At 34.7% G+C, this 68484-nt stretch overlaps 4 protein-coding genes across 4 annotated transcripts; 3 read left to right on the forward strand and 1 right to left on the reverse strand.

Annotated features, from left to right (window-relative positions):
- The first annotated feature begins 513 nt into the window (after positions 1–513).
- LOC146136249 (SCAN domain-containing protein 3-like) lies at positions 514–2809 on the forward strand. Its single transcript, XM_083396189.1, has 2 exons — positions 514–596; positions 994–2809. The coding sequence occupies exons 1-2, from the start codon at positions 514–516 to the stop codon at positions 2807–2809; spliced, it is 1899 nt and encodes a 632-aa protein (XP_083252315.1).
- A 13397-nt stretch (positions 2810–16206) lies between these two features.
- LOC146136250 (SCAN domain-containing protein 3-like) lies at positions 16207–18502 on the forward strand. Its single transcript, XM_083396190.1, has 2 exons — positions 16207–16289; positions 16687–18502. The coding sequence occupies exons 1-2, from the start codon at positions 16207–16209 to the stop codon at positions 18500–18502; spliced, it is 1899 nt and encodes a 632-aa protein (XP_083252316.1).
- Positions 18503–36333: 17831 nt separating this feature from the next.
- Positions 36334–41458, reverse strand: LOC146136251 (uncharacterized). The gene is made up of 7 exons (XM_083395886.1): positions 40970–41458; positions 39672–39731; positions 38414–38455; positions 38040–38212; positions 37245–37404; positions 36891–36994; positions 36334–36453 (listed from the first exon to the last, which is right to left on the reverse strand). The coding sequence occupies exons 3-7, from the start codon at positions 38418–38420 to the stop codon at positions 36364–36366; spliced, it is 534 nt and encodes a 177-aa protein (XP_083252012.1). The 5' UTR covers positions 38421–38455; positions 39672–39731; positions 40970–41458; the 3' UTR covers positions 36334–36363.
- A 16116-nt stretch (positions 41459–57574) lies between these two features.
- LOC146136252 (SCAN domain-containing protein 3-like) lies at positions 57575–59870 on the forward strand. Its single transcript, XM_083396191.1, has 2 exons — positions 57575–57657; positions 58055–59870. The coding sequence occupies exons 1-2, from the start codon at positions 57575–57577 to the stop codon at positions 59868–59870; spliced, it is 1899 nt and encodes a 632-aa protein (XP_083252317.1).
- Positions 59871–68484: the final 8614 nt, after the last annotated feature.

Raw genomic sequence — 68484 nt, forward strand, 5'->3', positions numbered from 1 at the left:
TAATATGTGTTCTTATTATACTAGTAAATATGAGCAAGTTCTATAAAAATAAACCAAGTGGAGAAGTTTAACATTATAATAACATACTCCAATACTGAGCAATCAAATATAATATAATTTGCAAAATTATTAACTGAATTCAGTGACATCTGGTAACTACTGATTCCAAATGTAACTACCTTACAAATGGTAATTGCTTGCTTCACTCGCACAAACAGCACACCACCAATAATATTTGCTAGTTAAATATTTCATACAGCAAACCAAGGTGCAAAAAATTTTCGTTTAAACCAGAGGTTCCCAACCTGTGGGTCGCGACCCCAACTGGGGTCGCCTGACAATTTGCCTCGGGTCACCTGAGGCCTTCTGAAAAGTTTAGAATTTCATTAGTTTAGAAATTTAGAAAGTTAACTCTTAACAATGGTCAGCTCACCGCAGAGCGCATCGCGATTTTACTAGAGTACTAGACAAACCAGAACACCCTGGGCCTCATTACAGGATTTTCGTTTAATAATGGCAAATATGCTCGGAAAGCAAGATTTTAACGGCAGTTTAGCGGCCATGAAAAATTACAGAATTTACTCGTTTGATTTCAGGTAATTCATTACGTCACAAAGGCCTTTACCATGAAAATAACAATTTAATTGCTGATTGCTGAAATGCATTTAAGCAAAATTTGGACTTGAGGTCGCGATTTTTGTTGATATTTGTGAGAAAAAAAGTTAAATCTTCAAACATTGAGCAGCCAGGAAGCATGTTGAGAGCTAGACTATTATTTTTGCATCAGTTGATAGCCTAGGCAAGCCAGTGTAGGCTTACTATTGAATTCCCGGCATCAACCATAGGTAGCCTACGATAGCTAGCCTAGCCTACAGAATTTTCAAAAGCGACTGATAACATTTGCTAGACTTAAAAAAAGCAAAAAAGTACCCGTTGGAAAGAGTTTAAGAATAACGGGCGCCATAAACTAAAATTTATTTTGTAAAATTTCAGATTTCCCATGATGAATCGAGAGACAAGTATTAGGCCTAGGAAAAGAAAATATTGTGAGGAATTTTTGAAGTATGGATTTACTTTCGTAGTTGACGCAGGAATTGAAAAGCCACAATGTGTCATTTGCAACACAATTATGTCAGCCGAATCGATGAAGCCCAACAAAATGAAACGCCATTTTGACGCTAAGCATCCAAACTTTGCGGGCAAGGATGTCCAGTATTTTAAGAACAAAGCTGATTGTGTCAAAAAAAACAGGCTGGATTCTGGGGGCAAGTACCAACAGCAAAATGTGGCAGCCATTGAAGCTTCATATTTGGTGGCTCTCAGAATCGCCAAAGCCAAGAAACCTCACACCATTGCCGAGGAGTTGCTGCTGCCAGCAACCAAAGACGTTGTTCGAGTTATGCTTGGAGCTGAATATGGTAACAAACTGAATACAATATCCTTGTCTAATAACACCGTCAGTAGAAGAATAGACGACATGTCTGCTGATATTATGGAGCAAGTAATCCAGGAAATGAAATCAGCTCCACTTGGAATATTTAGTATCCAGCTTGATGAATCAACAGATGTGGCAAACTGTTCTCAGTTACTGGTTTACGTGAGGTACATTTATGAAGGTGATTTCAAAGATGAGTTTCTTTTTTGCAAACCACTTGAAACGACAACTACTGCACGCGATGTCTTTGACACAGTTGGATCATTTCTGCAAAATCATGGCATTCCTTGGGAAAATGTTTATGGTGTTTGCACAGACGGTGCTCCAGCAATGCTGGGATGTAGGTCTGGATTTCAACGTTTGGTAATCAATGCATCACCGAAAGCCATCGGAACTCACTGTATGATTCATCGACAAGTGTTAGCAACGAAGACTTTGCCACAAGAATTCCAAGATACAATGAAAAGCGTTGTAAGTGTCGTGAATTTTGTAAAAGCTAGTGCTTTAAACCGCCGCCTATTTTCAAAAGTTGGCAGTGAGTTGGATGCATCCAATAATGTTCTGTTATTTCACACTAGTGTGAGATGGTTGTCCAGAGGCAAAGTTTTGAAACGTGTTTTTGATCTTCGTGATGAATTGAAAACATTTTTTAATCAAAAATCTAAACCACAGTTTGAAGCACTTTTCGGCGACAAAAACCAACTTCACAAAATTGCTTACTTGGTTGACATCTTTGCAATCTTAAATGAGTTAAATTTGTCTCTCCAAGGACCAAATGCAACATGCCTAGATTTGTCAGAAAAGATCCGAGCATTCAAGTTGAAACTTCAACTTTGGCAAAAAAAATTGGATGAAAATAGAATTTACATGTTGCCGAACTTATCTGCTTTCTTTGAGGAAAATGATATTGAACAGGAAACAATGAATAGAACAATACTTTCTGTCAAAGAACACTTCAAAATTCTTGAAGAAGAAATTTCAAGATATTTTCCTAATTTACCTGACACACCATTTGCACTTGCTAGAAGCCCATTCACCATCAGAGTTGAAGATGTTCCTGAGAATGCACAAGAGGAGTTCATTGAACTCATTACCAGTGATGCAGCAAAAACTGATTTTTCTTCAATGTCAGTTACCAAATTTTGGATCAAGAGTTTGCAGTCATATCCCGTTCTGTCTGAGATCGCATTGCACCTGATTCTTCCTTTTCCAACAACATACCTTTGTGAAACAGGCTTTTTAAGCTTGTTGGTTATAAAATCTAAATACAGGAGCAGACTTAATGCGGAAGATGATCTGCGTTGTGCTCTTGCAAAGACTGCTCCAATGATTGAAGATATGGCTAAAAAGAAGCAAGCACAGCCTTCTCACTGAACAAATTGTTGTGTTTATAAGTTGATTTGTTGTGTTGTTTATTTATTTAGAAGTCAAAATTAATATATAGCCTAGTAGCCTACTAGTTAGCTCCAAAAGTGCAGTGAAGGAGGATCAACCCAACTAATTTTATCCTTGGGGTCACCGCAACTTGGCAAATGTTATAAAAGGGTCACGGCACCAAAAAGGTTGGGAACCGCTGGTTTAAACGATGTTTTCAAAGAATTTGGTATTACTTTTTAGTTTATGGTATCAATTTGAATGTGTCTTAATTTGTAACACTGGAACAGGTATATAGAAGACTATTTAGAGCAGCAGTACGGCATAAATTTAATTTGCGCACTGAACACGGCATACTAAAGAAAAATTACTGTATGGAAAGTATTCTTTAGGATAAATATATATAGCGTAAAGAACATTTCCTAAATGAGCAATGGCCGCTACCATTTACCAAGTACAGCAAATTTGTTTATTTAAATTAAATTGGTATACAACCAAATATTATTCCAACTTACTTTATGTAAGAAAAGCTGGCAAATTACTAATTTTTAAGCTTAATTACCACCAAGGGACAGACAAAATTTGCACTTCAAAATTTTTTTCGCAAGCTGCATAGTACCACTGCGCCCCACCGCTAAATTTGGGATCTTAAACAGTAATATAGAAATAGATACATTTGTATTCCAATAGTAATTTAAGGCAGTGGTTCGCAAACTTTTTTTGCGACGTCCTCGAAAAAGAATTTTAATTTGCGGCACACTCATCAAATTTGGAATTCTACAATTTTTACTAAAATTTGTACACTAAAGCCAAATCATTTATGGGTTTGGTTTACCAAAAGTTGCTTTTTCTGTAATAGGCTCTGTACAGTGTACAATGCAAAATACCTATATCATTTACATTAAGGAGTTAATTAACACCGCCATATAGTTAAGTTTAATGAGTTCGGCACCTTGAGATTTAGAACAAACGAAGTGGTATTAATTTAATTTATAAGGCTATTCCTCACATAAATCTTAACGCCTAGAAGTGGTAACCAAGGCGCTCCATCGATTTGGTACGTAGAAAGTAACGCAAAAAAGGTCAACAAATACCGCATACCGCAACGCACATTATTTGGGTTACGGTGCGGGTTTGAGTTTGGGTTGGTAAAACATTATTATTAATAATAAAATAATGATGTGCGTTGCGTTAAGCGGCATTTGTAGACCGTTTTTTGCGTTACTTTCTACGTACCAAATGGAAAGAGCCCCGAAATCAACGACATAGCTCAATCGCGTACATTTTAACAGTAATACACCTTTCAAAAATGTACAGTAGGGTCCTAAGAAAGTGTCACGCAACTTGTGATAACCTTGCCTGTCCTACCAAGTCAATTTTGTAAACAGAAAACGGTTTAAATTAGGACTAGGGGTCATTAAACAACAGATTACGCCAAAAGCGTACATTTTTATAACAGGCTTAAATCGAAAAGATGATGTTTTTCTTATTGTGAATCAGACCGTGACGGCTGTCGAAAGTAGAATGCATTGCTTAAAGGCAAAAGAAAAAAGGCAAAAGTGAGAGTTTGTCCTCATGGTTATAATCTCTTTGCACCAAGTTAACAAAATTTAACAAGTAAATGCATCAGTAAAAAAATATTTTCTCCTCACAACTTTTGCACTATCTGAATTTTCTAAATCATCACCAGGGTCCAGTAGAGACGAGGGATTTGGTTCTTCTAAATTCCTAACTAGCCTAAGATTGTGGTATATCCCAACTAGTGTTTCCTTTTATGACAAACGCGATTAATCATATAGTGCATTTTAGGGTTGGCAAACCTGTCAATTGACCGGTCAAATACGGCCAATTGACCACACTTTATTTAACTGGTCAAATACTTATATTGGATTCAAATAGTGTACATTTTTTTAGGGTTGTTTTGTGATTTCAGATTTCAATAATCTTGATTGTAACTTTTTTAGAGAACTCAAATATAAAATCATAGGGTTTACCTGATGCAAACACATGTTCTGTGGTAGTAACAAAGTGTTTGTAATAGCAAAGTAGATTTATTTTGTTAGAATAAATGCATTAGGGTTGGGCTATTGATTAGTCAAATAAAATTTGGTTAATTGACCAGTCAAATACTCGTCAAATAGGACAATATTTGGTCAAATGCCCAACCCTAGTGCATTTATTCTAAACAACATAAATCTACTTTGTCATTCCAAACACTTCGTTATTACCACAGAACATGTGTTTGCATCAGGTAAACCCCACCATTTTATATTTGAATTATTAAAAAAAGTTACAATCGATTCTATTAAATACTCAAATCTCAAAACAACCACCATTTTATATTTGAATTATTAAAAAAAGTTACAATCGATTCTATTAAAAACTCAAATCTCAAAACAACCCTTAACAAATTTACAACATTTGAATCAAATGCGAGTACCTGTTAAATAAAGTGCCGTCAATTGACCGCATTTGACCAGTCAATTGACAGACTTGCCAACCCTACTTTCTACATATCGAACCGCAAGAGCCCCAATATTTCACACATTTGGGAAAATCGCAAGCAATACAAAGAAAATGGCTCATACTTAAATTTAAAGTATTGGTCCCTCAAACAGTTAAGTGAAGTGGACCAAGTTAGCAAAGCCCCGCTTTATTACTTTTAGCAGACAGCAAAAAGGTTGAGAAACACTGCGCTTTAGGGTAATCTCATCAAATCAAAGTATTTTTCAATAAAAAACTTGACAAAAAATATTACATTTTCAGCCTAAAGGTATAGGATAACTGAGCTTTTCCTAAGATCAAAATTTTCATTTTGTTTGGTATGTTGTGAACGTGTTATGTTTGTCATTTTACCTTACCACATAAACTTGGACCTTAAAGGTTATTTATTATCACACAAATTACCTTATAGTAATTATTAAAGCCTTTTATGTGTTTTGACTTTATTTAATTAGCGTTTGGCTTTTTCGGCTTTTTTCATCCAAGGTTTGAAATGTACCAAATGTTACCGAATGGAAAACAATAAGTGATGAAACATACTGTAAGAAGCGATTAAACTGTAACCCGTGAAAAGGTGAAAATTGCTTGAGTCATCTTTAACACGTTCACTGCTATGCGATCAACCAGTGGGTCTTGCAGAAAATTTGGCTACTGTGTTGTGACCCACCGGTGGGTCATACGATAAAAGTTACTGCTTTTTCCACGTTCACGGCGATGCGATGTTAATTGCGCCTCAAACGGGTTTGAGGGTTTATAATCTGGTACTCATAAAGTTAAACTTTAAAACCTAACATATTCGGCTTTCTTCTTTAAAATTTATTATTGGGTCATTCCATGTCTAATTTAAAGGGCCGGAACCCATGTTCTTAGATTTTCTTTATATTTTAAACAGTTAATAAGATTGCAACAAATTTGAGGGTTCTGTGATAAGCGGTTTCGAAGATTTTATTTTTTGAATATTTGACCACTATGTGAAAATAGGTCGTTTTTTAATTATTGAGTGCTTTTATCTCTCTGGAGGCTTTATTTTGCAGCAAAAGCCTGTAGTAAAATGCTATTCCCCCATTTGTTGGGGTGCTAGTTTCAAAAATGATGCTTAAAACACTATGTGATTATTTCTTCTATATGAAAATTGCATTTATAGTTTATGACTTCCGAAGACTTTTCGAAGCTTTCTGCAGTTTTTTTTCAATTTTTATGTTTGCAAAATAATCTTTAGACAACATAGTATTTTGACTTTCTAAAGTGGTTCTTATTTTTACAATTAGAAATTGGTAATTAGGTTTCAAATTTGAGCACTTTATAATACAATAAAAAGTGACCAAAAAATGTGTTAATACACTGACTTTTGCAACTTTACATACAACTATAGAAAAGACATACAATAACACATTGGCTGAAATATTTCTATTCAACATATTGTATAAAGTTCTAGAAAAACAAATACATACAAGAAATAAGACAAAGTATGAAACTTCGCAGACATTTTGTTAACTATGTTTGTTGATAGTGTGGAGGTTATACCACTGCCTGTTACCTGAGGTTTCAATTTACACAGTATGTTATAAAATTGATTATAGCAAATACCATCGTATCAAACCTAATAAAACCAGGGAGATGGAACAGATAGCCGCATAAATTTGACCAGACACATGGTTGCTATTTTAGATAATTTTCATCTAGATTTAAATGTTTTGATATAATTCTAGATGTAATATTCTAAAATTTACATGATAAATATTCGTTTTAGACTACTATTTTTTTTTGTTTTCGATGATTAGAATTGCCTTAATTTTGCATAAATATGACAACTGGGTACATTTTTTTATTAATTTTATCAATTTCAAATTTTCACTAACTGAAAATTTATTAACTAGGTATAAAAAAATTCAAATAAATGGTTTTGTTTCATGAAATAAAAAACATAATAATAAAGACAGCATTGTTCAACCGTGTCCTTTGGGCCCCAGGGGGAGCACGGAGAATTATTCAGGGGGCAACAGGCATGTTATATTTTAATTTTTAGCCAGTTAAACCATTTTGTTTTGGTTTGCGTTATGTCCAGAGACCTCTCTTATGATGTATTTAAAGTGTTTTTCGAATTCATGAGCAAAGGGAGCACAAAGTGTTAAGTGCTAATGGAAGGTAGCCAGGACACTTATAAGGTTGAGAACCACTGGTGGGCCATTCCGTGTCAATTCACACAGTCAAGAAATTCAACCTCTCCGGTTTCCCTTAAATTTTACACACCTTTTCACTATCCTATATAATGAACACCTGCAAAATTTGAGCGTAATTTGTCGACAAACGCCAGAGTTATAAAGCTTTTAGTTTGGGGGTCTGCCGAGGGGGCGCAATTTTTCTATTTTGGACCATGTTTGACGCCCTATTACTGTTAAACTAAATAAGGTAACAGCCCAATTTTTTTACAGGTGATAGTACTTCTACCAAATATTAAAAAAAACATAGTTTACATTGTCACTCTAAAAGGTCATAGACATCCAAAGTTGGCCTTTCCGAGCACTCGGCTAAAATTTTCCCCTAATTTTGAAACCTCGCCAAGACCCCATTTTTGGATTTGACTAAAAATTGGTAGAAGTGTTGTTTACAGGATTATCTCTTAACTGCGAAAATTTCAGTACAAAATATTAAAGGGGTTGGAAAATATTTATTGTGAAACATGGGTTGAAACGAAAAAAAAAGCAAAAAGTGGGGTCCTTTTAATATCCCAGTTACCTATGACCCCAGTAAAAATTTGCACTTAAATTTTGTCCACATATTTACTAAGATATGGCAAGTCTACCATGCAAAATTAGTTCATGGTTCTCAATGTTTTCTGATAGAAATTCCATGTCAAATAGAGGGAGATGAATTAAAATAAGAAACACCAGGAGTCCACTCAGCAGCCCAGGTTGACTCAACCTGTGGTGTCGAGTGGGTCTCCTGCAAAAGATAAGTATCTATAGATGATTTTTTTAGGTAGGAAAAAATGGCGTGGCGTTTGGTCTTATCGGTTAGTTCGTTGACATTAAAAGTTGCGATTTTTAAGTTGGTCTCCATTTTAGTTTACTTTAAAAGTTGGGGGGTTGAGTTTTTGGGTGTGAAACATTATTATGAAAACACTGTGGTGCGCTTTTTCCCCCCTGGATCGGGGGTACTATTAGATATTAGGGGTGCGTTATTCTGGCCCCCTAGCATGAGATCCTGATTTTACTCTTCTTTCTCTGTGCTGTCTTCTTCATCTTCTTGTTCGGTCTCTGAAGAACGTTATTAGTAACGAATATAAAAGAGTACCCAATAAGAGAAACTGACAAAGACTGACGAAGCATAGGAAAGTTACACGAGTTATAAAGGGAGGGAAAGAATGCAACAAGACGCGGGACGTATAATGATAATTACGGAGAGAGGCAAGGAAAAGAAAGGAGAAACGCACAGAAGCAAATACCATAGAAATCAGAGTTAACAATAGAAACATAAATCATTACACTTGCCAGCTTCTGGCTGGCTTGCTTGCTAAACACCAGCCAACAAAAACTGTGTGGATTTGTAATCAGACTCAGACAATCTACCTTGAAGGAGTGAGGTTGATTCATTAGGCAAAAAGACAATTAATGATTCTCATAATTCAACCAACGTTGCATCAAATTGTTGCCATCGAGTGAGGAAGAACTCTATTTCTTATGGACAAGAAAAGTCGTCGAACGAACTCTGAAAACTATTGTGTTTGGAACCAGCAAGAAGCCAGCGTTTGGAAGAATTGATTTAGTCGAACGATACGTTAAGACGACTCATAGCATCAGCAAAGCTAAATAAACAACCGCTTGGAATCATGGATTTCACAATAACTGATGTGGCGAATCGGGGTGTTTAGTTAGGGGTAAGAAGGCTGCTGGCTCTGAAGACGAGTGCCGACGGCTGCCTAGACTCTTACAAGTTCTTAATCCGACTCCAAAGGAGCAGGCCGCTAGAATACCTGTCCTTAACTTCTTGTACTCTAGGCAAAGACACTTCACTCAGTAGATGTTGCCCGTCGAGTATATTAACAAATCTCAGAAACACATGATAAACAGAGCGGTGATTCAAGCTGCTATCAGTAAGACGTATATAATAGAATAGATTGCTAAACGATCAAATCGCACGATTCGGCGTTAGGTCACGCGTCAGTGGACAACGGTCACGTGTATAGTGACGTAGAATTAGCCAATATCAAGTAATATTGCATGATAAATGCTACACTGATTCTACCTAGTTTATCAGGTGAAAAGCTATTATACTTTTAAAAATATTTAAAAATAAATAAGTAAAATTACCGACCGAAAGGTCTGTAAACTGTTTTTATGTGACTTTTTGTTAAACCATTATGTATTGCATTTCGCAAATTATGTATAGTCTATATCTATGAAGTCAAGTCTAAGCTACGTCGATCGCACGATCTTTTGATAAATTTTAAAAGAGCCTAATTTTTGTGCTTGGATCTCAATAGTTTGAAATCAACGCGTTAAGCTTGTGAATCACGACTTAATTTTGTTGTGCACGAAATAATTTTGTGATAAATTTCCGAATTCTTTTAAACATTTGGTACGTTTTGGGGTTTTGTCTGTTTTTTTCTCTGATCATACGCAGCCGCGTTTACACACGAGTTTAAAATACCTCGTATCAAGCATAATGATTTATCCACACGCGAAACATTAGCTTTCAACTCACAACTTTAGGAAAACCCCATTTCCTGCCTTTTGAAGAAAGCAATATTGAATAAGCAGCAACTTCAAAGCGTATTTTCTTGTGATGCGTCGTTATATTAAAACTTACATTGAACGAATTGTGCAAATTAAAACAAAATGCAAATTTATAAGTAGATGTTGCTCAATGTTAAAATTCAATAGAATTTAATTCCGAACAAATCACTACCCCTCCTTTATTTTATGTTTTTCACAGTTTCACGTTTTTCATCATGTGTGACGGAAGGACATGAACGAGACAAAGAGACAACAACAAAATGCCTGACTTATCGACAGAAGAAAACATCTTGTTCTTGAATGTGTTGCTAAAAGCTACAACTCGTGTGACTTATTGCCTTGTTCATGTTCATTTCGCTCAAATCGTATGAAGCACTTTTTAACAAAAGTCAATTGTGTTAAAAAAATAGCAACCTTTCGGGTATAATGCGAAAATCAGCCGCCGTGTTATATTCCTTTTGTGCTGGAGTGTCTGTAGCGTCATAAGTAATAATTAATGTATAATTACATACTATGGAATTTATCGTAGGCTATTGCGTATTTTGAAATGTGTTGCTGTTGCTCGCTTTTTGGTGCTGATAGAAATTGCAAAAACACCGGTTTGAGCCGTTAGACCGTTTACCAGAAAAACTTCTAGCCGTAGGATATTAATCACACCCGCAAGCCCACCCATTTTATTCTCATACTGTAAATATTTTTGCCAGTTGGTCGCCAGTTGATAGCCTACACAGACAGGTTGTGTGGCTTGCCGGCTTTTGCTGGCTTGCTAAACACCAGCCAACAAAATCGGTGTGGATTTCTAATCAGACTCAGACAATCTACCTTGAAGGAGTGAGGTTGATTCATTAGGCAAAAAGACATAAAAGAGGCTCATAATCGACCCGCTTGCTTCATATGCAACCCAATTTACTTCAAGTGATGGTGATATACAGGCACTGAAAAAATCATTAAAATAAATTAAATATGCGGTGAAGTAATGCACAGTTACAAATTCACTGGACATCACAAACCTAACACTAAAATGAATGTATATTTTTTCATGAAGTTGAATAAAAAACATTCCGGTCGTGTTGAAAAGACCATTTACCTAAAATAATAATGCAAACAAACTTATATTTTTGAGAGGTTTAAATCGACCTATCTCTAAAAGCTTTTCAAATATTTTTGCTTACTAATTCTAAGTCATTTAAATGCATACGTCTCTAGGTGCGCCCCCAAGTGAAAAGGTTAAGAAACACTGTCATAGGGTGGGTAGACTTATGGTAAACGGCAATAAAAATATATAAATTTTAAAACAATTATTTCGCCGAAATGACAATGCTCTGTAGCAGCGCTGCAGCGGTTCTCTACCACTACCAGTGGGCCATAAGAACATTTCAGGTGGGCCACAGACCAATTAAAAAAGCTAGATTTAGTTTCATTTGTGTCACTGTATTTAATTTTACAGAAATAATGGCTTGGGGAGGAATTAAAAAGGAATGTAAATTTATTGTTCAGTCAAAGTGTCTAACTTATGCACGGTTGAATAAATAATCTGTTTTGAAATATGTTCTGCTATGTTTTGTTCTAAACCTATTTTACAGTTTTTTCTTTGATTAAAATTTATCGGGCCACAGAATTTTTTTAAACGTAAATGATGGGGCCACGAAAGAAAAAAGGTTGAGAACCACTGGTCTGCAGTGACAGGCATCAGGGGGCGCTCTTTCACTATTGTACGTAAAAATTAATAAAAATTTTTTTTTTTCAAATGCCGCATACCACAACACATATTGTTTGGGTTAGGGTGCGGGTTAGCGTTTGGTTGAGGGTGGGTCAAGTTATTATTAATAATAAACATAATGTTACTTGACCCACCCTCACCCAAACGCTAACCCGCACCCTAACCCAAACAATATGCGTTGTGGTATGCGGTATTATTATTTTTTTTTTGCATAACCTTTCACGTACAATAGTGAAAGAACGCCCTATATAGTCCCACAACTTTCGATTTAAGATATGTAGGCACTATAGTTTTCCTGACTTTTAAAATAATACCTCGGGTTTTCAGGTCGCAGTGTGTCTCAACCCATGGGTCGCCAACCCGTTTGATTTGCTTGGTTCTATAAGCAAGATATTTTGGGGCGTTTTTTCTTGTTTGAATACATAGAAAGTAACTTATATTATTTGGGTGAAGGTGCGGCTTTGTGTTTTGGTGGGTCAAGCATTTTTATTAATAATAAATATATTAATGCTTGACCCACCCAAACTCGAACCCGCACCTTAACCCAAATAATATGATATGCATTGCGATATGAGGTATTTGTAGATTTTTATTTTTTTGCGTTACTTTCTACTAGGGTTGTGCATTTGACAAGTCAAATAAAATCCGATCAATTGACCCGTCAAATACTCGTCAAATAGGTCAAATATTGGTCAAATACTATACATACTATCATAATGCAATTAAAGTTAAAAATAAACTTTAACTTTAAATAAATTTATGAACGTTTTGGCTCAAGTACTATGGTTTGTAAAACAATTATTTTTTGACTAGCTATAAGAATATTTGCAAAACCATGCCCATCTTGCAAACAATACTGTATAGAAGTATTTCATATTGTAGTAATTTTTGCTATTACTACAACCACCAAGCAAAGAGATTATAACCATGAGGACAAACTGTGACGTAGCCCATTGTTCTACTTTCGACAGCGTTCCGCTCTAGTGCATAATAGTAAAACGTAAACAACTGGGCTTGACTTGCATGTTGGTTAAGTAAAATTTTGGAGCAACCAGCTTATATATATTAAGGTTCGACATTTCTGACAGGTTAAAAGTTATGTTTGAATTAGGTGTCAAACTTTCATTGTCGAGTTTCGTGTAAACGCACTTAAAAAAGGGCATACAATATCAGCTGACCATAAGTACTACCGGTATATAATATGGTAACACACTCGTTGGCGCGCCAACGTCGTCCAGTTAATGACTGCGGAAGCGTTTTTTATTATTACTAGTAAGCCTTTTGGTACAACTTTTTGTGTTCGCTTATATAGTACAATAAGTACAATAAACAAAATATTACAATATTGTTTAAAGTTATTTTTATTGCCCCAGTTTCGTTTATTTTAGCATTACAGTAAAACACTTAAAGCAAATTAGAGTAGGGATCTTGTAATATATTCAATTATTCTTTAGTTTTGGTGTTAAGAAATATTAACATTGCACAGTTTGGTACCAGTTTAGTGGATAGGGTTTGGTGAACACAAATTTAGTGAGTAATATTGTTCATTTAAAAAAGGAAAGCACCAGATTACGCAGCTTTCTAATCTGTTGAAATTAAATGTAATAATAATCTTTATTCTTTTACAACCAGTTATCCAATCAAGTTTAAACTGAATAAAGATATATATATATTTAAGCTGTTTACAAGATGTCACCTACTTCTATACATGGGCTTTGATATATTCAACTACAACCTCCAGCAAGTAAGCTCCAAACTTTTGCTATAAGGGAGAAAAGATGAGAAGCACTCGAGGTAAAAAATACTTTTCGCAAACTTACATTGAAAATGACAAAAAATATCTATTTCAAACAGTACTGCGGAGTCGGTTAAAAATAACCCTAGTCCGACTCCAGTTAAATGTGGCATTTTGTCGAGTCCCGAGTCCGGCCCTGACTAAACAGCCTGTATTCCGCCAATTTACGTAACCAAAATTACATGGATATTTAGCTACCACTTATAGGGGTGTCGTATAACTCATTCATAATACATGGTTTGAAAATATTCCACCACATGCTATTCCACCTTTACAATTTTCAGTTGGTGGTCATATTAGTTTACTGCGCATTTCAGACTAGAGACTCGTGTAGTTTTACATGGTCTTACTCGAGTCCCGAGTCCGACTCCAGCAAAACAAACCGACTCCTCGAGGCCGACTCAGCAGTCCTGATTTCAAACCTGTACAGTATGCTACCTAGTTCTGTGTGGATATTTTTATTTACTCTAAATTAAGCCACTATACTTTTAGAGTCTATAATTTATTTGCTGAAATTTATTCAGAATAAGTAATAACTTAACAACTCTTTTGACGACAAAGTAAAAATTTATAAATATTTTATTCATATAAAACAAAACGTTTACTTTGTAATACACACTTTGAAATTTAAATATACTAAATCAGTGCAAAGAGATAATTTAATAAAATTATAAAAAAACATTTGCAATATATTGGTCGATAAATTGTGTTCATACAGACGCTGTTGACCAGGTACTAGACAAAACGAAAACAATACTGAAGTGGCCTCTGGAATCTGGTGTCAATAAAGAACTTTATTTATTCTTTAAATTGATTGATTCTTACCACGTTTAACCAAATAAATTTTAAATAAACATTATTTTGTTTTGCTTGCCTGAGTTTGCATATAAGGTGTACCAATAAGTAGGAAAATAATGACTCTTTTAACAAAAATTGATTACTTAAGGCAGGGTGGTCCAAAACCCAGGCCCGACATCGTTGTTTGTGGCTCGCGAAGCACTGTTGAATTATTGTAATGCGTACAGGGTTTATTTTAAAGAAATATAAGTGACCAACAATCAGCGAGCATCCTGCAATGGTTTGGTTAGGGTTACATTTTTCCGATTACACCATTAAATAAACCAGTTTACTATCACTTGGCAAAAAAATTATTATCGCTCGATTTTATTTGTGCACAATTTGGTGACAGCAGAAAGTTTGTGCAGTTTATATATCTTTCGACAGTTACAAACGAAAATCGTTTATCTGCTCCTGGCACGCATGTATAGTCTGCTTTGTGGCCCGTAAAGAATATGTAAGAAATACTGTGCAACCTTGGACAACCCTGACTTAAAAAATCAAAATCACTGAAAAGCCCAAACAATTACCAGTAGGAATTTGTGTAAAGCAGTGTCATATGTTATCTACAAGAGAATAAAGTTTCACATTAATTAATAGGCTTCTTACAGAACAACAAATGGTCAAAGGGGGGAAAATTTGAAGGAATTTATTTTACTCTTTAAATAATCTGCTCATTCTGTGACCAGAACTTTTTAAGTAGAGGTTCCCAATCAGTTTTCCAACCTGAATAATAGAAAAACAGTGTAACATACACAAACAAAACATTGGTAAAATTACTCGGAAGTTTTGTATAACTAGACCAGGGCTTTCCAAACTGGGGGTTGCTCATGGAGTTAAATTTTACACAAAGTGCTACATTCATAAAATTGTTATTTTTTCTGTTTGGTATGTTAATGGCAAATTATGAAACGCACATTACTTCAATAAAAGCATGCCAAAGCAGACAGTCATCGAGAAATGTTATTTTTTAAACTGTTAAACCTAGTGGGTCAAAAAGTTTAATATAATAAATGAGGTCACAGCCTGAAAACTTGGGTAGCCCTAAACTAGATAAACTTTACCCATGGACAGTTAGCAGTTTAAAGTTTTGTTTATAAGTAAAATAGATACTCTATTCCATAATGGTTTGCCTTACACTATGATCTCATTGTCACAATAATCTTACCAGAGGTTTGTTGTATCTTTGAGGAATAGACTGAATATATATATTTTTTTCCCAGTGTACGGTTGATATGTCTTTAAGCAATGTCCAACATAATCCCAGAATGGCTGAATCACAGTTACAGACGAATAATATGTGTTCTTATTATACTAGTAAATATGAGCAAGTTCTATAAAAATAAACCAAGTGGAGAAGTTTAACATTATAATAACATACTCCAATACTGAGCAATCAAATATAATATAATTTGCAAAATTATTAACTGAATTCAGTGACATCTGGTAACTACTGATTCCAAATGTAACTACCTTACAAATGGTAATTGCTTGCTTCACTCGCACAAACAGCACACCACCAATAATATTTGCTAGTTAAATATTTCATACAGCAAACCAAGGTGCAAAAAATTTTCGTTTAAACCAGAGGTTCCCAACCTGTGGGTCGCGACCCCAACTGGGGTCGCCTGACAATTTGCCTCGGGTCACCTGAGGCCTTCTGAAAAGTTTAGAATTTCATTAGTTTAGAAATTTAGAAAGTTAACTCTTAACAATGGTCAGCTCACCGCAGAGCGCATCGCGATTTTACTAGAGTACTAGACAAACCAGAACACCCTGGGCCTCATTACAGGATTTTCGTTTAATAATGGCAAATATGCTCGGAAAGCAAGATTTTAACGGCAGTTTAGCGGCCATGAAAAATTACAGAATTTACTCGTTTGATTTCAGGTAATTCATTACGTCACAAAGGCCTTTACCATGAAAATAACAATTTAATTGCTGATTGCTGAAATGCATTTAAGCAAAATTTGGACTTGAGGTCGCGATTTTTGTTGATATTTGTGAGAAAAAAAGTTAAATCTTCAAACATTGAGCAGCCAGGAAGCATGTTGAGAGCTAGACTATTATTTTTGCATCAGTTGATAGCCTAGGCAAGCCAGTGTAGGCTTACTATTGAATTCCCGGCATCAACCATAGGTAGCCTACGATAGCTAGCCTAGCCTACAGAATTTTCAAAAGCGACTGATAACATTTGCTAGACTTAAAAAAAGCAAAAAAGTACCCGTTGGAAAGAGTTTAAGAATAACGGGCGCCATAAACTAAAATTTATTTTGTAAAATTTCAGATTTCCCATGATGAATCGAGAGACAAGTATTAGGCCTAGGAAAAGAAAATATTGTGAGGAATTTTTGAAGTATGGATTTACTTTCGTAGTTGACGCAGGAATTGAAAAGCCACAATGTGTCATTTGCAACACAATTATGTCAGCCGAATCGATGAAGCCCAACAAAATGAAACGCCATTTTGACGCTAAGCATCCAAACTTTGCGGGCAAGGATGTCCAGTATTTTAAGAACAAAGCTGATTGTGTCAAAAAAAACAGGCTGGATTCTGGGGGCAAGTACCAACAGCAAAATGTGGCAGCCATTGAAGCTTCATATTTGGTGGCTCTCAGAATCGCCAAAGCCAAGAAACCTCACACCATTGCCGAGGAGTTGCTGCTGCCAGCAACCAAAGACGTTGTTCGAGTTATGCTTGGAGCTGAATATGGTAACAAACTGAATACAATATCCTTGTCTAATAACACCGTCAGTAGAAGAATAGACGACATGTCTGCTGATATTATGGAGCAAGTAATCCAGGAAATGAAATCAGCTCCACTTGGAATATTTAGTATCCAGCTTGATGAATCAACAGATGTGGCAAACTGTTCTCAGTTACTGGTTTACGTGAGGTACATTTATGAAGGTGATTTCAAAGATGAGTTTCTTTTTTGCAAACCACTTGAAACGACAACTACTGCACGCGATGTCTTTGACACAGTTGGATCATTTCTGCAAAATCATGGCATTCCTTGGGAAAATGTTTATGGTGTTTGCACAGACGGTGCTCCAGCAATGCTGGGATGTAGGTCTGGATTTCAACGTTTGGTAATCAATGCATCACCGAAAGCCATCGGAACTCACTGTATGATTCATCGACAAGTGTTAGCAACGAAGACTTTGCCACAAGAATTCCAAGATACAATGAAAAGCGTTGTAAGTGTCGTGAATTTTGTAAAAGCTAGTGCTTTAAACAGCCGCCTATTTTCAAAAGTTGGCAGTGAGTTGGATGCATCCAATAATGTTCTGTTATTTCACACTAGTGTGAGATGGTTGTCCAGAGGCAAAGTTTTGAAACGTGTTTTTGATCTTCGTGATGAATTGAAAACATTTTTTAATCAAAAATCTAAACCACAGTTTGAAGCACTTTTCGGCGACAAAAACCAACTTCACAAAATTGCTTACTTGGTTGACATCTTTGCAATCTTAAATGAGTTAAATTTGTCTCTCCAAGGACCAAATGCAACATGCCTAGATTTGTCAGAAAAGATCCGAGCATTCAAGTTGAAACTTCAACTTTGGCAAAAAAAATTGGATGAAAATAGAATTTACATGTTGCCGAACTTATCTGCTTTCTTTGAGGAAAATGATATTGAACAGGAAACAATGAATAGAACAATACTTTCTGTCAAAGAACACTTCAAAATTCTTGAAGAAGAAATTTCAAGATATTTTCCTAATTTACCTGACACACCATTTGCACTTGCTAGAAGCCCATTCACCATCAGAGTTGAAGATGTTCCTGAGAATGCACAAGAGGAGTTCATTGAACTCATTACCAGTGATGCAGCAAAAACTGATTTTTCTTCAATGTCAGTTACCAAATTTTGGATCAAGAGTTTGCAGTCATATCCCGTTCTGTCTGAGATCGCATTGCACCTGATTCTTCCTTTTCCAACAACATACCTTTGTGAAACAGGCTTTTTAAGCTTGTTGGTTATAAAATCTAAATACAGGAGCAGACTTAATGCGGAAGATGATCTGCGTTGTGCTCTTGCAAAGACTGCTCCAATGATTGAAGATATGGCTAAAAAGAAGCAAGCACAGCCTTCTCACTGAACAAATTGTTGTGTTTATAAGTTGATTTGTTGTGTTGTTTATTTATTTAGAAGTCAAAATTAATATATAGCCTAGTAGCCTACTAGTTAGCTCCAAAAGTGCAGTGAAGGAGGATCAACCCAACTAATTTTATCCTTGGGGTCACCGCAACTTGGCAAATGTTATAAAAGGGTCACGGCACCAAAAAGGTTGGGAACCGCTGGTTTAAACGATGTTTTCAAAGAATTTGGTATTACTTTTTAGTTTATGGTATCAATTTGAATGTGTCTTAATTTGTAACACTGGAACAGGTATATAGAAGACTATTTAGAGCAGCAGTACGGCATAAATTTAATTTGCGCACTGAACACGGCATACTAAAGAAAAATTACTGTATGGAAAGTATTCTTTAGGATAAATATATATAGCGTAAAGAACATTTCCTAAATGAGCAATGGCCGCTACCATTTACCAAGTACAGCAAATTTGTTTATTTAAATTAAATTGGTATACAACCAAATATTATTCCAACTTACTTTATGTAAGAAAAGCTGGCAAATTACTAATTTTTAAGCTTAATTACCACCAAGGGACAGACAAAATTTGCACTTCAAAATTTTTTTCGCAAGCTGCATAGTACCACTGCGCCCCACCGCTAAATTTGGGATCTTAAACAGTAATATAGAAATAGATACATTTGTATTCCAATAGTAATTTAAGGCAGTGGTTCGCAAACTTTTTTTGCGACGTCCTCGAAAAAGAATTTTAATTTGCGGCACACTCATCAAATTTGGAATTCTACAATTTTTACTAAAATTTGTACACTAAAGCCAAATCATTTATGGGTTTGGTTTACCAAAAGTTGCTTTTTCTGTAATAGGCTCTGTACAGTGTACAATGCAAAATACCTATATCATTTACATTAAGGAGTTAATTAACACCGCCATATAGTTAAGTTTAATGAGTTCGGCACCTTGAGATTTAGAACAAACGAAGTGGTATTAATTTAATTTATAAGGCTATTCCTCACATAAATCTTAACGCCTAGAAGTGGTAACCAAGGCGCTCCATCGATTTGGTACGTAGAAAGTAACGCAAAAAAGGTCAACAAATACCGCATACCGCAACGCACATTATTTGGGTTACGGTGCGGGTTTGAGTTTGGGTTGGTAAAACATTATTATTAATAATAAAATAATGATGTGCGTTGCGTTAAGCGGCATTTGTAGACCGTTTTTTGCGTTACTTTCTACGTACCAAATGGAAAGAGCCCCGAAATCAACGACATAGCTCAATCGCGTACATTTTAACAGTAATACACCTTTCAAAAATGTACAGTAGGGTCCTAAGAAAGTGTCACGCAACTTGTGATAACCTTGCCTGTCCTACCAAGTCAATTTTGTAAACAGAAAACGGTTTAAATTAGGACTAGGGGTCATTAAACAACAGATTACGCCAAAAGCGTACATTTTTATAACAGGCTTAAATCGAAAAGATGATGTTTTTCTTATTGTGAATCAGACCGTGACGGCTGTCGAAAGTAGAATGCATTGCTTAAAGGCAAAAGAAAAAAGGCAAAAGTGAGAGTTTGTCCTCATGGTTATAATCTCTTTGCACCAAGTTAACAAAATTTAACAAGTAAATGCATCAGTAAAAAAATATTTTCTCCTCACAACTTTTGCACTATCTGAATTTTCTAAATCATCACCAGGGTCCAGTAGAGACGAGGGATTTGGTTCTTCTAAATTCCTAACTAGCCTAAGATTGTGGTATATCCCAACTAGTGTTTCCTTTTATGACAAACGCGATTAATCATATAGTGCATTTTAGGGTTGGCAAACCTGTCAATTGACCGGTCAAATACGGCCAATTGACCACACTTTATTTAACTGGTCAAATACTTATATTGGATTCAAATAGTGTACATTTTTTTAGGGTTGTTTTGTGATTTCAGATTTCAATAATCTTGATTGTAACTTTTTTAGAGAACTCAAATATAAAATCATAGGGTTTACCTGATGCAAACACATGTTCTGTGGTAGTAACAAAGTGTTTGTAATAGCAAAGTAGATTTATTTTGTTAGAATAAATGCATTAGGGTTGGGCTATTGATTAGTCAAATAAAATTTGGTTAATTGACCAGTCAAATACTCGTCAAATAGGACAATATTTGGTCAAATGCCCAACCCTAGTGCATTTATTCTAAACAACATAAATCTACTTTGTCATTCCAAACACTTCGTTATTACCACAGAACATGTGTTTGCATCAGGTAAACCCCACCATTTTATATTTGAATTATTAAAAAAAGTTACAATCGATTCTATTAAATACTCAAATCTCAAAACAACCACCATTTTATATTTGAATTATTAAAAAAAGTTACAATCGATTCTATTAAAAACTCAAATCTCAAAACAACCCTTAACAAATTTACAACATTTGAATCAAATGCGAGTACCTGTTAAATAAAGTGCCGTCAATTGACCGCATTTGACCAGTCAATTGACAGACTTGCCAACCCTACTTTCTACATATCGAACCGCAAGAGCCCCAATATTTCACACATTTGGGAAAATCGCAAGCAATACAAAGAAAATGGCTCATACTTAAATTTAAAGTATTGGTCCCTCAAACAGTTAAGTGAAGTGGACCAAGTTAGCAAAGCCCCGCTTTATTACTTTTAGCAGACAGCAAAAAGGTTGAGAAACACTGCGCTTTAGGGTAATCTCATCAAATCAAAGTATTTTTCAATAAAAAACTTGACAAAAAATATTACATTTTCAGCCTAAAGGTATAGGATAACTGAGCTTTTCCTAAGATCAAAATTTTCATTTTGTTTGGTATGTTGTGAACGTGTTATGTTTGTCATTTTACCTTACCACATAAACTTGGACCTTAAAGGTTATTTATTATCACACAAATTACCTTATAGTAATTATTAAAGCCTTTTATGTGTTTTGACTTTATTTAATTAGCGTTTGGCTTTTTCGGCTTTTTTCATCCAAGGTTTGAAATGTACCAAATGTTACCGAATGGAAAACAATAAGTGATGAAACATACTGTAAGAAGCGATTAAACTGTAACCCGTGAAAAGGTGAAAATTGCTTGAGTCATCTTTAACACGTTCACTGCTATGCGATCAACCAGTGGGTCTTGCAGAAAATTTGGCTACTGTGTTGTGACCCACCGGTGGGTCATACGATAAAAGTTACTGCTTTTTCCACGTTCACGGCGATGCGATGTTAATTGCGCCTCAAACGGGTTTGAGGGTTTATAATCTGGTACTCATAAAGTTAAACTTTAAAACCTAACATATTCGGCTTTCTTCTTTAAAATTTATTATTGGGTCATTCCATGTCTAATTTAAAGGGCCGGAACCCATGTTCTTAGATTTTCTTTATATTTTAAACAGTTAATAAGATTGCAACAAATTTGAGGGTTCTGTGATAAGCGGTTTCGAAGATTTTATTTTTTGAATATTTGACCACTATGTGAAAATAGGTCGTTTTTTAATTATTGAGTGCTTTTATCTCTCTGGAGGCTTTATTTTGCAGCAAAAGCCTGTAGTAAAATGCTATTCCCCCATTTGTTGGGGTGCTAGTTTCAAAAATGATGCTTAAAACACTATGTGATTATTTCTTCTATATGAAAATTGCATTTATAGTTTATGACTTCCGAAGACTTTTCGAAGCTTTCTGCAGTTTTTTTTCAATTTTTATGTTTGCAAAATAATCTTTAGACAACATAGTATTTTGACTTTCTAAAGTGGTTCTTATTTTTACAATTAGAAATTGGTAATTAGGTTTCAAATTTGAGCACTTTATAATACAATAAAAAGTGACCAAAAAATGTGTTAATACACTGACTTTTGCAACTTTACATACAACTATAGAAAAGACATACAATAACACATTGGCTGAAATATTTCTATTCAACATATTGTATAAAGTTCTAGAAAAACAAATACATACAAGAAATAAGACAAAGTATGAAACTTCGCAGACATTTTGTTAACTATGTTTGTTGATAGTGTGGAGGTTATACCACTGCCTGTTACCTGAGGTTTCAATTTACACAGTATGTTATAAAATTGATTATAGCAAATACCATCGTATCAAACCTAATAAAACCAGGGAGATGGAACAGATAGCCGCATAAATTTGACCAGACACATGGTTGCTATTTTAGATAATTTTCATCTAGATTTAAATGTTTTGATATAATTCTAGATGTAATATTCTAAAATTTACATGATAAATATTCGTTTTAGACTACTATTTTTTTTTGTTTTCGATGATTAGAATTGCCTTAATTTTGCATAAATATGACAACTGGGTACATTTTTTTATTAATTTTATCAATTTCAAATTTTCACTAACTGAAAATTTATTAACTAGGTATAAAAAAATTCAAATAAATGGTTTTGTTTCATGAAATAAAAAACATAATAATAAAGACAGCATTGTTCAACCGTGTCCTTTGGGCCCCAGGGGGAGCACGGAGAATTATTCAGGGGGCAACAGGCATGTTATATTTTAATTTTTAGCCAGTTAAACCATTTTGTTTTGGTTTGCGTTATGTCCAGAGACCTCTCTTATGATGTATTTAAAGTGTTTTTCGAATTCATGAGCAAAGGGAGCACAAAGTGTTAAGTGCTAATGGAAGGTAGCCAGGACACTTATAAGGTTGAGAACCACTGGTGGGCCATTCCGTGTCAATTCACACAGTCAAGAAATTCAACCTCTCCGGTTTCCCTTAAATTTTACACACCTTTTCACTATCCTATATAATGAACACCTGCAAAATTTGAGCGTAATTTGTCGACAAACGCCAGAGTTATAAAGCTTTTAGTTTGGGGGTCTGCCGAGGGGGCGCAATTTTTCTATTTTGGACCATGTTTGACGCCCTATTACTGTTAAACTAAATAAGGTAACAGCCCAATTTTTTTACAGGTGATAGTACTTCTACCAAATATTAAAAAAAACATAGTTTACATTGTCACTCTAAAAGGTCATAGACATCCAAAGTTGGCCTTTCCGAGCACTCGGCTAAAATTTTCCCCTAATTTTGAAACCTCGCCAAGACCCCATTTTTGGATTTGACTAAAAATTGGTAGAAGTGTTGTTTACAGGATTATCTCTTAACTGCGAAAATTTCAGTACAAAATATTAAAGGGGTTGGAAAATATTTATTGTGAAACATGGGTTGAAACGAAAAAAAAAGCAAAAAGTGGGGTCCTTTTAATATCCCAGTTACCTATGACCCCAGTAAAAATTTGCACTTAAATTTTGTCCACATATTTACTAAGATATGGCAAGTCTACCATGCAAAATTAGTTCATGGTTCTCAATGTTTTCTGATAGAAATTCCATGTCAAATAGAGGGAGATGAATTAAAATAAGAAACACCAGGAGTCCACTCAGCAGCCCAGGTTGACTCAACCTGTGGTGTCGAGTGGGTCTCCTGCAAAAGATAAGTATCTATAGATGATTTTTTTAGGTAGGAAAAAATGGCGTGGCGTTTGGTCTTATCGGTTAGTTCGTTGACATTAAAAGTTGCGATTTTTAAGTTGGTCTCCATTTTAGTTTACTTTAAAAGTTGGGGGGTTGAGTTTTTGGGTGTGAAACATTATTATGAAAACACTGTGGTGCGCTTTTTCCCCCCTGGATCGGGGGTACTATTAGATATTAGGGGTGCGTTATTCTGGCCCCCTAGCATGAGATCCTGATTTTACTCTTCTTTCTCTGTGCTGTCTTCTTCATCTTCTTGTTCGGTCTCTGAAGAACGTTATTAGTAACGAATATAAAAGAGTACCCAATAAGAGAAACTGACAAAGACTGACGAAGCATAGGAAAGTTACACGAGTTATAAAGGGAGGGAAAGAATGCAACAAGACGCGGGACGTATAATGATAATTACGGAGAGAGGCAAGGAAAAGAAAGGAGAAACGCACAGAAGCAAATACCATAGAAATCAGAGTTAACAATAGAAACATAAATCATTACACTTGCCAGCTTCTGGCTGGCTTGCTTGCTAAACACCAGCCAACAAAAACTGTGTGGATTTGTAATCAGACTCAGACAATCTACCTTGAAGGAGTGAGGTTGATTCATTAGGCAAAAAGACAATTAATGATTCTCATAATTCAACCAACGTTGCATCAAATTGTTGCCATCGAGTGAGGAAGAACTCTATTTCTTATGGACAAGAAAAGTCGTCGAACGAACTCTGAAAACTATTGTGTTTGGAACCAGCAAGAAGCCAGCGTTTGGAAGAATTGATTTAGTCGAACGATACGTTAAGACGACTCATAGCATCAGCAAAGCTAAATAAACAACCGCTTGGAATCATGGATTTCACAATAACTGATGTGGCGAATCGGGGTGTTTAGTTAGGGGTAAGAAGGCTGCTGGCTCTGAAGACGAGTGCCGACGGCTGCCTAGACTCTTACAAGTTCTTAATCCGACTCCAAAGGAGCAGGCCGCTAGAATACCTGTCCTTAACTTCTTGTACTCTAGGCAAAGACACTTCACTCAGTAGATGTTGCCCGTCGAGTATATTAACAAATCTCAGAAACACATGATAAACAGAGCGGTGATTCAAGCTGCTATCAGTAAGACGTATATAATAGAATAGATTGCTAAACGATCAAATCGCACGATTCGGCGTTAGGTCACGCGTCAGTGGACAACGGTCACGTGTATAGTGACGTAGAATTAGCCAATATCAAGTAATATTGCATGATAAATGCTACACTGATTCTACCTAGTTTATCAGGTGAAAAGCTATTATACTTTTAAAAATATTTAAAAATAAATAAGTAAAATTACCGACCGAAAGGTCTGTAAACTGTTTTTATGTGACTTTTTGTTAAACCATTATGTATTGCATTTCGCAAATTATGTATAGTCTATATCTATGAAGTCAAGTCTAAGCTACGTCGATCGCACGATCTTTTGATAAATTTTAAAAGAGCCTAATTTTTGTGCTTGGATCTCAATAGTTTGAAATCAACGCGTTAAGCTTGTGAATCACGACTTAATTTTGTTGTGCACGAAATAATTTTGTGATAAATTTCCGAATTCTTTTAAACATTTGGTACGTTTTGGGGTTTTGTCTGTTTTTTTCTCTGATCATACGCAGCCGCGTTTACACACGAGTTTAAAATACCTCGTATCAAGCATAATGATTTATCCACACGCGAAACATTAGCTTTCAACTCACAACTTTAGGAAAACCCCATTTCCTGCCTTTTGAAGAAAGCAATATTGAATAAGCAGCAACTTCAAAGCGTATTTTCTTGTGATGCGTCGTTATATTAAAACTTACATTGAACGAATTGTGCAAATTAAAACAAAATGCAAATTTATAAGTAGATGTTGCTCAATGTTAAAATTCAATAGAATTTAATTCCGAACAAATCACTACCCCTCCTTTCTTTTATGTTTTTCACAGTTTCACGTTTTTCATCATGTGTGACGGAAGGACATGAACGAGACAAAGAGACAACAACAAAATGCCTGACTTATCGACAGAAGAAAACATCTTGTTCTTGAATGTGTTGCTAAAAGCTACAACTCGTGTGACTTATTGCCTTGTTCATGTTCATTTCGCTCAAATCGTATGAAGCACTTTTTAACAAAAGTCAATTGTGTTAAAAAAATAGCAACCTTTCGGGTATAATGCGAAAATCAGCCGCCGTGTTATATTCCTTTTGTGCTGGAGTGTCTGTAGCGTCATAAGTAATAATTAATGTATAATTACATACTATGGAATTTATCGTAGGCTATTGCGTATTTTGAAATGTGTTGCTGTTGCTCGCTTTTTGGTGCTGATAGAAATTGCAAAAACACCGGTTTGAGCCGTTAGACCGTTTACCAGAAAAACTTCTAGCCGTAGGATATTAATCACACCCGCAAGCCCACCCATTTTATTCTCATACTGTAAATATTTTTGCCAGTTGGTCGCCAGTTGATAGCCTACACAGACAGGTTGTGTGGCTTGCCGGCTTTTGCTGGCTTGCTAAACACCAGCCAACAAAATCGGTGTGGATTTCTAATCAGACTCAGACAATCTACCTTGAAGGAGTGAGGTTGATTCATTAGGCAAAAAGACATAAAAGAGGCTCATAATCGACCCGCTTGCTTCATATGCAACCCAATTTACTTCAAGTGATGGTGATATACAGGCACTGAAAAAATCATTAAAATAAATTAAATATGCGGTGAAGTAATGCACAGTTACAAATTCACTGGACATCACAAACCTAACACTAAAATGAATGTATATTTTTTCATGAAGTTGAATAAAAAACATTCCGGTCGTGTTGAAAAGACCATTTACCTAAAATAATAATGCAAACAAACTTATATTTTTGAGAGGTTTAAATCGACCTATCTCTAAAAGCTTTTCAAATATTTTTGCTTACTAATTCTAAGTCATTTAAATGCATACGTCTCTAGGTGCGCCCCCAAGTGAAAAGGTTAAGAAACACTGTCATAGGGTGGGTAGACTTATGGTAAACGGCAATAAAAATATATAAATTTTAAAACAATTATTTCGCCGAAATGACAATGCTCTGTAGCAGCGCTGCAGCGGTTCTCTACCACTACCAGTGGGCCATAAGAACATTTCAGGTGGGCCACAGACCAATTAAAAAAGCTAGATTTAGTTTCATTTGTGTCACTGTATTTAATTTTACAGAAATAATGGCTTGGGGAGGAATTAAAAAGGAATGTAAATTTATTGTTCAGTCAAAGTGTCTAACTTATGCACGGTTGAATAAATAATCTGTTTTGAAATATGTTCTGCTATGTTTTGTTCTAAACCTATTTTACAGTTTTTTCTTTGATTAAAATTTATCGGGCCACAGAATTTTTTTAAACGTAAATGATGGGGCCACGAAAGAAAAAAGGTTGAGAACCACTGGTCTGCAGTGACAGGCATCAGGGGGCGCTCTTTCACTATTGTACGTAAAAATTAATAAAAATTTTTTTTTTTCAAATGCCGCATACCACAACACATATTGTTTGGGTTAGGGTGCGGGTTAGCGTTTGGTTGAGGGTGGGTCAAGTTATTATTAATAATAAACATAATGTTACTTGACCCACCCTCACCCAAACGCTAACCCGCACCCTAACCCAAACAATATGCGTTGTGGTATGCGGTATTATTATTTTTTTTTTGCATAACCTTTCACGTACAATAGTGAAAGAACGCCCTATATAGTCCCACAACTTTCGATTTAAGATATGTAGGCACTATAGTTTTCCTGACTTTTAAAATAATACCTCGGGTTTTCAGGTCGCAGTGTGTCTCAACCCATGGGTCGCCAACCCGTTTGATTTGCTTGGTTCTATAAGCAAGATATTTTGGGGCGTTTTTTCTTGTTTGAATACATAGAAAGTAACTTATATTATTTGGGTGAAGGTGCGGCTTTGTGTTTTGGTGGGTCAAGCATTTTTATTAATAATAAATATATTAATGCTTGACCCACCCAAACTCGAACCCGCACCTTAACCCAAATAATATGATATGCATTGCGATATGAGGTATTTGTAGATTTTTATTTTTTTGCGTTACTTTCTACTAGGGTTGTGCATTTGACCAGTCAAATAAAATCCGATCAATTGACCCGTCAAATACTCGTCAAATAGGTCAAATATTGGTCAAATACTATACATACTATCATAATGCAATTAAAGTTAAAAATAAACTTTAACTTTAAATAAATTTATGAACGTTTTGGCTCAAGTACTATGGTTTGTAAAACAATTATTTTTTGACTAGCTATAAGAATATTTGCAAAACCATGCCCATCTTGCAAACAATACTGTATAGAAGTATTTCATATTGTAGTAATTTTTGCTATTACTACAACCACCAAGCAAAGAGATTATAACCATGAGGACAAACTGTGACGTAGCCCATTGTTCTACTTTCGACAGCGTTCCGCTCTAGTGCATAATAGTAAAACGTAAACAACTGGGCTTGACTTGCATGTTGGTTAAGTAAAATTTTGGAGCAACCAGCTTATATATATTAAGGTTCGACATTTCTGACAGGTTAAAAGTTATGTTTGAATTAGGTGTCAAACTTTCATTGTCGAGTTTCGTGTAAACGCACTTAAAAAAGGGCATACAATATCAGCTGACCATAAGTACTACCGGTATATAATATGGTAACACACTCGTTGGCGCGCCAACGTCGTCCAGTTAATGACTGCGGAAGCGTTTTTTATTATTACTAGTAAGCCTTTTGGTACAACTTTTTGTGTTCGCTTATATAGTACAATAAGTACAATAAACAAAATATTACAATATTGTTTAAAGTTATTTTTATTGCCCCAGTTTCGTTTATTTTAGCATTACAGTAAAACACTTAAAGCAAATTAGAGTAGGGATCTTGTAATATATTCAATTATTCTTTAGTTTTGGTGTTAAGAAATATTAACATTGCACAGTTTGGTACCAGTTTAGTGGATAGGGTTTGGTGAACACAAATTTAGTGAGTAATATTGTTCATTTAAAAAAGGAAAGCACCAGATTACGCAGCTTTCTAATCTGTTGAAATTAAATGTAATAATAATCTTTATTCTTTTACAACCAGTTATCCAATCAAGTTTAAACTGAATAAAGATATATATATATTTAAGCTGTTTACAAGATGTCACCTACTTCTATACATGGGCTTTGATATATTCAACTACAACCTCCAGCAAGTAAGCTCCAAACTTTTGCTATAAGGGAGAAAAGATGAGAAGCACTCGAGGTAAAAAATACTTTTCGCAAACTTACATTGAAAATGACAAAAAATATCTATTTCAAACAGTACTGCGGAGTCGGTTAAAAATAACCCTAGTCCGACTCCAGTTAAATGTGGCATTTTGTCGAGTCCCGAGTCCGGCCCTGACTAAACAGCCTGTATTCCGCCAATTTACGTAACCAAAATTACATGGATATTTAGCTACCACTTATAGGGGTGTCGTATAACTCATTCATAATACATGGTTTGAAAATATTCCACCACATGCTATTCCACCTTTACAATTTTCAGTTGGTGGTCATATTAGTTTACTGCGCATTTCAGACTAGAGACTCGTGTAGTTTTACATGGTCTTACTCGAGTCCCGAGTCCGACTCCAGCAAAACAAACCGACTCCTCGAGGCCGACTCAGCAGTCCTGATTTCAAACCTGTACAGTATGCTACCTAGTTCTGTGTGGATATTTTTATTTACTCTAAATTAAGCCACTATACTTTTAGAGTCTATAATTTATTTGCTGAAATTTATTCAGAATAAGTAATAACTTAACAACTCTTTTGACGACAAAGTAAAAATTTATAAATATTTTATTCATATAAAACAAAACGTTTACTTTGTAATACACACTTTGAAATTTAAATATACTAAATCAGTGCAAAGAGATAATTTAATAAAATTATAAAAAAACATTTGCAATATATTGGTCGATAAATTGTGTTCATACAGACGCTGTTGACCAGGTACTAGACAAAACGAAAACAATACTGAAGTGGCCTCTGGAATCTGGTGTCAATAAAGAACTTTATTTATTCTTTAAATTGATTGATTCTTACCACGTTTAACCAAATAAATTTTAAATAAACATTATTTTGTTTTGCTTGCCTGAGTTTGCATATAAGGTGTACCAATAAGTAGGAAAATAATGACTCTTTTAACAAAAATTGATTACTTAAGGCAGGGTGGTCCAAAACCCAGGCCCGACATCGTTGTTTGTGGCTCGCGAAGCACTGTTGAATTATTGTAATGCGTACAGGGTTTATTTTAAAGAAATATAAGTGACCAACAATCAGCGAGCATCCTGCAATGGTTTGGTTAGGGTTACATTTTTCCGATTACACCATTAAATAAACCAGTTTACTATCACTTGGCAAAAAAATTATTATCGCTCGATTTTATTTGTGCACAATTTGGTGACAGCAGAAAGTTTGTGCAGTTTATATATCTTTCGACAGTTACAAACGAAAATCGTTTATCTGCTCCTGGCACGCATGTATAGTCTGCTTTGTGGCCCGTAAAGAATATGTAAGAAATACTGTGCAACCTTGGACAACCCTGACTTAAAAAATCAAAATCACTGAAAAGCCCAAACAATTACCAGTAGGAATTTGTGTAAAGCAGTGTCATATGTTATCTACAAGAGAATAAAGTTTCACATTAATTAATAGGCTTCTTACAGAACAACAAATGGTCAAAGGGGGGAAAATTTGAAGGAATTTATTGTGTTTTACTCTTTAAATAATCTGCTCATTCTGTGACCAGAACTTTTTAAGTAGAGGTTCACAATCAGTTTTTCAACCTGAATAATAGAAAAACAGTGTAACATACACAAACAACACATCGGTAAAATTACTCGGAAGTTTTGTATAACTAGACCAGGGCTTTCCAAACTGGGGGTTGCTCATGGAGTTAAATTTTACACAAAGTGCTACATTCATAAAATTGTTATTTTTTCTGTTTGGTATGTTAATGGCAAATTATGAAACGCACATTACTTCAATAAATGCATGCCAAAGCAGACAGTCATCGAGAAATGTTAGTTTTTAAACTGTTAAACCTAGTGGGTCAAAAAGTTTAATATAATAAATGAGGTCACAGCCTGAAAACTTTGGGTAGCCCTAAACTAGATAAACTTTACCCATGGACAGTTAGCAGTTTAAAGTTTTGTTTATAAGTAAAATAAATACTCTATTCTATAATGGTTTGCCTTAAGCCCGATTCCCACTGGCGTCGTAAGCTCGTCGTTAGGCCTTCTGAACCGACAACGACGAACGTTAACGACGGCTAATGCCCACTGCGTCAGAGCATACGCAGAGCGGCTGTTTTTAGCGATGCTTACGACGCGTTAAGACGAGCTAACGACGCTGGGCCTACGTAAGGACGTCGGGAGTAAAGTAGGCTAGTCAAATCATGGTCTGACTTGTATTTAGTTTTAACCAAGCATAATAATAGCACAGGACAAACAAACAGGGTAAAAGTAATTTACAACTTGTATTGTCAACAACTGATTAATAGTCATACATTTATAAAAAAGTAAACACACCTTTAGTTTGCATCATTTTACATAAAAAATGTCTTTATCCTATCAATGGCAAATGCAATTATTGCGTGAAAAAGTTGTGTTGGTTCAACTAGAAGCAGCTTGTTCGTATAGTCTCTTGAAAACAAACGAAGCAAGGTATGTTGAGTAAATAAAGTTTATCGTTTTTCACAAAAAAACAGTTTTTTTGTAAGCAGAGAATTCTGGGCCGATGAGATTAACATGGAAAGAGATAGTCAATCAGAATTTCTTCTTGTGGACAAACTACTTGCAAAAAAAAAATCCAGAAAAATTTAGGCAATATATGCGAATGAACCCTGATCAATTTAATTATATTTTGGAATTACTATCGCCACATGTAGCAAAAATTACAACAAACTTTCGAAAACCAATAACTCCCAAACAGAGGCTTGTATTGACTATCAGGTATGACATCAATATATTAAGTATAACATAAAACAATTAAAAACTAAAGAATATAAATTCATCAGGTATCTGGCAACGGGATCTTCCCAAAAGCAGTTGTCATACTCTTTTAGAGTAGGTCATTCAACTATTGGGAAAATCCTTAGAGAAACCCTTTCAGCAATTTGGAATGTCCATGGCAGACAAGTTTTAAAACCACCAAACCAGGAAGAGTGGATCAAAATTGCTTCTGAATTTGAAACTCTTTGGAACTTTCCAAATTGTATTGGTGTAATTGATGGAAAGCATATTCAAATAAAATGTCCACCACATAGTGGATCAGAGTATTTTAATTATAAGGGTTATTTTTCAATTGTCTTGTTGGCTGTGTGTGATGCACACTACAGATTTATTTTGGTTGACATTGGGGACTCTGGTCTTCATAGCGATGGAGGTATTCTTTTCAATTCTGAAATAGGACGAAGACTTGAGAGCAATCTCCTGGGTATTCCAGCTCCATCCAAATTAAAGCAATCGAGTATAACAGTTCCATACATGCTAGTTGGTGATGATGCCTTTCCGTTAAAAAAGCATCTGATGAAGCCATATCCTGGAAGATTTCTAACAAAGGAAAAAAAAAATATTCAATTATAGACTAAGTAGGGCCCGCAGAGTAGTGGAAAATGCGTTTGGTATTTTAGCTGTAAGATGGCAGATTTTTACAAACCTGAGCTTGCAGAAATGGCAGTCCAAGCAAGTATTGCACTTCATAATTATTTGCAGTCACCATCCAGTAATTTTGGTGACATCCCAGATGAGTCTGGAGAGTGCATTCCTGGTTCCTGGAGAAGTTCGATTCCCACCTCAGTCAACCTTAGCAGGGTCACAAATATCGGATCGAACTTCTATGCTAGAGAAGCAAGATTTATTAGGGATGAACTGTGTCAGCACTTTAACCCAGTTGGTGCTGTGCCATGGCAGTGGACCATAGGAGACCATAATTAGACATTACACTTATAAAGGCAATGTTATAAATGAATAACCACTGAGACAGTGTACTTTTTTTCAGTCTTTAACATTATTGCAGTTTCAGAAAGTGTAATAATTGAAAACAACAATGTTATAAAAGTGAACAACAGATGTTTTATTTCTTTGTGGAGAATATTTACTATAAAACATATTTGACATATTGTAAAATTGTTTTTGGTTTTCACAGCATAATAATTAATTAAGTACTGTATAATGGAGGAAGAGACTTGGAATCGGAAGCTGATTGACATTGTGTCAAACCTACCTATTATATACAATCAATTTCACCCTGACAAAAAAAATAAAAACAAAAATGAAAGTGCCTGGAAAGAAGTCGCTGCCAAAATGAATTCATCTGGTATTTTTGTTTTTAAAACTTTTCATTTAATATTATTTTACTGTTATACACTATCTACTGCTCATCAGTTTACTGATATTCTTAAGTTAAAGCAATGCTTACCACTATTTGTTTCACAATACGCAGTACAGTTCTGCCAGATGCGATGGGGAAATTTGAGAAGCACCTATGCACGAAATCATAAAAAGGTATCTAGTGCTTCAAGTGGATCTGGTGTGCAGGCTCCGGAAGCCTGGCCATACTTTTCACAGCTGTCTTTCTTGTAAAGTTATATAAAACACAGAAGGTGTGACTTGTTTGTACTCCCAGAAAAACTTCAAGGAAGAGTTATTAGAATGCCTTTAAAATCAGTGTTAATAGCATGTTTCAAATACTATACAGATTTGTTGGAAATTCATGCATTGATATTCATACAGAATTTGTTCCTTAAAAAATTTCAAATTGTAAGTTCTATTCCAGCACCAAATTCAGCCATAAGAGATAGGTAGCAACATTAAACCATATAAATATGCAGAGCTTTAGACAGATTTTTTTTCATTGTTTTCATTTGACAAACAACAAATATTTCTGCATCATTTTTCTAGCACAAAGGACAACTTTTTCTCCCAAGAAGTCACAGAAACTGAGGAAATGGTTACAGTTTCTGAAAATTTTGGTAAAAACACTACTTTATTGAACCTCTATCACTTTATGACAATAGTATGTAATATGTATATATTCAGATGATGTATAAACATTTTATTTCTCGAGTCTGAGGAGTGAGAATCTGTAGTAATTTTCGGACAAAGGAGTAGCATTAAACTGAAAAAAGGAGTTCTAAGTTACACAAATATTTAAAGCACAAATAGTAAATGTATGACTATTAATCAGAGTTATAATTGAAGGTTTCAGGCACAAGATTTTAAATCAACTCCACAGCTCTGGTTGTAATGTAAATAGTTTTCTTCCTTTATATTTCAATGAATTTGCTTTTATATACTGTAAGTACAATACATATTGTAGTGCCTTTTCAAATGGAGAATTGGAGGGACAGTTAAACAACAGTGACACTCCAACATGCAGTGAGACAGTTTATGATGCAAACGGCAGCAAGAAGAGGAAGACAGTAAAAGAAAGTGATCAAAGAGAATTTCAGGTAAATACATTGTTACTAATTACCATGTAGTCTTTTTTGCAGTTTAGTATGTAAAGAAAATGTTAGGTGTTTGGTCTATTGCAATATTACCATGCTAATATTTTTTTGCAGAGAAAAATGCTCAATGTTTTAGAAACGTCACACTCAAGGTTGGCAAGTTTAAGTGAGCCCAGGCAGAATGATAGGTTTGACAATTTTGGTGCTTTTATAGCATCAGAGTTGAGAGCCAAGTCCCCACAGCATGTAACTCTATACATGCAACACATGACACAAGTACTTTATGCTGATATATCTCCTGATTTTTGATACCATTTTGTATTTTCCTTGATGATTGCTTTCTGAAAAAAAAAAATCAAAATGGAAAATTAAACTGAGTCTTATTTTCTGAGGTATATGATTGCGTGAAGTAAGCCACGTGCACTGAGAAACCTTGCTTGAATAAGATATAACAGCTCTTTTATCTTAGTTAGACCTTGTTTTTTTGCATAATACACTTTTATGCTGATCCTACGATCATAGTATATTAAAATTAGGTATGGTGTTGTTTTAAAACATTTTTATAGATCAGCTTAACATACTATAGCACCGTTAAAAGTATTGAAATAAATCATTTTTTACTTGGTTAAAAGTCTTTGTCAAACTGTTTAGAGCATAATAATGAATGATTAATTTTGATTTAACCTAGTCAACATGATTAAATATGAGTTAATCATTAATGGAATTTGTTACAAAATTTATTTACATGTAGGGCTTGTAGGCGTACGATATATTAGAATAAGGTCGTTTCACAATCGTAGCAGTGGGCATCGACCGTACGTAACCAACATCGCTGTCGGATCAGTCGTGTTTTTCAAAATCGGAGGAAGCATGGGGATTCCCCGATCACAATAATCTTACCAGAGGTTTGTTGTATCTTTGAGGAATAGACTGACTATTTTTTTTTTCCAGTGTACTGTTGATATGTCTTTAAGCAATGTCCAACATAATCCCAGAATGGCTGAATCACAGTTACAGACGAATAATATGTGTTCTTATTATAGTTCAACTAGTAAATATGAGCAAGTTCTATAAAAATAAACCAAGTGGAGAAGTTTAACATTATAATAACATACTCCAATACTGAGCAATCAAATATAATATAATTTGCAAAATTATTAACTGAATTCAGTGACATCTGGTAACTACCCAGCAAACAATTTGACGTTGTTTAAACGTTATATTCACATCAAAAAAAAGTTGTAGTCACGTTATTCTGGTTCGTTGTTTTAACGTAAATGTGTAGACAGCCAGAAACGTTAAAATAACGTTGTGGTAAACGTAACTGTTAACGTTCCATCAACGTCCTAATAACTTTTTTATATACGTCCTCGTAACGTTACCTAATGCCAGTCGAAACGTTTTTATGACATTCAAAACAAACGTTGTTTTTACGTAAACGTGTAGACAGCCAGAAACGTTAAACTAACGTTGTGGTAAACGTCCTTAATAGCTTTATTTAACTATGTCGCCATTACGTTAAATTGTTGCGCAAGAAACGTTTTTAATAACTTCCAAACAAACGTATTTTTTCCGTAAATGTGTAAACAACATTTTTAAGTTACATGAGAAGGATTTTTGCCTGCATAAACAGTCATCAACACGTTATTATGGTGACAATGTAAATGTAAGTAAAAACATTGCCTATGCGAAAAAAACATAATAATTTACGTTCATTACTAAAAATGTCTGCAATATTACGCCATGGATAATATTCAATTAATCACAATACAGCGTAGTACTCAAGGTCTTTATTTATTAAAATTAGGAGCACACGATATGAAAAGTTGTACGCGGACAAACCAAAAACATCAAATATATGGACGTTATTGCTCCTCACTCCTCAGAGTCAGAAGAAAGATATGGAAAAGTTCCACTTCCACTGCTGATAGAGGTGTTGCTGCTGTCACAAGTCTTGTTTTGTTTCTGTAACGATATGAATTAACAACAACAATAATTTTTAATTCTTAATTGACAAATTCAATATGGTTGCTTAACAGGGCTGCGGAGTCGGCTAAAACTAACCCGAGTCTGACTCCAGCTGTAAGTTGGATATTTAGCAATCCGCTCATAGCGGTGTCATATGATTCAAAACCAACAATACATGGTTGGAAAATATTCAACCATATGCTATTACAACTTTTAACAGATTAATCAGTTTCTGAAATTGGTACTGCGTAAGAACAGGTCGCACTCTAGCAAAACAAACCGACTTTGTCGAGGCCCGAGGCCGACTCCGCAGCACTGGTTGCTAAGATCATTTTTTGGACAAAACATAATAATACAATTAAATTGTACATTTTTGTACAATGTATAGATTTTGTCATTTTAAAACGTCAAAGTTTTTTTTCCCATCAACTTACCGAAAAATTTGATCCACCCGGTTTGTTGGGCGCATGCTTCAGAAAAGCTGACACTTCGTCTTCTACAGCTTTAATTGTAGTCTCATGAGCTTTTATAACTGTGCCTACAATATATACATCAAGATTTTGTCCCCTGGATAACAATTATACTCAACAATTATTAATATGGCAGGCAACTCTGATAAATAATACTACAACATGTTATTTTTTTTTTTTTTTTTAATTTGCGTTTCAAAACATTCTCTGTTTACCATCAGGGTGGTTAATGTTCACAGAAGTTTGAATATCACACAAAAGTAAATTAGCTGGTAGTATTTCTACTAACATTATCCGTAATACACCTTATGTACATACCCACAATAACTTTACACAATTTAGATTCCATGAATGGTTTCTTTCCTTTTCGGCCTTTATAGCTGAAGGTAGACCAAAGCTTGTAGGTACCAATGTGCTTCATAGCTCTACGTATTGTTTCACCCACGCCCTTTCCTCTGGTTGACCGCAAGTATTGCACCTGCATATAATGTTAGCATTCAAAAATACCTACATACGGTAAAATATGTAAGCAGTGTAGCATAGCCCCCAACCCCCTTAAGAAAATGATGTGACTTGTGGTTTTTAAGCCTCTTCCACATCTACAATTGGAAATTAAAAAAAGAATGCAGTTTGCTCGTCAGTATCGGTTATTTACAAAAAAAAAATACACTGGCCCCTGAATAATCTAAATATTAATAGGCTTATTGCGAAATAATGCACAGATTTGATAAATTGCTATTAAAACAGGCATTGTTATTTATGCAAATACAAATTAAATATTATAATATCGATAAGTAGTTGGTTCATGCAGTCTGAAAAAATTTTGCAACCATGAATTTTTGTTTTAGATATTTTTTTTTAAATTTCTACAAGCTTTACGTCATACTGTACAAGATTTTTAACATTGAAAGCCAATACTATTTTTCCTTGGTTTATTATAATAACTTATTGCTTTTGGACACACTATACAGACAACAGCTAGGTGAAAATGGGTACACTACTGGATTAAACATGCTGTACATTGCATTGTCTTTATGGTGAAACAAGGATTTTAATGTAAACAAAATTTTTTTAGCAAAATAAACATTCTATGGTGAAAACAAAAAAACTTACCAAATATCTCCTAGTTGTCTTGTTTTTTAAATTTTCTTCCAATTCAGAAAATTCGATTTCATTGTCCAGTGGCACCATCTCAAAAAATTTGTTTTCCGCATCACTAGCGGAACTCTTAGTTTCCAGTAGTTTTAAAATTTTGTTTTGGTTGCCCAAAATCTTTCCTATTTGAACTAAAAACAATGAAAATATTTTTTTATCTTGGCAGAATTATTGTTTAAACAACTTGTTGCAAAAACAACAATAGTAAGAGCAAACATGAAAGGATTTAAAAGCAAAGTAAAAATATTTTTATATGCTGAAGCGATTTACAAAATCCTATAAAAGTTCTGTTCTATAATAACACATATAACCTAATTGTTTTAAAAAACAACCTGTCATTGTAGATTCGATGAATTCTTGACTGCTTGTAGTACCTAAAAAAACAAATATATACAAAAATATCTTACAATTTTATTGATATTCATTAACAGGGCTGCAGAGTCGGACTCAGGACTCAAGGAGTCACCTTGTTTTGCTGGAGATGGACTAGGGACTCCAGTAAGACCACGTAAAACTACCCGGGTCCCGAGTCCGACATGCACAAACGCAGTACCAAATTTTAAAACTCAAATGGCGCCAACTGGAAATTGTAAAGGTGTAAAAGGCTCAAGTGCACTATTTGGCTCCTTCAATAACAACAAGGTCTACATTTATAGTGCAACTAACTTAATTCACACTACTTAAAGAGTACCACTTACAAAACTTATACACAAATTACACTTTTTTTTTTATTTTAACACATTTGATTTAACATATATATTTAAATCTGAAGAAATAAGGAAACTTCATTGCAAAGTAATATTTAAAGTAATGTTTAAGGTACTTTTACACAAGGCTTACATCAGTGATTCTCAACCTGTTTTGGCTTGCATCACCCCTACTAGTATTTTTAGCTTGGATTACTGTAACATCACAATAAACAAGATTGAAAAACCTTGTTGATTTGTTGCACTCTAATCGTATAAAAAATTGTAACCAGAAACTTAATAAAGCAAAAATGGGAATCCAAAGTAATTTGAAATGTCTCATGGCACCCTTGAGTGTTAGAAATTGCATCCCGGCTGAGAACCACTGGATACATCTTAGGGAATTTGAATGTATATTTTGAAGCTGTGGTTACCAACCTGGGTGTCGCAAGTGTTTTTTTGGGGGTCGCCATGCAGTATTTGATAAAAAAAAATTAATAAGAAATAAGCAATATGAACTAAAAGTTTCGCATTGTAGAAGAAAAAGCAACCATTACACTTTTCAATTAACAAATTAAGCATAGCTTCAGTCAAACAATGTGTAATAAAAATGAATGGACGCTCAAACTGTAACTTTAACTCATTGTGCAATGTGCACACTTAAATCTGGACATTTTAGCCAAATTTTGATACAATCTGTCTAGATTTTTTTACAATGTGAATTTTGCCATTTTTAAAATGTGTTTTTTTATTGACTCTGGTTTATGTATTATACACTATAATTGGGGGTCGGGCAAGTTAACGAAGACTTAAAAGGGGCCACAAGAAGAAAAGGGTTGGAGAACCACTGTTTTAAAGGTTACACTGTTTGGCACATTTATTTAATATAAATACAAATAAATACCTTCATCAAATGATATATCTCCAAGGACTTTTTCAGTATGAACATCGTTCAATGAAGACCCTTTATCTCAAAAACAAAACATCACATAAAAAATACATATTAGTTGTTTACTTATTTTAAAGATAAAATGGTATTCAAAATATTGGTTAAAATGTATATACGTTAATTTGATGAAAAGTACCCCATTGCTATAATATTATTTGTTAATAAACATCTCCTCCCGTCTGTCAAACAACCTAAACTCAACTTTTGATAATCTCCTAGTAAACAAACATTAGCATCATACCTTCCTCATCTAAATATCTTCTTGGGCGCTTCTTTGGCCTTATACCTTCATGCAACTCACAACCCTCAATATTTGATGTTTCAAGAGCTTTGTTACACTTCACTAAAGCATCACTATAGCCATCTGAAAGGCATTGTTTATCAGCTTTCCAAAATAAATAACTAGCTGTCTGTTTGGTAATGCAATCTCACCTGAATAACCAAATACTCTCACATTATATATACTCCAATTGTCTTTGTCTGGTAATTGATTTTTTTTTGCTTTTTGTTTTGGATGATTATGTGGCCAATAACATTTCTTTTTCTTCTGTAAAATATAAAATATATATACACTGTGCAAATAACTCTATACAAAATTATTAAAAAACCTAATGTACCCAACCATTAACAATAAATATACATTGAATTAGGTGTGTATACAGAAATCTAATAAAGAGGGTCTCGGATTTTCAACTAAGCAAGTTCCCCATTTTCCGTCTGATGCTAATGATTGCTTTGAAAAGCCATACAACGCTGTGGGACAGTGGGCATTAATTATTTCAAATAATTGCTCTGCAAGATGTGGTACGCCTGGCAGTGAGCGTCCAAGTGAAACAAGATCGAAAAAATGTACAAAATACACCTTCTTCATAGCAAATTTTTTTGGAGTACAAATGAACTATTGTATTTGCTGAAGTGTCGAATAAACAATTGCCGATCAGCCAACCTGAACGAATAGAGAAAGGTGACAGAGAAAAAAGTCCAGTGTTTATGGTAGGCCCAGGAGGAAACAAGAGACGAAAGTCAACGTTTATCGATTTTGGCTTTGCATTAGCTTCATATGACTGAATTACATTAAAAAAATATTGTGCCTATACACCCCCTGGTTACGCCACTGCATTTAATCAAGTTTTACAAAGTGAGACTTTTCTGGGAATGCAAAAGTGTGACAAAGAGATAAATATTATTTAGATGTTAACTGTGATAGGTATTAAAAGCAATTAAGAATTTCATCCAACAAAAAATATATTTACATCATCCGTTGTAAAAATCCATGAATTGCACACAACTTCTACCGTTTCTTCATCCAGAAATTCAACAATTGCAAAGGACATCTAAGTACAGTACAAGATAACTATTTATGGGAAAAAATAAAAATTTGAATAGTACATTTTCATCTTATAAATGCAAGAAAGCTTTAATAAGAAGTTGAAAATATTCCAAAAGAATACAGAAAAAACTGGCAAACTACTATACCAAAGCTGTTTCACATGGCAACCATGTGATCCATTTAATTCAGAAAAGCTTCTTTTCAATATATAAATGTAACTGTTTATTTACAAACTAATGTGTACCTTACCTTGTATCCACTTTTGTTACTATGTAAAATATAAATGTATTACCTTTTAACAAAAATAAATCCTAAAAAAAGAGTCATTCTGTTAGTGATTTTACCAAAAAGTGTCCCAAATGAATGATAAAACAATACATTATTTAAATCAGGGGTCGGCAACCTACGGCCCGCCAATGAAATCCATCCGGCCCGCCGTCTCTTAGACAAATCAGACACGAGTCTATTTCACATACTTTTTGATTAATTTAACTACATAATTGCAAAATTCATTATGCGTTTGGTTTTCTAACATTTTTTTATTTTCGGCAATGTAATACTTGTAAAAATTTAAAAGAAATATCTGTATACCAAAAAAAAATCGGACTTGCTATGATAGTCGTACTTTTTTGTTGCCACGCATCCATGTCAATAAAAGTTTTTTCATGACACCTAAGCAAGTTTGATGCATGTAATCCAGAGGAAACTGTTGAATCATGTTCATTGGCAACCTTTCATTGGCAAGGTGAAATCCCTATGTGGTGCTCTTTGTTAATCTGGTCCCGGAAAGATTGATCACTTCTCATTTTAAATTTTACACATTCTTGGTATAGGTGATTCTTCCTAACCATAGACCCTTTTGTGTACAAAAATCACAACCATAATACCCATTAAATGATTTTGTTGATTTTACCATTGATCGGGCAGGGGCATCACATATAATGCTTTGAAGCTTGATATAAATTTTCTGACTTTTCCACATAAGAGATATAAATTTTCTGACTTTTCCACATAAGTTTATTTTGAAACAATGCTTTTATATCTTCTACAGTGTCTTTAAGAAAATCTAGATTAGCAGGTTTTGAACATCCATAAAATAGAGCAATAGGAAACACACATGATGGCTGTAAATTATTAATACTGCATAGAATAGGCCACAAACATTTATTTGAACTTTTAAAAAGTGGCAACCCATCAATATTCAACCATATATGTAGGATGTCTATAAAGCGCTCAAAAAATTTGGAAAATTCAGAAAAATGATTAAATAGCTGAGTTTGCAAGGAAAAGTAAAAATACTCCATTGAGGACCTTTGTTCCAAATTAACAGTTTTTGGAGTTACTAGTAGTGTATGACAACTGGATGGCAAGTAAGAAATAACGGCGCTCTTTCACTATTGTACGTGAAAAGTTATGCAAAAAAAAAATAATAATACCGCATACCACAACGCATATTGTTTGGGTTAGCGTTTGGGTAAGGGTGGGTCAAGTAATATTTTGTTTATTATTAATAATAAGTTGACCCACCCTCAACCAAACGCTAACCCGCACCCTAACCAAAACAATATGCGTTGTGGTAAGCGGCATATGAAGAAAAAAATTTTTTTATTAATTTTTACGTACAACAGTGAAAGAGCGCCGAAATAACAACTTCTGGTTCACTGTCACTACTAGAAATAAATTTACGATAGTACTCTTTTTCTAACTTTTTGCGGTTCTTTTCTCTTCGTAATTTGATCCAACGACGCTTATATATCTTTCTATAATTATCCATGTAACTCGAAATTTATGTTTAAAATCCCCTGCATAGCAAAAACATCAGCGTACACCAAATAGTAATATTCAATATTGGCGCTGGTCTCTAGAATCCTATACCACAGCGTTTAAACAATTATTAAATCCTTGCACAATTTCAGTTAGGGTGTGGTTGGGTCAAGTAAAACTACATTTATTATTAAATAAAATACCTGACCCACCCACACGTAAATAATGTGCGTTATTGTAGGATTCTAGACCAGCGCCAAGACGAGTCTGCACATTTCTTGGTTATACAGTTTACTTTTATAGCATTTAACGATATTAGTTCGAAATTTAATTAAAGCCCTAAAACGCACGCACAACGCTGCAGTTGCACGCAAAAAAGCACGTTTTCTGAGCCTTCATTATCGCAAACTAAACTCGCATAAACTGGGAACGCCGATGCTAACATAAGGGGTCATACGAAACACAAATGTTCTTTCCGATTGTTTTAATGTTCGACAAGTATGATAGATCTTGAACGTCACAATATGGGTTAGGTTTGATGTAAAAACAAATTTTATGCGGTACTTTTTTATGTCCTTAAACAATGTAGAATTTTAAACTTATTCCAGCTTCTGTAGATGTTGTGTTTTATCGTTAATATTAACGTAACTCTATGTGCAATGTATAGTTTTGGAAATGGGATTTTAAGGTCTGGTTTAAAAAACTTGTTCGAAGAAAAAAACAAATCTGTTTTTTTAACTATTAGATAACTATTTTACATTGTTTCATCAAACGTTTTTAAACGTTTTATATAATACGTTAGAATTTTACATTTGTATAACATTTACTCTATCCATTTTAAGCCTTAATTAAAAGACAATTTTCTTACAACGTTTCAGTCAAACGTTTAAAAAATGTTGTTTGTTAACATCAATATATGGTTTCGGTTTCACGCAACAAAAACGTTCTTTCAAAACGTTATATATTTTCAAGAAACAACAACCCACATTTTTTGACTGAAAACGTCCTGCGAGCGTCGGCATGTTACGCTTATTACGACAACGTCTATTTTACGACTTTTGTAACGGTATTTAAACGTCATATATAATACGTTAGATTTTTACCCTGATATAACATTTACTCTATTATTTTCAAGCCTTAACTAGTGGACAACTTTCTTACAACGTTTCAGTCAAACGTTTAAAAAACGTTGTTTGTTAACATCAAAATATGTGCTGGGTTTCACGCAACAAAAACGTTTTTTTTTCAAGTTATATTTTTTTGTCTAAAAAACGTCTTGAAAACGTATGAATGTTAAGGTTATCATGAAAACGTTTATTGTACGACTTTTATAACATTATTTTGACGTTATATTTAATACGTTAAAATTTGACCTATTTAAAACATTTACTTCATTATTTTTCTAGCAATAACCAACAGACAACCTTATTACAACGTTTCGAATGTCGTAACAACGTTACGTGTTTGCTGGGTACTGATTCCAAATGTAACTACCTTACAAATGGTAATTGCTTGCTTCACTCGCACAAACAGCACACCACCAATAATATTTGCTAGTTAAATATTTCATGCAGCAAACCAAGGTGCAAAAAATTTTCGTTTAAACGATGTTTTCAAAGAATTTGGTATTAATTTTTAGTTTATGGTATCAATTTGAATGTGTTTTAATTTGTAACACTGGAACACGTATGTAGAAGACTATTTAGAGCAGCAGTACGGCATAAATTTAATTTGCGCACTGAACACTGGCATACTAAAGAAAAATTACTGTATGGAAAGTATTCTTTGGGATAAGTATATATTGCGTAAAGAACATTTCCTAAATGAGCAATGGCTGTTACCATTTACCAAGTACAGCAAATTTGTTTATTTAAATTAAATTGGTATACAACCAAATATTATTCCAACTTACTTTATGTAAGAAAAGCTGGCAAATTACTAATTTTTAAGCTTAATTACCACCAAGGGACAGACAAAATTTGCACTTCAAAATTGTTTTCGCAAGCTGCATAGTACCACTGCGCCCCACCGCTAAATTTGGGATCTTAAACAGTAATATAGAAATAGATACATTTGTATTCCAATAGTAATTTAAGGCAGTGGTTCGCAAACTTTTTTTGCGACGCCCTTGAAAAAGAATTTTAATTTGCGGCACACTCATCAAATTTGGAATTCTACAATTTTTACTAAAATTTGTACACTAAAGCCAAATCATTTATGGGTTTGGTTTACCAAAAGTTGCTTTTTCTGTAATAGGCTCTGTACAGTGTACAATGCAAAATACCTATATCATTTACATTAAGGAGTTAATTAACACCGCCATATAGTTAAGTTTAATGAGTTCGGCACCTTGAGATTTAGAACAAACGAAGTGGTATTAATTTAATTTATAAGGCAATTCCTCACATAAATCTTAACGCCTAGAAGTGGTAACTAAGGCGCTCCATCGATTTGGTACGTAGAAAGTAACGCAAAAAAGGTCAACAAATACCGCATACCGCAACGCACATTATTTGGGTTACGGTGCGGGTTTGAGTTTGGGTTGGTAAAACATTATTATTAATAATAAAATAATGATGTGCGTTGCGTTAAGCGGCATTTGTAGACCGTTTTTTGCGTTACTTTCTACGTACCAAATGGAAAGAGCCCCGAAATCAACGACATAGCTCAATCGCGTACATTTTAACAGTAATACACCTTTCAAAAATGTACAGTAGGGTCCTAAGAAAGTGTCACGCAACTTGTGATAACCTTGCCTGTCCTACCAAGTCAATTTTGTAAACAGAAAACGGTTTAAATTAGGACTAGGGGTCATTAAACAACAGATTACGCCAAAAGCGTACATTTTTATAACAGGCTTAAATCGAAAAGATGATGTTTTTCTTATTGTGAATCAGACCGTGACGGCTGTCGAAAGTAGAATGCATTGCTTAAAGGCAAAAGAAAAAAGGCAAAAGTGAGAGTTTGTCCTCATGGTTATAATCTCTTTGCACCAAGTTAACAAAATTTAACAAGTAAATGCATCAGTAAAAAAATATTTTCTCCTCACAACTTTTGCACTATCTGAATTTTCTAAATCATCACCAGGGTCCAGTAGAGACGAGGGATTTGGTTCTTCTAAATTCCTAACTAGCCTAAGATTGTGGTATATCCCAACTAGTGTTTCCTTTTATGACAAACGCGATTAATCATATAGTGCATTTTAGGGTTGGCAAACCTGTCAATTGACCGGTCAAATACGGCCAATTGACCACACTTTATTTAACTGGTCAAATACTTATATTGGATTCAAATAGTGTACATTTTTTTAGGGTTGTTTTGTGATTTCAGATTTCAATAATCTTGATTGTAACTTTTTTAGAGAACTCAAATATAAAATCATAGGGTTTACCTGATGCAAACACATGTTCTGTGGTAGTAACAAAGTGTTTGTAATAGCAAAGTAGATTTATTTTGTTAGAATAAATGCATTAGGGTTGGGCTATTGATTAGTCAAATAAAATTTGGTTAATTGACCAGTCAAATACTCGTCAAATAGGACAATATTTGGTCAAATGCCCAACCCTAGTGCATTTATTCTAAACAACATAAATCTACTTTGTCATTCCAAACATTTCGTTATTACCACAGAACATGTGTTTGCATCAGGTAAACCCCACCATTTTATATTTGAATTATTAAAAAAAGTTACAATCGATTCTATTAAATACTCAAATCTCAAAACAACCACCATTTTATATTTGAATTATTAAAAAAAGTTACAATCGATTCTATTAAAAACTCAAATCTCAAAACAACCCTTAACAAATTTACAACATTTGAATCAAATGCGAGTACCTGTTAAATAAAGTGCCGTCAATTGACCGCATTTGACCAGTCAATTGACAGACTTGCCAACCCTACTTTCTACATATCGAACCGCAAGAGCCCCAATATTTCACACATTTGGGAAAATCGCAAGCAATACAAAGAAAATGGCTCATACTTAAATTTAAAGTATTGGTCCCTCAAACAGTTAAGTGAAGTGGACCAAGTTAGCAAAGCCCCGCTTTATTACTTTTAGCAGACAGCAAAAAGGTTGAGAAACACTGCGCTTTAGGGTAATCTCATCAAATCAAAGTATTTTTCAATAAAAAACTTGACAAAAAATATTACATTTTCAGCCTAAAGGTATAGGATAACTGAGCTTTTCCTAAGATCAAAATTTTCATTTTGTTTGGTATGTTGTGAACGTGTTATGTTTGTCATTTTACCTTACCACATAAACTTGGACCTTAAAGGTTATTTATTATCACACAAATTACCTTATAGTAATTATTAAAGCCTTTTATGTGTTTTGACTTTATTTAATTAGCGTTTGGCTTTTTCGGCTTTTTTCATCCAAGGTTTGAAATGTACCAAATGTTACCGAATGGAAAACAATAAGTGATGAAACATACTGTAAGAAGCGATTAAACTGTAACCCGTGAAAAGGTGAAAATTGCTTGAGTCATCTTTAACACGTTCACTGCTATGCGATCAACCAGTGGGTCTTGCAGAAAATTTGGCTACTGTGTTGTGACCCACCGGTGGGTCATACGATAAAAGTTACTGCTTTTTCCACGTTCACGGCGATGCGATGTTAATTGCGCCTCAAACGGGTTTGAGGGTTTATAATCTGGTACTCATAAAGTTAAACTTTAAAACCTAACATATTCGGCTTTCTTCTTTAAAATTTATTATTGGGTCATTCCATGTCTAATTTAAAGGGCCGGAACCCATGTTCTTAGATTTTCTTTATATTTTAAACAGTTAATAAGATTGCAACAAATTTGAGGGTTCTGTGATAAGCGGTTTCGAAGATTTTATTTTTTGAATATTTGACCACTATGTGAAAATAGGTCGTTTTTTAATTATTGAGTGCTTTTATCTCTCTGGAGGCTTTATTTTGCAGCAAAAGCCTGTAGTAAAATGCTATTCCCCCATTTGTTGGGGTGCTAGTTTCAAAAATGATGCTTAAAACACTATGTGATTATTTCTTCTATATGAAAATTGCATTTATAGTTTATGACTTCCGAAGACTTTTCGAAGCTTTCTGCAGTTTTTTTTCAATTTTTATGTTTGCAAAATAATCTTTAGACAACATAGTATTTTGACTTTCTAAAGTGGTTCTTATTTTTACAATTAGAAATTGGTAATTAGGTTTCAAATTTGAGCACTTTATAATACAATAAAAAGTGACCAAAAAATGTGTTAATACACTGACTTTTGCAACTTTACATACAACTATAGAAAAGACATACAATAACACATTGGCTGAAATATTTCTATTCAACATATTGTATAAAGTTCTAGAAAAACAAATACATACAAGAAATAAGACAAAGTATGAAACTTCGCAGACATTTTGTTAACTATGTTTGTTGATAGTGTGGAGGTTATACCACTGCCTGTTACCTGAGGTTTCAATTTACACAGTATGTTATAAAATTGATTATAGCAAATACCATCGTATCAAACCTAATAAAACCAGGGAGATGGAACAGCTAGCCGCATAAATTTGACCAGACACATGGTTGCTATTTTAGATAATTTTCATCTAGATTTAAATGTTTTGATATAATTCTAGATGTAATATTCTAAAATTTACATGATAAATATTCGTTTTAGACTACTATTTTTTTTTGTTTTCGATGATTAGAATTGCCTTAATTTTGCATAAATATGACAACTGGGTACATTTTTTTATTAATTTTATCAATTTCAAATTTTCACTAACTGAAAATTTATTAACTAGGTATAAAAAAATTCAAATAAATGGTTTTGTTTCATGAAATAAAAAACATAATAATAAAGACAGCATTGTTCAACCGTGTCCTTTGGGCCCCAGGGGGAGCACGGAGAATTATTCAGGGGGCAACAGGCATGTTATATTTTAATTTTTAGCCAGTTAAACCATTTTGTTTTGGTTTGCGTTATGTCCAGAGACCTCTCTTATGATGTATTTAAAGTGTTTTTCGAATTCATGAGCAAAGGGAGCACAAAGTGTTAAGTGCTAATGGAAGGTAGCCAGGACACTTATAAGGTTGAGAACCACTGGTGGGCCATTCCGTGTCAATTCACACAGTCAAGAAATTCAACCTCTCCGGTTTCCCTTAAATTTTACACACCTTTTCACTATCCTATATAATGAACACCTGCAAAATTTGAGCGTAATTTGTCGACAAACGCCAGAGTTATAAAGCTTTTAGTTTGGGGGTCTGCCGAGGGGGCGCAATTTTTCTATTTTGGACCATGTTTGACGCCCTATTACTGTTAAACTAAATAAGGTAACAGCCCAATTTTTTTACAGGTGATAGTACTTCTACCAAATATTAAAAAAAACATAGTTTACATTGTCACTCTAAAAGGTCATAGACATCCAAAGTTGGCCTTTCCGAGCACTCGGCTAAAATTTTCCCCTAATTTTGAAACTCGCCAAGACCCCATTTTTGGATTTGACTAAAAATTGGTAGAAGTGTTGTTTACAGGATTATCTCTTAACTGCGAAAATTTCAGTACAAAATATTAAAGGGGTTGGAAAATATTTATTGTGAAACATGGGTTGAAACGAAAAAAAAAGCAAAAAGTGGGGTCCTTTTAATATCCCAGTTACCTATGACCCCAGTAAAAATTTGCACTTAAATTTTGTCCACATATTTACTAAGATATGGCAAGTCTACCATGCAAAATTAGTTCATGGTTCTCAATGTTTTCTGATAGAAATTCCATGTCAAATAGAGGGAGATGAATTAAAATAAGAAACACCAGGAGTCCACTCAGCAGCCCAGGTTGACTCAACCTGTGGTGTCGAGTGGGTCTCCTGCAAAAGATAAGTATCTATAGATGATTTTTTTAGGGAGGAAAAAATGGCGTGGCGTTTGGTCTTATCGGTTAGTTCGTTGACATTAAAAGTTGCGATTTTTAAGTTGGTCTCCATTTTAGTTTACTTTAAAAGTTGGGGGGTTGAGTTTTTGGGTGTGAAACATTATTATGAAAACACTGTGGTGCGCTTTTTCCCCCCTGGATCGGGGGTACTATTAGATATTAGGGGTGCGTTATTCTGGCCCCCTAGCATGAGATCCTGATTTTACTCTTCTTTCTCTGTGCTGTCTTCTTCATCTTCTTGTTCGGTCTCTGAAGAACGTTATTAGTAACGAATATAAAAGAGTACCCAATAAGAGAAACTGACAAAGACTGACGAAGCATAGGAAAGTTACACGAGTTATAAAGGGAGGGAAAGAATGCAACAAGACGCGGGACGTATAATGATAATTACGGAGAGAGGCAAGGAAAAGAAAGGAGAAACGCACAGAAGCAAATACCATAGAAATCAGAGTTAACAATAGAAACATAAATCATTACACTTGCCAGCTTCTGGCTGGCTTGCTAAACACCAGCCAACAAAAACTGTGTGGATTTGTAATCAGACTCAGACAATCTACCTTGAAGGAGTGAGGTTGATTCATTAGGCAAAAAGACAATTAATGATTCTCATAATTCAACCAACGTTGCATCAAATTGTTGCCATCGAGTGAGGAAGAACTCTATTTCTTATGGACAAGAAAAGTCGTCGAACGAACTCTGAAAACTATTGTGTTTGGAACCAGCAAGAAGCCAGCGTTTGGAAGAATTGATTTAGTCGAACGATACGTTAAGACGACTCATAGCATCAGCAAAGCTAAAGAAACAACCGCTTGGAATCATGGATTTCACAATAACTGATGTGGCGAATCGGGGTGTTTAGTTAGGGGTAAGAAGGCTGCTGGCTCTGAAGACGAGTGCCGACGGCTGCCTAGACTCTTACAAGTTCTTAATCCGACTCCAAAGGAGCAGGCCGCTAGAATACCTGTCCTTAACTTCTTGTACTCTAGGCAAAGACACTTCACTCAGTAGATGTTGCCCGTCGAGTATATTAACAAATCTCAGAAACACATGATAAACAGAGCGGTGATTCAAGCCGCTATCAGTAAGACGTATATAATAGAATAGCTTGCGAAACGATCAAAGCGCACGATTCGGCGTTAGGTCACGCGTCAGTGGACAACGGTCACGTGTATAGTGACGTAGAATTAGCCAATATCAAGTAATATTGCATGATAAATGCTACACTGATTCTACCTAGTTTATCAGGTGAAAAGCTATTATACTTTTAAAAATATTTAAAAATAAATAAGTAAAATTACCGACCGAAAGGTCTGTAAACTGTTTTTATGTGACTTTTTGTTAAACCATTATGTATTGCATTTCGCAAATTATGTATAGTCTATATCTATGAAGTCAAGTCTAAGCTACGTCGATCGCACGATCTTTTGATAAATTTTAAAAGAGCCTAATTTTTGTGCTTGGATCTCAATAGTTTGAAATCAACGCGTTTAGCTTGTGAATCACGACTTAATTTTGTTGTGCACGAAATAATTTTGTGATAAATTTCCGAATTCTTTTAAACATTTGGTACGTTTTGGGGTTTTGTCTGTTTTTTTCTCTGATCATACGCAGCCGCGTTTACACACGAGTTTAAAATACCTCGTATCAAGCATAATGATTTATCCACACGCGAAACATTAGCTTTCAACTCACAACTTTAGGAAAACCCCATTTCCTGCCTTTTGAAGAAAGCAATATTGAATAAGCAGCAACTTCAAAGCGTATTTTCTTGTGATGCGTCGTTATATTAAAACTTACATTGAACGAATTGTGCAAATTAAAAAAAAATGCAAATTTATAAGTAGATGTTGCTCAATGTTAAAATTCAATAGAATTTAATTCCGAACAAATCACTACCCCTCCTTTCTTTTATGTTTTTCACAGTTTCACGTTTTTCATCATGTGTGACGGAAGGACATGAACGAGACAAAGAGACAACAACAAAATGCCTGTCGTTCGTTGACTTATCGACAGAAGAAAACATCTTGTTCTTGAATGTGTTGCTAAAAGCTACAACTCGTGTGACTTATTGCCTTGTTCATGTTCATTTCGCTCAAATCGTATGAAGCACTTTTTAACAAAAGTCAATTGTGTTAAAAAATAGCAACCTTTCGGGTATAATGCGAAAAGCAGCCGCCGTGTTATATTCACGACGGCAATTCCTTTTGTGCTGGAGTGTCTGTAGCGTCATAAGTAATAATTAATGTATAATTACATACTATGGAATTTATCGTAGGCTATTGCGTATTTTGAAATATGTTGCTGTTGCTCGCTTTTTGGTGCTGATAGAAATTGCAAAAACACCGGTTTGAGCCGTGAGGCCGTTTACCAGAAAAACTTCTAGCCGTAAGATATTAATCACACCCGCAAGCCCACCCATTTTATTCTCATACTGTAAATATTTTTACCAGTTGGTCGCCAGTTGATACACAGACAGGTTGTGTGGCTTGCCGGCTTTTGCTGGCTTGCTAAACACCAGCCAACAAAATTGGTGTGGATTTCTAATCAGACTCAGACAATCTACCTTGAAGGAGTGAGGTTGATTCATTAGGCAAAAAGACATAAAAGAGGCTCATAATCGACCCGCTTGCTTCATATGCAACCCAATTTACTTCAAGTGATGGTGATATACAGGCACTGAAAAAATCATTAAAATAAATTAAATATGCGGTGAAGTAATGCACAGTTACAAATTCACTGGACATCACAAACCTAACACTAAAATGAACGTATATATTTTTTCATGAAGTTGAATAAAAAACATTCCGGTCGTGTTGAAAAGACCATTTACCTAAAATAATAATGCAAACAAACTTATATTTTTGAGAGGTTTAAATCGACCTATCTCTAAAAGCTTTTCAAATATTTTTGCTTACTAATTCTAAGTCATTTAAATGCATAAGTCTCTAGGTGCGCCCCCAAGTGAAAAGGTTGAGTAACACTTTCTCTACCACTACCAGTGGGCCATAAGAACATTTCAGGTGGGCCACAGACCAATTAAAAAAGCTAGATTTAGTTTCATTTGTGTCACTATATTTAATTTTACAGAAATAATGGCTTGGGGAGGAATTAAAAAGGAATGTAAATTTATTGTTCAGTCAAAGTGTCTAACTTATGCACGGTTGAATAAATAATCTGTTTTGAAATATGTTCTGCTATGTTTTGTTCTAAACCTATTTTACAGTTTTTTCTTTGATTAAAATTTATTGGGCCACAGAATTTTTTGGAACGTAAATGATGGGGCCACGAAAGAAAAAGGGTTGAGAACCACTGGTCTGCAGTGACAGGCATCAGGGGGCGCTCTTTCACTATTGTACGTAAAAATTAATAAAAATTTTTTTTTTTCAAATGCCGCATACCACAACACATATTGTTTGGGTTAGGGTGCGGGTTAGCGTTTGGTTGAGGATGGGTCAAGTTATTATTAATAATAAACATAATATTACTTGACCCACCCTCACCCAAACGCTAACCCGCACCCTAACCCAAACAATATGCGTTGTGGTATGCGGTAGTATTATTATTATTTTTTTTTGCATAACTTTTCACGTACAATAGTGAAAGAGCGCCCTATATAGTCCCACAACTTTCGATTTAAGATATGTAGGCACTATAGTTTTCCTGACTTTTAAAATAATACCTCGGGTTTTCAGGTCGCAGTGTTTCTCAACCCATGGGTCGCCAACCCGTTTGATTTGCTTGGTTCTATAAGCAAGATATTTTGGGGCGTTTTTTCTTGTTTGAATACATAGAAAGTAACTTATATTATTTGGGTTAAGGTGCGGCTTTGTGTTTTGGTGGGTCAAGCATTTTTATGAATAATAAATATATTAATGCTTGACCCACCCAAACTCGAACCCGCACCTTAACCCAAATAATATGATATGCATTGCGATATGAGGTATTTGTAGATTTTTATTTTTTTGCGTTACTTTCTACTAGGGTTGGGCATTTGACCAGTCAAATAAAATCCGATCAATTGACCGGTCAAATACTCGTCAAATAGGTCAAATACTATACATACTATCATAATGCAATTAAAGTTAAAAATAAACTTTAACTTTAAATAAATTTATAAACGTTTTGGCTCAAGTACTATGGTTTGTAAAACAATTATTTTTTGACTATCTATAAGAATATTTGCAAAACCATGCCCATCTTGCAAACAATACTGTATAGAAGTATTTCATATTGTAGTAATTTTTGCTATTACTACAACCACCAAGCAAAGAGATTATAACCATGAGGACAAACTGTGACGTAGCACATTGTTCTACTTTCGACAGCGTTCCGCTCTAGTGCATAATAGTAAAACGTAAACAACTGGGCTTGACTTGCATGTTGGTTAAGTAAAATTTTGGAGCAACCAGCTTATATATATTAAGGTTCGACATTTCTGACAGTTTAAAAGTTATGTTTGAATTAGGTGTCAAACTTTCATTGTCGAGTTTCGTGTAAACGCACTTAAAAAAGGGCATACAATATCAGCTGACCATAAGTACTACCGGTATATAATATGGTAACACACTCGTTGGCGCGCCAACGTCGTCAAGTTAATGACTGCGGAAGCGTACAACGCGTTGCTGTAGAGTAGACCAGTGGTTCCAAACCGGGGTGCCGGAGAGGAATTTACATTTTTTTATTATTACTAGTAAGCCTTTTGGTACAACTTTTTGTGTTCGCTTATATAGTACAATAAGTACAATAAACAAAATATTACAATATTGTTTAAAGTTATTTTTATTGCCCCAGTTTCGTTTATTTTAGCATTACAGTAAAACACTTAAAGCAAATTAGAGTAGGGATCTTGTAATATATTCAATTATTCTTTAGTTTTGGTGTTAAGAAATATTAACATTACACAGTTTGGTACCAGTTTAGTGGATAGGGTTTGGTGAACACAAATTTAGTGAGTAATATTGTTCATTTAAAAAAGGAAATCACCAGATTACGCAGCTTTCTAATCTGTTGAAATTAAATGTAATAATAATCTTTATTCTTTTACAACCAGTTATCCAATCAAGTTTAAACTGAATAAAGATATATATATATTTAAGCTGTTTACAAGATGTCACTTACTTCTATACATGGGCTTTGATATATTCAACTACAACCTCCAGCAAGTAAGCTCCAAACTTTTGCTATAAGGGAGAAAAGATGAGAAGCACTCGAGGTAAAAAATACTTTTCGCAAACTTACATTGAAAATGACAAAAAATATCTATTTCAAACAGTACTGCGGAGTCGGTTAAAAATAACCCTAGTCCGACTCCAGTTAAATGTGGCATTTTGTCGAGTCCCGAGTCCGGCCCTGACTAAACAGCCTGTATTCCGCCAATTTACGTAACCAAAATTACATGGATATTTAGCTACCACTTATAGGGGTGTCGTATAACTCATTCATAATACATGGTTGGAAAATATTCCACCACATGCTATTCCACCTTTACAATTTTCAGTTGGTGGTCATATTAGTTTACTGCGCATTTCAGACTAGAGACTCGTGTAGTTTTACATGGTCTTACTCGAGTCCCGAGTCCGACTCCAGCAAAACAAACCGACTCCTCGAGGCCGACTCAGCATTCCTGATTTCAAACCTGTACAATATGCTACCTAGTTCTGTGTGGATATTTTTATTTACTCTAAATTAAGCCACTATACTTTTAGAGTCTATAATTTATTTGCTGAAATTTATTCAGAATAAGTAATAACTTAACAACTCTTTTGACGACAAAGTAAAAATTTATAAATATTTTATTCATATAAAACAAAACGTTTACTTTGTAATACACACTTTGAAATTTAAATATACTAAATCAGTGCAAAGAGATAATTTAATAAAATTATAAAAAAACATTTGCAATGTATTGGTCGATAAATTGTGTTCATACAGACGCTGTTGACCAGGTACTAGACAAAACGAAAACAATACTGAAGTGGCCTCTGGAATCTGGTGTCAATAAAGAACTTTATTTATTCTTTAAATTGATTGATTCTTACCACGTTTAACCAAATAAATTTTAAATAAACATTATTTTGTTTTGCTTGCCTGAGTTTGCATATAAGGTGTACCAATAAGTAGGAAAATAATGACTCTTTTAACAAAAATTGATTACTTAAGGCAGGGTGGTCCAAAACCCAGGCCCGACATCGTTGTTTGTGGCTCGCGAAGCACTGTTGAATTATTGTAATGCGTACAGGGTTTATTTTAAAGAAATATAAGTGACCAACAATCAGCGAGCATCCTGCAATGGTTTGGTTAGGGTTACATTTTTCCGATTACACCATTAAACAAACCAGTTTACTATCACTTGGCAAAAAAGTTATTATCGCTCGATTTTATTTGTGCACAATTTGGTGATAGCAGAAAGTTTGTGCAGTTTATATATCTTTCGACAGTTACAAACGAAAATCGTTTATCTGCTCCTGGCACGCATGTATAGTCTGCTTTGTGGCCCGTAAAGAATATGTAAGAAATACTGTGCAACCTTGGACAACCCTGACTTAAAAAATCAAAATCACTGAAAAGCCCAAACAATTACCAGTAGGAATTTGTGTAAAGCAGTGTCATATGTTATCTACAAGAGAATAAAGTTTCACATTAATTAATAGGCTTCTTACAGAACAACAAATGGTCAAAGGGGGGAAAATTTGAAGGAATTTATTTTACTCTTTAAATAATAATCTGCTCATTCTGTGACCAGAACTTTTTAAGTAGAGGTCCCCAATCAGTTTTCCAACCTGAATAATAGAAAAACAGTGTAACATACACAAACAAAACATTGGTAAAATTACTCGGAAGTTTTGTATAACTAGACCAGGGCTTTCCAAACTGGGGGTTGCTCATGGAGTTAAATTTTACACAAAGTGCTACATTCATAAAATTGTTATTTTTTCTGTTTGGTATGTTAATGGCAAATTATGAAACGCACATTACTTCAATAAATGCATGCCAAAGCAGACAGTCATCGAGAAATGTTATTTTTTAAACTGTTAAACCTAGTGGGTCAAAAAGTTTAATATAATAAATGAGGTCACAGCCTGAAAACTTGGGTAGCCCTAAACTAGATAAACTTTACCCATGGACAGTTAGCAGTTTAAAGTTTTGTTTATAAGTAAAATAGATACTCTATTCCATAATGGTTTGCCTTACACTATGATCTCATTGTCACAATAATCTTACCAGAGGTTTGTTGTATCTTTGAGGAATAGACTGAATATATTTTTTTTTTCCAGTGTACTGTTGATATGTCTTTAAGCAATGTCCAACATAATCCCAGAATGGCTGAATCACAGTTACAGACGAATAATATGTGTTCTTATTATACTAGTAAATATGAGCAAGTTCTATAAAAATAAACCAAGTGGAGAAGTTTAACATTATAATAACATACTCCAATACTGAGCAATCAAATATAATATAATTTGCAAAATTATTAACTGAATTCAGTGACATCTGGTAACTACTGATTCCAAATGTAACTACCTTACAAATGGTAATTGCTTGCTTCACTCGCACAAACAGCACACCACCAATAATATTTGCTAGTTAAATATTTCATACAGCAAACCAAGGTGCAAAAAATTTTCGTTTAAACCAGCGGTTCCCAACCTGTGGGTCGCGACCCCAACTGGGGTCGCCTGACAATTTGCCTCGGGTCACCTGAGGCCTTCTGAAAAGTTTAGAATTTCATTAGTTTAGAAATTTAGAAAGTTAACTCTTAACAATGGTCAGCTCACCGCAGAGCGCATCGCGATTTTACTAGAGTACTAGACAAACCAGAACACCCTGGGCCTCATTACAGGATTTTCGTTTAATAATGGCAAATATGCTCGGAAAGCAAGATTTTAACGGCAGTTTAGCGGCCATGAAAAATTACAGAATTTACTCGTTTGATTTCAGGTAATTCATTACGTCACAAAGGCCTTTACCATGAAAATAACAATTTAATTGCTGATTGCTGAAATGCATTTAAGCAAAAGTTGGACTTGAGGTCGCGATTTTTGTTGATATTTGTGAGAAAAAAAGTTAAATCTTCAAACATTGAGCAGCCAGGAAGCATGTTGAGAGCTAGACTATTATTTTTGCATCAGTTGATAGCCTAGGCAAGCCAGTGTAGGCTTACTATTGAATTCCCGGCATCAACCATAGGTAGCCTACGATAGCTAGCCTAGCCTACAGAACTTTCAAAAGCGACTGATAACATTTGCTAGACTTAAAAAAAGCAAAAAAGTACCCGTTGGAAAGAGTTTAATAATAACGGGCGCCATAAACTAAAATTTATTTTGTAAAATTTCAGATTTCCCATGATGAATCGAGAGACAAGTATTAGGCCTAGGAAAAGAAAATATTGTGAGGAATTTTTGAAGTATGGATTTACTTTCGTAGTTGACGCAGGAATTGAAAAGCCACAATGTGTCATTTGCAACACAATTATGTCAGCCGAATCGATGAAGCCCAACAAAATGAAACGCCATTTTGACGCTAAGCATCCAAACTTTGCGGGCAAGGATGTCCAGTATTTTAAGAACAAAGCTGATTGTGTCAAAAAAAACAGGCTGGATTCTGGGGGCAAGTACCAACAGCAAAATGTGGCAGCCATTGAAGCTTCATATTTGGTGGCTCTCAGAATCGCCAAAGCCAAGAAACCTCACACCATTGCCGAGGAGTTGCTGCTGCCAGCAACCAAAGACGTTGTTCGAGTTATGCTTGGAGCTGAATATGGTAACAAACTGAATACAATATCCTTGTCTAATAACACCGTCAGTAGAAGAATAGACGACATGTCTGCTGATATTATGGAGCAAGTAATCCAGGAAATGAAATCAGCTCCACTTGGAATATTTAGTATCCAGCTTGATGAATCAACAGATGTGGCAAACTGTTCTCAGTTACTGGTTTACGTGAGGTACATTTATGAAGGTGATTTCAAAGATGAGTTTCTTTTTTGCAAACCACTTGAAACGACAACTACTGCACGCGATGTCTTTGACACAGTTGGATCATTTCTGCAAAATCATGGCATTCCTTGGGAAAATGTTTATGGTGTTTGCACAGACGGTGCTCCAGCAATGCTGGGATGTAGGTCTGGATTTCAACGTTTGGTAATCAATGCATCACCGAAAGCCATCGGAACTCACTGTATGATTCATCGACAAGTGTTAGCAACGAAGACTTTGCCACAAGAATTCCAAGATACAATGAAAAGCGTTGTAAGTGTCGTGAATTTTGTAAAAGCTAGTGCTTTAAACAGCCGCCTATTTTCAAAAGTTGGCAGTGAGTTGGATACATCCAATAATGTTCTGTTATTTCACACTAGTGTGAGATGGTTGTCCAGAGGCAAAGTTTTGAAACGTGTTTTTGATCTTCGTGATGAATTGAAAACATTTTTTAATCAAAAATCTAAACCACAGTTTGAAGCACTTTTCGGCGACAAAAACCAACTTCACAAAATTGCTTACTTGGTTGACATCTTTGCAATCTTAAATGAGTTAAATTTGTCTCTCCAAGGACCAAATGCAACATGCCTAGATTTGTCAGCAAAGATCCGAGCATTCAAGTTGAAACTTCAACTTTGGCAAAAAAAATTGGATGAAAATAGAATTTACATGTTGCCGAACTTATCTGCTTTCTTTGAGGAAAATGATATTGAACAGGAAACAATGAATAGAACAATACTTTCTGTTAAAGAACACTTCAAAATTCTTGAAGAAGAAATTTCAAGATATTTTCCTAATTTACCTGACACACCATTTGCACTTGCTAGAAGCCCATTCACCATCAGAGTTGAAGATGTTCCTGAGAATGCACAAGAGGAGTTCATTGAACTCATTACCAGTGATGCAGCAAAAACTGATTTTTCTTCAATGTCAGTTACCAAATTTTGGATCAAGAGTTTGCAGTCATATCCCGTTCTGTCTGAGATCGCATTGCACCTGATTCTTCCTTTTCCAACAACATACCTTTGTGAAACAGGCTTTTTAAGCTTGTTGGTTATAAAATCTAAATACAGGAGCAGACTTGATGCAGAAGATGATCTGCGTTGTGCTCTTGCAAAGACTGCTCCAAGGATTGAAGATCTGGCTAAAAAGAAGCAAGCACAGCCTTCTCACTGAACAAATTGTTGTGTTTATAAGTTGATTTGTTGTGTTGTTTATTTATTTAGAAGTCAAAATTAATATATAGCCTAGTAGCCTACTAGTTAGCTCCAAAAGTGCAGTGAAGGAGGATCAACCCAACTAATTTTATCCTTGGGGTCACCGCAACTTGGCAAATGTTATAAAAGGGTCACGGCACCAAAAAGGTTGGGAACCGCTGGTTTAAACGATGTTTTCAAAGAATTTGGTATTACTTTTTAGTTTATGGTATCAATTTGAATGTGTCTTAATTTGTAACACTGGAACAGGTATATAGAAGACTATTTAGAGCAGCAGTACGGCATAAATTTAATTTGCGCACTGAACACGGCATACTAAAGAAAAATTACTGTATGGAAAGTATTCTTTAGGATAAGTATATATTGCGTAAAGAACATTTCCTAAATGAGCAATGGCCGCTACCATTTACCAAGTACAGCAAATTTGTTTATTTAAATTAAATTGGTATACAACCAAATATTATTCCAACTTACTTTATGTAAGAAAAGCTGGCAAATTACTAATTTTTAAGCTTAATTACCACCAAGGGACAGACAAAATTTGCACTTCAAAATTTTTTTCGCAAGCTGCATAGTACCACTGCGCCCCACCGCTAAATTTGGGATCTTAAACAGTAATATAGAAATAGATACATTTGTATTCCAATAGTAATTTAAGGCAGTGGTTCGCAAACTTTTTTTGCGACGCCCTCGAAAAAGAATTTTAATTTGCGGCACACTCATCAAATTTGGAATTCTACAATTTTTACTAAAATTTGTACACTAAAGCCAAATCATTTATGGGTTTGGTTTACCAAAAGTTGCTTTTTCTGTAATAGGCTCTGTGCAGTGTACAATGCAAAATACCTATATCATTTACATTAAGGAGTTAATTAACACCGCCATATAGTTAAGTTTAATGAGTTCGGCACCTTGAAATTTACAACAAACGAAGTGGTATTAATTTAATTTATAAGGCAATTCCTCACATAAATCTTAACGCCTAGAAGTGGTAACCAAGGCGCTCCATCGATTTGGTACGTAGAAAGTAACGCAAAAAAGGTCAACAAATACCGCATACCGCAACGCACATTATTTGGGTTACGGTGCGGGTTTGAGTTTGGGTTGGTAAAACATTATTATTAATAATAAAATAATGATGTGCGTTGCGTTAAGCGGCATTTGTAGACCGTTTTTTGCGTTACTTTCTACGTACCAAATGGAAAGAGCCCCGAAATCAACGACATAGCTCAATCGCGTACATTTTAACAGTAATACACCTTTCAAAAATGTACAGTAGGGTCCTAAGAAAGTGTCACGCAACTTGTGATAACCTTGCCTGTCCTACCAAGTCAATTTTGTAAACAGAAAACGGTTTAAATTAGGACTAGGGGTCATTAAACAACAGATTACGCCAAAAGCGTACATTTTTATAACAGGCTTAAATCGAAAAGATGATGTTTTTCTTATTGTGAATCAGACCGTGACGGCTGTCGAAAGTAGAATGCATTGCTTAAAGGCAAAAGAAAAAAGGCAAAAGTGAGAGTTTGTCCTCATGGTTATAATCTCTTTGCACCAAGTTAACAAAATTTAACAAGTAAATGCATCAGTAAAAAAATATTTTCTCCTCAGAACTTTTGCACTATCTGAATTTTCTAAATCATCACCAGGGTCCAGTAGAGACGAGGGATTTGGTTCTTCTAAATTCCTAACTAGCCTAAGATTGTGGTATATCCCAACTAGTGTTTCCTTTTATGACAAACGCGATTAATCATATAGTGCATTTTAGGGTTGGCAAACCTGTCAATTGACCGGTCAAATACGGCCAATTGACCACACTTTATTTAACTGGTCAAATACTTATATTGGATTCAAATAGTGTACATTTTTTTAGGGTTGTTTTGTGATTTCAGATTTCAATAATCTTGATTGTAACTTTTTTAGAGAACTCAAATATAAAATCATAGGGTTTACCTGATGCAAACACATGTTCTGTGGTAGTAACAAAGTGTTTGTAATAGCAAAGTAGATTTATTTTGTTAGAATAAATGCATTAGGGTTGGGCTATTGATTAGTCAAATAAAATTTGGTTAATTGACCAGTCAAATACTCGTCAAATAGGACAATATTTGGTCAAATGCCCAACCCTAGTGCATTTATTCTAAACAACATAAATCTACTTTGTCATTCCAAACACTTCGTTATTACCACAGAACATGTGTTTGCATCAGGTAAACCCCACCATTTTATATTTGAATTATTAAAAAAAGTTACAATCGATTCTATTAAAAACTCAAATCTCAAAACAACCACCATTTTATATTTGAATTATTAAAAAAAGTTACAATCGATTCTATTAAAAACTCAAATCTCAAAACAACCCTTAACAAATTTACAACATTTGAATCAAATGCGAGTACCTGTTAAATAAAGTGCCGTCAATTGACCGCATTTGACCAGTCAATTGACAGACTTGCCAACCCTACTTTCTACATATCGAACCGCAAGAGCCCCAATATTTCACACATTTGGGAAAATCGCAAGCAATACAAAGAAAATGGCTCATACTTAAATTTAAAGTATTGGTCCCTCAAACAGTTAAGTGAAGTGGACCAAGTTAGCAAAGCCCCGCTTTATTACTTTTAGCAGACAGCAAAAAGGTTGAGAAACACTGCGCTTTAGGGTAATCTCATCAAATCAAAGTATTTTTCAATAAAAAACTTGACAAAAAATATTACATTTTCAGCCTAAAGGTATAGGATAACTGAGCTTTTCCTAAGATCAAAATTTTCATTTTGTTTGGTATGTTGTGAACGTGTTATGTTTGTCATTTTACCTTACCACATAAACTTGGACCTTAAAGGTTATTTATTATCACACAAATTACCTTATAGTAATTATTAAAGCCTTTTATGTGTTTTGACTTTATTTAATTAGCGTTTGGCTTTTTCGGCTTTTTTCATCCAAGGTTTGAAATGTACCAAATGTTACCGAATGGAAAACAATAAGTGATGAAACATACTGTAAGAAGCGATTAAACTGTAACCCGTGAAAAGGTGAAAATTGCTTGAGTCATCTTTAACACGTTCACTGCTATGCGATCAACCAGTGGGTCTTGCAGAAAATTTGGCTACTGTGTTGTGACCCACCGGTGGGTCATACGATAAAAGTTACTGCTTTTTCCACGTTCACGGCGATGCGATGTTAATTGCGCCTCAAACGGGTTTGAGGGTTTATAATCTGGTACTCATAAAGTTAAACTTTAAAACCTAACATATTCGGCTTTCTTCTTTAAAATTTATTATTGGGTCATTCCATGTCTAATTTAAAGGGCCGGAACCCATGTTCTTAGATTTTCTTTATATTTTAAACAGTTAATAAGATTGCAACAAATTTGAGGGTTCTGTGATAAGCGGTTTCGAAGATTTTTTGATTTGAATATTTGACCACTATGTGAAAATAGGTCGTTTTTTAATTATTGAGTGCTTTTATCATCTCTCTGGAGGCTTTATTTTGCAGCAAAAGCCTGTAGTAAAATGCTATTCCCCCATTTGTTGGGGTGCTAGTTTCAAAAATGACGCTTAAAACACTATGTGATTATTTCTTCTATATGAAATTTGCATTTAAAGTTTATGACTTCCGAAGACTTTTCGAAGCTTTCTGCAGTTTTTTTTCAATGTTTATGTTTGCAAAATAATCTTTAGACAACATAGTATTTTGACTTTCTAAAGTGGTTCTTGGTATTTTACAATTAGTAATTGGTAATTAGGTTTCAAATTTGAGCACTTTATAATACAATAAAAAGTGACCAAAAAATGTGTTAATACACTGACTTTTGCAACTTTACATACAACTATAGTAAAGACATACAATAACACATTGGCTGAAATATTTCTATTCAACATATTGTATAAAGTTCTAGAAAAACAAATACATACAAGAAATAACACAAAGTATGAAACTTCGCAGACATTTTGTTAACTATGTTTGTTGATAGTGTAGAGGTTATGGTTATACCACTGCCTGTTACCTGAGGTTTCAATTTACACAGTATGTTATAAAATTGATTATAGCAAATACCATCGTATCAAACCTAATAAAACCAGGGATATGGATCAGGTAGCCGCATAAATTTGACCAGACACATGGTTGCTATTTTAGATAATTTTCATCTAGATTTAAATGTTTTGATATAATTCTAGATATAATATTCTAAAATTTACATGATAAATATTCGTTTTAGACTACTATTTTTTTTTTGTTTTCGATGATTAGAATTGCCTTAATTTTGCATTAATATGACAACTGGGTACATTTTTTTATTAATTTTATCAATTTCAAATTTTCACTAACTGAAAATTTATTAACTAGGTATAAAAAAAATTCAAATAAATGGTTTTGTTTCATGAAATAAAAAACATAATAATAAAGACAGCATTGTTCAACCGTGTCCTTTGGGCCCCAGGGGGAGCACGGAGAATTATTCAGGGGGCAACAGGCATGTTATATTTTAATTTTTAGCCAGTTAAACCATTTTGTTTTGGTTTGCGTTATGTCCAGAGACCTCTCTTATGATGTATTTAAAGTGTTTTTCGAATTCATGAGCAAAGGGAGCACAAAGTGTTAAGTGCTAATGGAAGGTAGCCAGGACACTTATAAGGTTGAGAACCACTGGTGGGCCATTCCGTGTCAATTCACACAGTCAAGAAATTCAACCTCTCCGGTTTCCCTTAAACTTTACACACCTTTTCACTATCCTATATAATGAACACCTGCAAAATTTGAGCGTAATTTGTCGACAAACGCCAGAGTTATAAAGCTTTTAGTTTGGGGGTCTGCCGAGGGGGCGCAATTTTTCTATTTTGGACCATGTTTGACGCCCTATTACTGTTAAACTAAATAAGGTAACAGCCCAATTTTTTTACAGGTGATAGTACTTCTACCAAATATTAAAAAAAAAACATAGTTTACATTGTCACTCTAAAAGGTCATAGACATCCAAAGTTGGCCTTTCCGAGCACTCGGCTAAAATTTTCCCCTAATTTTGTAACCTCGCCAAGACCCCATTTTTGGATTTGACTAAAAATTGGTAGAAGTGTTGTTTACAGGATTATCTCTTAACTGCGAAAATTTCAGTACAAAATATTAAAGGGGTTGGAAAATATTTATTGTGAAACATGGGTTGAAACGAAAAAAAAAGCAAAAAGTGGGGTCCTCTAAATATCCCAGTTACCCATGACCCCAGTAAAAATTTGCACTTAAATTTTGTCCACATATTTACTAAGATATGGCAAGTCTACCATGCGAAATTAGTTCATGGTTCTCAATGTTTTCTGATAGAAATTCCATGTCAAATAGAGGGAGCTGAATTAAAATAAGCAACACCAGGAGTCCTCAAACCTGTGGTGTCGAGTGGGTCTCCTGCAAAAGATAAGTATCTATAGATGATTTTTTTAGGTAGGAAAAAATGGCGTGGCGTTTGGTCTTATCGGTTAGTTCGTTGACATTAAAAGTTGCGATTTTTAAGTTGGTCTCCATTTTAGTTTACTTTAAAAGTTGGGGGGTTGAGTTTTTGGGTGTGAAACATTATTATGAAAACACTGTGGTGCGCTTTTTCCCCCCTGGATCGGGGGTACTATTAGATATTAGGGGTGCGTTATTCTGGCCCCCTAGCATGAGATCCTGATTTTACTCTTCTTTCTCTGTGCTGTCTTCTTCATCTTCTTGTTCGGTCTCTGCAGAACGTTATTAGTAACGAATATAAAAGAGTACCCAATAAGAGAAACTGACGAAGCATAGGAAAGTTACACGAGTTATAAAGGGAGAGAAAGAATGCAACAAGACGCGGGACGTATAATGATAATTACGGAGAGAGGCAAGGAAAAGAAAGGAGAAACGCACAGAAGCAAATACCATAGAAATCAGAGTTAACAATAGAAACATAAATCATTACACTTGCCAGCTTCTGGCTTGCTTGCTAAACACCAGCCAACAAAAACTGTGTGGATTTGTAATCAGACTCAGACAATCTACCTTGAAGGAGTGAGGTTGATTCATTAGGCAAAAAGACAATTAATGATTCTCATAATTCAACCAACGTTGCATCAAATTGTTGCCATCGAGTGAGGAAGAACTCTATTTCTTATGGACAAGAAAAGTCGTCGAACGAACTCTGAAAACTATTGTGTTTGGAACCAGCAAGAAGCCAGCGTTTGGAAGAATTGATTTAGTCGAACGATACGTTAAGACGACTCATAGCATCAGCAAAGCTAAAGAAACAACCGCTTGGAATCATGGATTTCACAATAACTGATGTGGCGAATCGGGGTGTTTAGTTAGGGGTAAGAAGGCTGCTGGCTCTGAAGACGAGTGCCGACGGCTGCCTAGACTCTTACAAGTTCTTAATCCGACTCCAAAGGAGCAGGCCGCTAGAATACCTGTCCTTAACTTCTTGTACTCTAGGCAAAGACACTTCACTCAGTAGATGTTGCCCGTCGAGTATATTAACAAATCTCAGAAACACATGATAAACAGAGCGGTGATTCAAGCCGCTATCAGTAAGACGTATATAATAGAATAGCTTGCGAAACGATCAAAGCGCACGATTCGGCGTTCGGTCACGCGTCAGTGGACAACGGTCACGTGTATAGTGACGTAGAATTAGCCAATATCAAGTAATATTGCATGATAAATGCTACACTGATTCTACCTAGTTTATCAGGTGAAAAGCTATTATACTTTTAAAAATATTTAAAAATAAATAAGTAAAATTACCGACCGAAAGGTCTGTAAACTGTTTTTATGTGACTTTTTGTTAAACCATTATGTATTGCATTTCGCAAATTATGTATAGTCTATGTCTATGAAGTCAAGTCTAAGCTACGTCGATCGCACGATCTTTTGATAAATTTTAAAAGAGCCTAATTTTTGTGATTGGATCTCAATAGTTTGAAATCAACGCGTTAAGCTTGTGAATCACGACTTAATTTTGTTGTGCACGAAATAATTTCGTGATAAATTTCCGAATTCTTTTAAACATTTGGTACGTTTTGGGGTTTTGTCTGTTTTTTCTCTGATCATACGCAGCCGCGTTTACACACGAGTTTAAAATACCTCGTATCAAGCATAATGATTTATCCACACGCGAAACATTAGCTTTCAACTCACAACTTTAGGAAAACCCCATTTCCTGCCTTTTGAAGAAAGCAATATTGAATAAGCAGCAACTTCAAAGCGTATTTTCTTGTGATGCGTCGTTATATTAAAACTTACATTGAACGAATTGTGCAAATTAAAAAAAAATGCAAATTTATAAGTAGATGTTGCTCAATGTTAAAATTCAATAGAATTTAATTCCGAACAAATCACTACCCCTCCTTTCTTTTATGTTTTTCACAGTTTCACGTTTTTCATCATGTGTGACGGAAGGACATGAACGAGACAAAGAGACAACAACAAAATGCCTGTCGTTCGTTGACTTATCGACAGAAGAAAACACCTTGTTCTTGAATGTGTTGCTAAAAGCTACAACTCGTGTGACTTATTGCCTTGTTCATGTTCATTTCGCTCAAATCGTATGAAGCACTTTTTAACAAAAGTCAATTGTGTTAAAAAATAGCAACCTTTCGGGTATAATGCGAAAAGCAGCCGCCGTGTTATATTCACGACGGCAATTCCTTTTGTGCTGGAGTGTCTGTAGCGTCATAAGTAATAATTAATGTATTATTACATACTATGGAATTTATCGTAGGCTATTGCGTATTTTGAAATGTGTTGCTGTTGCTCGCTTTTTGGTGCTGATAGAAATTGCAAAAACACCGGTTTGAGCCGTGAGGCCGTTTACCAGAAAAACTTCTAGCCGTAGGATATTAATCACACCCGCAAGCCCACCCATTTTATTCTCATACTGTAAATATTTTTACCAGTTGGTCGCCAGTTGATACACAGACAGGTTGTGTGGCTTGCCGGCTTTTGCTGGCTTGCTAAACACCAGCCAACAAAATTGGTGTGGATTTCTAATCAGACTCAGACAATCTACCTTGAAGGAGTGAGGTTGATTCATTAGGCAAAAAGACATAAAAGAGGCTCATAATCGACCCGCTTGCTTCATATGCAACCCAATTTACTTCAAGTGATGGTGATATACAGGCACTGAAAAAATCATTAAAATAAATTAAATATGCGGTGAAGTAATGCACAGTTACAAATTCACTGGACATCACAAACCTAACACTAAAATGAATGTATATTTTTTCATGAAGTTGAATAAAAAACATTCCGGTCGTGTTGAAAAGACCATTTACCTAAAATAATAATGCAAACAAACTTATATTTTTGAGAGGTTTAAATCGACCTATCTCTAAAAGCTTTTCAAATATTTTTGCTTACTAATTCTAAGTCATTTAAATGCATACGTCTCTAGGTGCGCCCCCAAGTGAAAAGGTTGAGAAACACTTTCTCTACCACTACCAGTGGGCCATAAGAACATTTCAGGTGGGCAACAGACCAATTAAAAAAGCTAGATTTAGTTTCATTTGTGTCACTATATTTAATTTTACAGAAATAATGGCTTGGGGAGGAATTAAAAAGGAATG

This window comes from Ascidiella aspersa, chromosome 8 (genome assembly GCF_963924565.1).
Source record: "Ascidiella aspersa chromosome 8, kaAscAspe10.2, whole genome shotgun sequence".
NCBI classification, from domain to species: domain Eukaryota; kingdom Metazoa; phylum Chordata; class Ascidiacea; order Phlebobranchia; family Ascidiidae; genus Ascidiella; species Ascidiella aspersa.

What these genes read in the sequence shown, in the direction of transcription:
- LOC146136249 (XM_083396189.1), top strand. Translation starts at nt 514, where the DNA reads ATGGCAAATATGCTCGGAAAGCAAGATTTTAACGGCAGTTTAGCGGCC. An exon ending in ATTTACTCGTTTGATTTCAG is followed by an intron (nt 597 to 993) that starts GTAATTCATTAC and finishes GTAAAATTTCAG; the next exon opens with ATTTCCCATGATGAATCGAG.
- LOC146136251 (XM_083395886.1), bottom strand. An exon ending in AGACAACTAGGAGATATTTG is followed by an intron (nt 37,405 to 38,039) that starts GTAAGTTTTTTT and finishes CATTATATGCAG; the next exon opens with GTGCAATACTTGCGGTCAAC. An exon ending in CGGGTGGATCAAATTTTTCG is followed by an intron (nt 36,454 to 36,890) that starts GTAAGTTGATGG and finishes ATATCGTTACAG; the next exon opens with AAACAAAACAAGACTTGTGA.
- LOC146136252 (XM_083396191.1), top strand. Translation starts at nt 57,575, where the DNA reads ATGGCAAATATGCTCGGAAAGCAAGATTTTAACGGCAGTTTAGCGGCC. An exon ending in ATTTACTCGTTTGATTTCAG is followed by an intron (nt 57,658 to 58,054) that starts GTAATTCATTAC and finishes GTAAAATTTCAG; the next exon opens with ATTTCCCATGATGAATCGAG.
- LOC146136250 (XM_083396190.1), top strand. Translation starts at nt 16,207, where the DNA reads ATGGCAAATATGCTCGGAAAGCAAGATTTTAACGGCAGTTTAGCGGCC. An exon ending in ATTTACTCGTTTGATTTCAG is followed by an intron (nt 16,290 to 16,686) that starts GTAATTCATTAC and finishes GTAAAATTTCAG; the next exon opens with ATTTCCCATGATGAATCGAG.